The 64,290-nt window shown below is 44.3% G+C and overlaps 1 protein-coding gene and 1 long non-coding RNA gene across 4 annotated transcripts; one reads left to right on the plus strand and one right to left on the minus strand.

Moving 5' to 3' along the window:
* Nucleotides 1-1,315: 1,315 nt before the first annotated feature.
* On the plus strand, nt 1,316-50,869 carry MCOLN2 (mucolipin TRP cation channel 2). Of its 3 annotated transcripts, none has more exons than XM_031679574.2 (14): nt 1,316-1,446; nt 15,115-15,274; nt 21,278-21,451; nt 23,172-23,325; nt 28,662-28,746; nt 28,846-28,942; nt 30,643-30,742; nt 35,941-36,053; nt 37,211-37,360; nt 38,717-38,818; nt 38,927-39,049; nt 46,050-46,256; nt 47,621-47,742; nt 50,063-50,869. In XM_031679574.2, the coding sequence occupies exons 1-14, from the start codon at nt 1,370-1,372 to the stop codon at nt 50,097-50,099; spliced, it is 1,701 nt and encodes a 566-aa protein (XP_031535434.2). In that variant the 5' UTR covers nt 1,316-1,369; the 3' UTR covers nt 50,100-50,869. The 3 variants fall into 3 exon arrangements, with proteins under 3 accessions (XP_031535434.2, XP_072830178.1, XP_072830179.1); XM_072974077.1 differs by lacking the exon at nt 1,316-1,446 and adding an exon at nt 1,594-2,035; XM_072974078.1 differs by lacking the exon at nt 1,316-1,446 and adding an exon at nt 14,802-14,833.
* On the minus strand, nt 28,822-31,651 carry LOC140700581 (uncharacterized). Its single transcript, XR_012078990.1, has 3 exons — nt 31,534-31,651; nt 29,585-29,642; nt 28,822-29,164 (listed from the first exon to the last, which is right to left on the minus strand). It is a non-coding gene; the product is annotated as an uncharacterized lncRNA (long non-coding RNA).
* Nucleotides 50,870-64,290: the final 13,421 nt, after the last annotated feature.

Below are 64,290 nucleotides of genomic sequence, written 5' to 3' on the forward strand. Positions count from 1 at the left end.
GTAAAGAAAAAAAAAATGTCACCTGCCATTTCAGTTCGGTGAGCATCAAGCCATTAGCCACTTCAGTCACCCACGGAGAGTACACCCTGAGAGGAATTCTGGATGGAGAAAAAGAGGAAGCATTCTGGGCTTTGACTATAGCTAGATATTAAGATCACATCTAAGGAAAAATTTCAATGACCCCAGATTCTTCTCATTCATAGAAAAGCACTAAAATTAACTTGAGATGTCTGCTCTTTGTGATTAGCAGTAAACTTCGGATGTTCCAGGACATCTCTTTTTCCCCCAGCAGAAAATTCATACATATCCGGGCTTCTCCCTTACTTTCTTGGCAGCAGTTCCTCAGAGCTATCTGACAGGCTGTTTCCTGGGCTATAGTCCTCAGCAAGCTCCTGGAGTAAAACTTCACTCACAACTTTTAAGTGGTGTGTTTTTCTTTCACTGGACAGAGGTCAATTATGTATACTTTTATATATGTTATATACTATTCAACTGCTTCTACCTGGAGATGCATATTAAAATAATTACCTGGCAGAATATTATTTGCCCTCATTAAGCCTGGAGACCTTTTAAATACTTGCTGATTCAAATAGCCTGGAACCCGGGACTTTGCTGCTATCAGTAGGAATAGGGTTCCCTGGAAGAGAGGCTATTGGTCTGTCCGGACTCCCAAGCCAACATCACCCTTAGCTGAACGTGGCATTTGGGTAAGCGACAGCGACCCTCACCTCTGAGATTCCTGTCCCGTTTCCCACAGGCGTCTTGCTTTGGCGCTCCTGGCGGGAAGAGCAGCTTGGGCTCCCGCAGTCCACAGCTGGGACCCTGAAGGTCTGCTCCGTCCCTCTGTGCCCGCTCTGGCTTCCCAATGCGACCGAAAGGCCATTCGTTTTTCTTTCCCCTCTGCTTCTGTAGCACTTCTAACCTCTCCGAAATACGCCCTTTGTCACAGAGTTTTGTGAACCTGCACTTCAGAATAAAAACACGCCAAATGAATGAAAGAATTTGTCCAAATGAACCTGTCGATTTAACGTGAAGTCCTGGAGGGAAAGGGCCATGTCCTTCCTGTCCCAGTGTCCCCAGTACTCAGCCCTCGGCTTGGCCTTCAGTCAATGTGTTGTGAATGCATCCGAATACAAATGACTTAAAAAAATAAACGAAGGAATGGATGTAGAAAACCAAAGAATGCAGAGACCTAGGGAGGGAAGAACGATCAGGAGCCCCCGAGGGCAGGGAGTGCGCAGCCCGGCCGCCCGGGGGCGGTGTGGAGGGCGCGCCGGCCGCCCCGGCGTTCCATCGCCCGGGCCCCTTCAGAAGGCGCTTCTCCCCGCCACGCGGGAGGCCTCGTTCCCCGGCTGCTCCGGGCAGCACCATGGCTCGCGGCGTGGAGGTGCTGGACCTGCCGGTGTGGAGCAGAGCCTCGGGTCGGTCCCAGAGGCCCCGCTGCAGGTCAGTCAGTACCCCAAGGGCGATCGCCATGGGGCCTCCGTCCACCCCACGGTCGCTCCCCGGGGCACCCACGGCCGCCCCCCCACCCCGGGGTGCCTTCCTCCTTGGGTCTCTTTGCGCGCGCACCTCTGCTCCATTTCCCGTGGCCCTCCGCCCGCCTCCCGGGGCTCGGAGAGGCTGACCCGAGGAAAAAGTGCCCCTGGGCACCAAGTTGAGTAGCTTTCCGTCCTCTCCCCAGCTCGCCCAGCCCAGGCTGGAGGCGACGGGCGGAGGTGGGGACTCGGGGCGGGACGGAAACACCTGGCCGTGCGCCCCTTCCCCCCGCCTGCGCGCACCGACCAGAGCCTGGCAGCCCCGCCGCCGACGCCGCCCGAGCGGTGCCCGCCGCACCAGCGACCCGCCGCGCCCGCTCTGGGGCCAGGGTCTGCGCGCACCAGGCGACTGGCAGGAAGGGTGCGAGAGGAGGGGCGCCCGCCTACGAGGGATCCAACTGCGGGGGAGGCGTTGCCCGCAAGGCCGAAATGCGTGTGCATTGACGGTCTTCTCCTGCACCGAATCCGGAGCGCCGTGGAAAGTTTTGAAGGCGCAGGTATGGCCTGGCCACATTATCCTTTTCCCCAGGTCGGGAGGCCAGAGGAAGGATCAAGTGTCTTTAGGTTAACTGTCAGGTGAGGCGCCTGAACTGCATCTTTCTGGATACTGGACTCCGGAGAAATCATCATCAAGTGAATGGCTTTCCTGTTCTCGGCTAGAGCTTTCTTGCTGCCTTGCTCATAGTAACTGCTTGCAGTTAGTTAAATCAGGCTGGGCTTTGCCTTCCGGAACAAACAGGCCTTTTCCTCAGGTGGGAGGGTTATAGCGTGGTTAACCCCAATTCCTCTGCCTTTATGAAAAGGCGTACAGTTCAGCCCGATGGTGCTGCCAGGGGGCCCCACCTTCGTGGTCTAAGCTCCAACCACCCAGCCGTGCAGCTGAGCCCTGAGCCGGGGGGGGGAGGTGAGTACAAACAGGCCTTGGCTCCCCTTCTTCTGCTCGCAAAACACATAGAGTAGTGGCCGTTAAACTTTCCTAAAATAGTGTGGAGACTTTCTCGCCTTTCCTGCGCGAAGCTCCCCATATTATAAACGGACTTAATTCTAGCAAGGGAAGCCAGAATTCAAGGGGAGGATTTACTCGATCTCTGGTCGCTGTCCAGATAAGTATTTAACTAATTCCAAGCAACTGTGGCATATATTTTTAAGACTTTTGAAAGACCAGTTTTGAAGTAGAAGACGAAACTTTGGTGCAACTTTTTTGGCAGCTGGATACCTGTGAATGTCACCTCAAAATGCCAGGGTATCATGTAATCGATAAGCCGTCTCTCTTAATGCTAAGTGTTTATTTTTAACAAAGCAGAGGGTAGAAGTTATGCACTGCTTCCATCTACCATAGTCCTAACATCACTGACCTAAAAGGTCTGGAGCAATTTGACTCTAGGTTTATTTACTATCTTCTGCTTGGACTGATAAACAGGCTTATGGTGGGTATGGTGTATAATTTTTTTTAAAATCTTGACTTCAGTATTTTTCTTAGCACATTTCCTTCAGGACTTAAATGGTTTTATCACATGCAGTGAGTATCTTCAGAAGCTCCCATTCTTAGAGTAGAGGACACACACTTGGGTGTGCGCATAACTGGGTTTTGAGGGGAATCAGATTTGGATTGTCTGGCTGTACAGTACCAGTGGGGAACAGAGGATTGTGTTTCATCTCAAACTGAGAGTGGAAGGAGTCAGTGAGAAAGAGATAGGAGGGGGTGCAAATTCTGATCTCTTGTGTTGAGGGTATTAACCATATGGTTCTCCCAGAGGTAGGATGTGGACTTCACACTTCAGAAACTACTCACCACCTCTGTGATGTACCAACCAAACAGCACAAGTTTGGGGGAATCTGGTAGCCTTTTCCTATTGAGTCAGCCTTCTCAAAATGTTAGCTCATCTTCCTCTTCCTACCTCAAGACAAGTTAAACTCCCATTACTGTGAACTCGCCCTTCTCCTTTAGCAAATCTTCCATAAAGCAGGTTCTGTGACTTGGATGCTTTAAAAACAGGCACATTTCCCACACTTCTGATTATTTCCATGCAAAAGACATTATAATAGTGCCTGTTGTATTTAATCTCCTGCACTTGAAAATGGGTAAATCCTTATGAAGTGTTTGAGGAGGCCACGTTCTTTTCTCCAAGGAGGAGCATATCAAAAGTGGCGTTTTGAACAATAAAATAATGCATCTAAAATATCTAATGAGGCAAGTAGGAAGAGTAGGGAGCCAGGTTTTGTACAGCGGGGCAGAGAATACAGAACTGAAAGTCAGGGGCGATCATACACACAAGCTAATCTCTTTGGCCAAGTCTTTACCAGTGAAGTAAAACCTGGCATAAGACAATTCTTAAAAGAATGATTCATTATAACTTTAATTTTAGTGGAAAAACTGGTGGCTTCCTGAGGCTACAATTTTCAAAGTGGCCAAAATCATGGCCAAAGAAAACCCATGTGGCTGTGAAAATTAAACGTGGAGTCTTCTCTGAGGTTGGCCTGTTCTCTCTAGCTGAGGCCTGGAGTCCAAGCTCCACGTGTCACTTCTCAAGAATGAAATCACCCTTCAGTGAGCTCTTCCATCATGTGCTCTGGGCTTCACGGGAAAAGTCATTTTATTTCCAGACTTGATTTTCTTTGTCAAACTGCAGGATGCTCTTAGTATCAGATGCATAAAGCCATGTTATGATTTGTTTACATACTTGTTCGCTTTGGCAACCATCTGAGGTTTTTCCTTCCCACTTACTTTTCTCAGCCTGTAGCTGAGTTTTTTACTCTGTTTTGAGCTTGGCCCCACCTCCTTTTTCTGGGGGTGACAAGAGAGCTTTGGGGGTATGTTGCCAGTAGGTCCTTCTTGCCCCCCAGTGGGGGACTGCTTCCTTCTTTGAAGTTGTATTTTGGTATCTCCCCTTGAATACCTCTGGTGGTTTCAGCCTAAAACATCTACCAGGTAATAATTAGTGACTAGTGAGGCTAAAGATTCAGGAAAATTGTCCTTGGTGTAATTCCAGGAGACACACAATTTAAATGGTGGGCTTTAAAAAAATCCTATCATGTATAGCAACTAGCCAAAGTGGCAGAGATACTGCGGATCTAGGGGTTCGCCAGCTGCCACTGGGGTGGGCTTGTCCAAAGATAAGGTAAACTCATCCAGTGGTTTGAGGGAAAAAATGATTAATTATAACTTTAATTTTAGTTGAGTTATACCTTTATAATTCCTATTAATTTTACCTTTCCTTAGGGAAAGTCATCAGTGTGACCTTGTCAAATTGAGCGCTTATTGGAAACGTTAGAGGAAGCAAAATGTAAGGCTGTAATTCCTGTCACCTTCCCCAGCGCTACCTGCGTTTAGAATCCTGTGTTGCTGAGAAATGGCGTTTTGCTTTACTTCTGTCTCTGACCCAGGGAGCTGATTCTTCAGGATGTGTTGTCGTAGGGGGTATGGCTTGCTCAGAACAAGCACTTTTTAAAATGCCAAGTCTTAGTTCTGCTTTCCTGCTGGCCTGAGGCAGCAAAGTGGTGATGGGAAATGATTTTATAGGAACTTGGTGGCACGATTGCCTTTAGGGAAATTCCTGAAGGTTGTGGCATGTTCATCTTGTATGGGTAGCTCTAGTGGAAAATGAAAAGCCCCTGTAGTCTCTTTTTTCTGGGTGCTCCTCAGAATTAGAATGACCATGCCATTTATGTCCTGACAGCTGTGCTGGGAAGGTAACTAAGTTTTCTTTCTTTGACTTTTTTTTTTCTTTAATTTCCTTTACTATCCAACTATCCCAGATCCTGATCATTTTCTCCCTCTCTTTCGTGAGATTAGCACATCATGAGAAAATCAGTTCATTTAGGAACTGGTGTGAAAAACAAAACCCAACAAAACTCATGTGGGAGTTCTTGACATGGGGCTAAAATCTTCCATCTGCCATATTGCCCTGGAACATTCACCCTGGGGCCAACATGGTCATTCCTGTAGAAACACTGGATTTTTAATCTTTGCATTTTCTCTCCACTCCCATCCACCACACACAGACTAAGGGCAGGGAAATATTTGATTACTTAATACGTACTATTGGACTCTTTGAAATAGCTTATTTTAACTTATAATGATAACTCAAGAATTCATATCATTAAAAATCAAGAAAATATGGAAAAGTTGAAGAAGAGAATTAAGATCACCTATAATACTACTTCACAGAGATTACCAATTTTTTTCTGGTGTATGCCCTTCTAGACTTTTTAAATGTATATATGTGTGTGTGTGTGTGTGTATCTCCACATTTTTGGAAAAATGAGATCTCAATATGTTTACTTTGTAATTCTGAAAAAACTTAACATGTTATAGGCATCTTTAATCAATACAAAGTTGCAAATAGATTTGCAGTGAACATTTCTGAAACCGTCATTTTGACTGATTATTTCAACACTTGTAATACAAATCCATAGAAGTTTGATTTCTAGACCACAGATACTAGTCTAGATACTGCCCAAGTGCCCTTCAAAAATTTACATTTCCCTTCAATAGCAGTTTTTTTTTGCATTATTGATAAATAAAATCTATGATAGACTTTCACCAATCTGACTGTTAGTACATTTTTGTTGTTGTTAAATGTTCATTAGTCTGTTCTGACCCTTTACCTCTTACTGTATTGAGTTGACCTCTTATTACTAATTTGGAGATCTCTACAGGTAATAGTCAACTTTTGCCTGTTACATTGTAGACATTTTTTCCCAGTCTGTCTTTTAACTTTTTGAAGTCTTAAATTTTTCTGTTAAAATCTGTCATTCATTTTCATTGGCTTCTGAATTCTCTTACGCATAGAAAGGTGTGTTAAATTATGTTTTTTAAAAAAATTCTATATCTTATGCTTCTATCATTTTTATTTTTTTTAATGTGTCTCAGTTTTATTTTGCATTTTGCATCCCCTGAGGACCGCAGGTTTTCATAATAGAAATTCATTGAATAATTCATTCTTTGGAAAGACTTCAGGAATATTAATTGAAGTAAAACACAGTTTCTAATCAGCAAACCAAGCAACTAAATTGCCTAAAACTCTCTAATATATCTTGGCTAAGCAAGACTTTTAAGTATATTTTTAATTCAGTTTTTCACGTCAATATTGTGGACTGTCTGTTGTTGTGGTTGTGCTTTTTCTGTTACATTTGTTGTTGCTGTTTTTCATTTGATCTTAGTGGGTACTAGCCAAGGGAAAGTTCATGCAGTTAGGGTTGTCATCTTCTTCACTGGCTCATTTCTTTTTTCCAAGAAATATTCATTAAACACCTGTTATGTGCTCAGTACTCTGCTGTATGCCGGCGGATACACTGATAATCAAGACCTGGCCTTTCATGAAGTTCTCTTGGAGGGAAAACTGATAAACACTGCAATATCAATTAAGTGATGAGAGAGGCTGTGGGAAGGCCTCTTTTAATAGAGTGGTCAAGGAGCCGCTCTCAAGAGGTGCCAGTTGAGCTGCACAGTGAAGGACGAGAAGGATCCAGATGTGCAGAGAGCTGGGAGAATAACAAGAGGGGCGATGACAGGCAAGTGTGCATGCCCAGAGCAGGGAGGTTTCCAGGGCCAGGAAGGAGGTGTGGCGTCGTGAGGAAGGGGAAGAGATGGAAAGGAGCGGGCAGGAAACTTTTAGGCCATGGTAAGAGGATTGGATTTTAGTCTGAGAGCAGGAGGAGGCCTCTACAGGGTAAGGAAGTGGTGTCTGTCCTACACTTCTAGGACTACCCATCTGGCACTACATGGAGAACTGAAGCACTGCTGCAGTTGTCAAGCAAGAGATGATGATGCTTTAATCAAGGAGGCTGCAGTGGATAGAGAAGGGGACCGCTCCATGTTGGGCTTTGAAGGAAGACTTGATTGAGTGGGTGTGAGGGCTGAGGAAAAGGGGCCTCAAAGCAATGCCTCTGGAGCAAAAGTTCCTGTACTTTGCTGCACGTCAGAATCACCCGGGAAGCTTGTCACACTCTCAATGTTCAGCTTATACCCGGGCATCAATTAAAGCTGACTGTCTCAGGGCTGGAAAGCTGGGCACTGAAACCTTTAAAAATTTCCCAGGTGATGACTGTGCAGCCAGTGTGGAGAACGACTGACGGAATGAAGGACTGCGGCTGAAACATCTGGATGAATGTGTGTGATCACTGCATGGAGCAGATGTGTGGAGAAGAGGGTGGAGGGTTGGTATGAGAAACCAATTAGTCATGTGGGTGGAGTTTCAGGGGAGAGGTTGGAGAAGGGAGTCTGATCAAGAGAGACATTTGCTGCGGGTGCAAATGTGTAAAGTCCACATCATGTGGATAGTATTAAAGCCACAGGACACGAGGAACTCTTCTAGAAGGGAGGGTAGAGGATAGAAGAGCCCTGGACTGTGTCCCGAGGCACCCCGGCATCTGGAAGTCGGATGGAAGAGGAACCAGTAAAGGAGATTCAGAGATGCCCAATGAAGTAGGAAGAAAACTAGGGGGGCGAGGTGTCCTAGAAGTGGAGGGATGAGGTTGTTCCAGGGATGTAGGGGTCAGCTGGATCCAATGCTGCCCAGCCACGCAGCCAAGACCTGAGAAGTGGCTGTTGGAATCTGCAGCAAAAGGTAGTTCACTCTGAGCAAGTTTAAGGCAGTGGAATGAATGGAAACCCAAAGTTTGCTTTTGAGAATTTGAAGCACAAAAATACCTTGAGGAAGGTAAATGTTGGATTCCTTCCATCACATGGCTTTACTGTTTTTTTTTCCTTCTCATTGCAATAACATGACCATTTAGAAGTCTCCTGAATTTATGGACTAGGATGCGAAATTATCCCAGTTTCAAATATGAGAACTGTTTGAAGCATTAGTTTATTTGAACATAACTTTTTTTTTCTTTATTCCTGACCATCTTACAGGCCATTGCTCTTTAAGAAACATTAATTCAGGGATCAGGAAGGAACACTGGACAAGAGAGTCAGTAAAATTGGATTCTTCTAGTTTGGGGCAAACTGCAACCTCAGGGCACCTTAACTGCCTCATTTGTAAAATGAGGAGATAGGAGCAGGTGATCTCTAAGGTAAGGTTTTCAAACTGGGTGCACACGAGAATTACCCGGGGGAGCTTTTTAGAAGCCCTGATGCCCAGGCTGCACCCACACCAATCGGGCCAGAATCTCTGAGGGGGGAAGCTGGGCACCCCAAGTGACTCAGTGTGCAACCCAGTGTGAAAACAGTGATCCTAAGATCTTGTCTAGCTCTAATACTGAGTTATTCTGTCCTTGGTCTAAATACACTCCTGCCCTCAACAAAATTAGGAAGAAGGGAGGAACAGATACTGGGGGGTGACTAGCAGTGTCTGCCATGGGAGGTCTCAAAATTTCCCTTCCAGACTTCCTCTCACAAGGAGGAACTGAGGAATACTCTTCACAAAAATGAGGGAATAAAGAAAGAGGTGGACATGGGATCCAGGAAATGTGGAATCCAATACAGGAAGGAGGTGAATGGAATTCCCAAACTGATGGCCCTGAGTAGGTGTTAGAAAACAACCAGTGTAGTTGGAACAGGAGGATGTGGGCTCCAGGGGGAGATGGGGGTTGACAGCTTGACTGTATTGAAAGGAGCTGGCAGACTCAGCCGGAATTTGTTGATAAAGTCCTGGTTGATATGGAGAAAACTAAGCAAATGGGAAAAAAGGCAATTAACTTCAGAAAAAAAATTTTTTACAAGAGAGAATATAAAATCACAGTGTACCAACGGCTCAAATGTAAAGACTAATTGCATATTCACTTACAAGTTCTGAATGTTAATTTATCCCCCCCCCCCGAATTTTTTTATGGAAGGACTGAGCTTTGAACCCAGGACCTTGTGCATGCTAGGCATGTGCTCTACTGCTGAGCTATACCCAACCCCCTCCCATAAAGTTTTAATAAAAATTCTGGATGGGGTGGTAGGGAATAAAAATTTTGGATTGAGGGAAAGTATATCTCAGTGGCAGAGCACATGACTAGCATGCACAAGGTCCTGGGTTCAATCCCCAGTACCTCCATTAAAAAAATAAATATAAATTAAAATTAAAAAAACCACTTTATCGGAAAGTTGAGTAGGGAGAAAAAGTGTTTGCTGGTGGGTGGCAGCTATAAGAGCTAAATCCATATTTTCCACAGGAGGATATAAATTGATAATATCCAAAAGAGGAAAAAATAGTGGAATAGTGTTGTTCAGAAATATTAAAATAAATAAATTGGGGGAAAAAAGAGATAAAAGTGGTTGCCCCTAAGGGGCAGAAATCAGGAGTGGGGCTCATTATAGTCCATTTAAGATTATGCAGACAATTAAGTTTTGAGCAAAAATGGCAGTGGGAGCAGATCATGCAGAGCTGCACAGATGTCAGCTCCTGGAAGGCAGACTGGTGGTGCTGTTCACTGCGATGAGGATGCAGGAAGGAGGACAGATCTGGGGACTGGTTCACCCTGCGTCCCCTGCCCCATCCTCTGTGACTAGGAAGTGCTAGTTGTGAATTAGAAAAAGCCTTCTATTTCTGGTGCTGCCGCTTCAGTACGTGATACCTGAACAGGCCTGAAAGAGGAAGAGATACCTGCCAAGGTCATATTCCATTGATTTGCTGGAGCTTGGGGAACAAGCATCAATTTCTCTTGAGCTCAGGAGTTTATAGTATCAGCTCGGGTAACAAAACAGCAACCACATCTCAAGTATGGCTGCAGCTCTGGAACACTGAAGTAGTCCCAAATATTTCTGATACCTTAACCCCATCAGTTAAAAGAACATCCATTCTCTCTGAGTGAATATTTATACATTGTATGTAAACCATATATCCTATGAAATAGGTAAAATGAACATTTTAAGGGATGAGACAGATGAGGATGTTAAGAAGAATCACTAATCTCAAACTCCTAATTTATCCCTCCCCCTCCTTTCCCCTTTGGTAGCCGTAAGTTTGTTCTCTGTATCTGTAAGTCAATTTCTGCTTTGTGTAACTGAATCACTATGCTGTACACCAGAAACTAACACAGCGTTGTAAATTAACTACACTTCAATAAAAAAGGAAAAGAAATGTAATTGCCATATGCAGTGACTTTATATTACTGTGACTTTGCAGTATCATTACCTAGTATCTTAGGGTACACTATACACCCATAGGGCCAGATTTATCATTTAACAATAGTAGATTTAGTCAATATTTTAAATACTCTTTTGATAAATCCGTCTTTTTTTTCCCCCCATTTCTTTTCAGATCAGATTTGCTTTTCAGCTGTTTTTAACTCACGGCCCACAAAGTTTATGTTAGGGAATGTTAGCGCTCCCATTTTCTTGATGTTAATTTAGGCTTACATTGGGTTTTACAATGAGTCTAATGTTTTGCGAGAATCTTAATGTCCCTTGCCCACTTTGTGAGGGTTAACTAAAGTGGGTAATATACTCTAAAAAATGCTTAAATGGGCCCATGTAAACTGTAAATGGTGGGAATATGCTGAAAACCAGTGAGGGAACCACCATGAACCCATACTCTGGGAAGTGGCACTCTCCCCAGAATGACGTGCATGAGTCAAATACAGGCATCCGGGCTTCTGACCACATGAGGGTATCTTGGGTTGTAAAACTCATACACTGAAACTTATCAATCTTAATTTCTCTTTGCTCATATCCCAGTGGATGGTCTTGCATACCCTCTTGTGTGCATGCACCCCGCTTTGGAGGCCACTGCAGTAGAAAACAAACTTTCTTACCTCTTTTTGAGTAGAGTGAGGGTCACGCAAGCTGGAAAGCAGTAGCAGTCTGAGCTGGCTAGCTTATTTGCTGAGCAGATTGTGCTAAAAGGAACAAGGTACCATCACTGAAACTGGTGTGTGCATTCTTCCAAGGCAAAGGTCAAAAGCCTTCACAAGTTCTGTGGGGGTTTATGTCCTTAATGAGGTTAAGAATTGCTGGTAATTTGTTCCATTTTGCTTTTTTTAAAACTTCAAGTTTGCATAGGCTCTTTTAGTCATTGATTTGATAAAGCTGGAATTGCCCTTGGTCATATGATAGCCTTCAAATGAGCTGACATCACACAGCCCAGATTATCTGGAAAAAGAGGAGATTTTCTTAATAACTGATGGTAGCTTTGCTGGACTTTCTTCCCAACTTCTCCCCACAGTACCAGTCTCAGTCTTCCTGCCTAAGTACAGCTTCTCGAACTTTTATTTAGCCTACTGTGTGGGTAACTTTCCATTCTATTCAAATCTTGTTTTTAATTCTTACAAGTACTATGCTTTTTTCTTCTTTCATATTTGGGTCTTTGTGCCATTTATAAAGCTTACACAATCCAGATTGTATGCTTCCTAGGGTATAGCAAAATAAAAATAATTCATAAGAGTCATGATTGCTCATATTTATTTCCTGCAATTTCAATTGCATGACTGCCCTGCAGTTGATGAATACGTGCAACTTAAATCCTCATTGATTTCTGTTCCTTAACTGTTTTTATGGTGTAGTCACTTTCACTTCCCCCGGTGGTGTTCCCCCCAGTTAGCAACTCTCTGTCCTTTTCTAAACCTGTTGGTGATTTTCATCATTTGTGATGGAAGCTTCAGTATTCCCCCTGCTGATTCAATTCTTGCTTACAGAGTTGTGACTGCAGCTTTCAGGCCTCCTGTACCAAACACCCAGCCCAGTTCTCAGCCCTAGACGGGGTGTGTGTGTCAAATGCAGGAATGTTTTAGACTTAGGAGATTGTCCTGTCTCTTTTTGGTTTTTAGTTTTCCCTCTTTTCTCTTAGCACATTTTTTTTTGCACCATTGTATTTTTTGTTATAGTGTTAAGATGCCTGGTTATATGTATGCCTGTGCACACACATGTTACCTACCAGGGAACTTGGGGAAAATCCACAAATTGAGAAGAGTGGAGCAAGAAGGAGACTTCAGAAAAGTAAAGTTTAGAAAGCTTACACATTTACATTTTCCTTGAGATGCCATAATAATAATAATAATAATAATAACAACAACAATATTATTATTATTATTAATTTGGTGGGGGGAGGTTTATTTTTAGGAGATACTGGAGATTGAACTCAGGACCTTGTACATGCTAAGTGTGTGTTCTACTACGGAGCTATACCCTCCCCCGGAGTTACCAGAATTTTGGAACTAACGTATCATTAATTTTTTTGTGTGTTTCTATCATTCTATCATCAAGTTGACCACATTTGACGAGTATATCCTATATTTCAACTCAGCTCTTGTACGCTTGAAGGGAAAGTTTTTCATGCTAGCTTTTTAATTTTTCTTTTTATTCTTCACAATGCTAGCAGGGCTACAACTCCTCTCTAAATACCTAAGTGAATAACTTCGGGAAGGGTGCAGAAGTATGAATAATTTAACAGTGAGTGAGCCCCGTGTTTATCATCTTCTACTTTGCCTTTTTTTCCCTTGCCTGAGACTTACCTTCTTAATAAGATTTCATAGTGTAATATTAACATCAGTTATCATTTCTTTTAATTAATTTATTGTTTTGGTGGAAGTACTGGGGATCGAACCCAGGACCTTGTGCATGCTAAGCGTGTGTTCTACCACCGAGCTATACCGACCGCCCCACCCCCCTTACCCCTTATCATTTCTTGAACATTTAGTGGCCGTATTAGTTGAGGAAACCAAAAGCTGGAAGAGTTACTTGAAGCCTCTCGAAAAAATTGGGCTGCATCAATTCTCTTCTCTCTGTTCTCTCAGCACAAACTTCAGTTAGAGCACTTAACACATTTTATTATGCTTTTATCTCTTCACATCTCTCCCTTCCACTGGACTGAGCTCCTGGGAGGCGGGAAGATGCCTCTGGCAGAGCTTGACACACAGGGTGTTCACAGGCGCTTGACCTCATGCCCTGTGTTTCACTCTACTGTTTTCGAGAAGCAACCTCCTCTTTCTCCAGTACAGTGGTTCTCACCCTGAAGGCCAGGGTGTGTGTGGGGGAGGGGTTTCCAGGGGCTAATTCTCAGGGTTCGGTCACAACTTTTCAGATGCCCTTTTTATTTTACTAAATGAAGAGACGTTGTGAATCATCAGTTTGGACACATTAGCAGCACCGATCCACTGAAGTGCTGGTGGTTAACGCTCAGTTTGGTTTTGCTCAGACATGCCCACAGAGGCTTCCATAGGCGTGTTCTCAGGGGTTTGAAGGTTCACGTGGGAGGATGTAGCTCTCAGGCACAGTTAAGATGCCACCTTCTTGGAAATGCCTCCCACAATGTTCCTCGTCCAGTGCGCCACAGCACTCACCACTCCACGTGATATGACCTGTTAGAGGATCTCCCCTCGGGCTCTCAGAACCCGGCTCACCCGAGATAGACTCCTGCTTCTGTAGTATGTTTTGCATTTATAGTACAGCATCCACTGAGCTATTTGGTAACTTGTGAATCTGCACTCACAGTTCTGTTTCTCCTACTGGATGCTGATCATCTGAAGGTCAGGGAACCTGTTCAGCTTCGTGTCCCAAGCACCCAGCACAGGAAGTGTTAACCTTAACCCTAACCCTAACAAAAATATATTCTCTTTGTGCTTTAGGTTAGTTAGATTGAAGGCTTCAGACACAGCTGGATCCAGGAACTAAAACATTGTCATTAGGCAGTCTTGTCTGTTCTTCTGTGTTAGCTCCACTCTTTGGCAAATTCTATGATGGCTTCCAGGTGAGATGGCGAGATGACTTCTAGGAACTCTAGACTCACAGTCTATGTGTTAAGTTTATGATCCCCAAACTTTGCTGATTACATATTCACCAGTAGAAGTTAAGCACATATCCCTGATGTGTAAACATTTATTTAAAAATTGTATGCTACTATATACCACTGTTTTTCTATAGTTATATTACTTATTAGAGTTCAATGTTTTGTTTTGAAGATGAAGAATAAAATAGAAGTACTGATATTTTCTATTCTCCTAATGGATGTTTTGCACACCCCACTTTGGGGACTACTTAGTGAAAAGACTGAATCTCTTCCATCAATTATAATTACAGTCCTGTGGCCACATCTCATTGGTTCTTTTTGACCTAGCTTGGATTATGTGCCCATTCCTGAGTCCAGAGCCCTTGAAATAGTAAAAGAAAATTTTTTTTTAATGTATCATCTAACTAGAGAGATGCTTTATTTAATTTTTTAAAGATATTATATTTTGAAATCTTATAATCACCGATATATCATCCAAAGAGACATAATCCTTCTCCTTTCAGTATAGAGTTATAGAACAAATGTTCTCTTATTTCCATAACAATTTAATTCCATTAGTCTATACTAAATGTCTGTGACTTCACCCCTGGGGTATCATGAAAGTATTCCATCCAGTTTCTGTTAATATTCCAGTGACAGGTGAATGCTATATATTAAGATGTAGGAACTGACAAGTCTTGGAAATAAAATCCTATTTTTGTCATTTGGCCATTGTGGAAAAGGTGGCTAGCTATGAGTAAAGGCAGGCGCTAGAAGGTCCCGAATAATTTTCAGATTTCTAAAGTGAAAAAGAGTTCACTGGTTGGAGAGAGAGTTTTGCTTGTCAGAACGGGTAAAGCAGGTGAATGGGAAGTGTTATTCAGGAGCTCTCTGGATGGACAGGCTGTTCTGTGTATTTAAAAATTGATCTTCTGTGGCAGAGATTCAATGGCTCATCTCGATTCTGAGGTGAAAGAAGACTGTCTGAGGGAAGACCTGAAGTTTTACTTCATGAACCCTTGTGAAAAATTCCGAGCCAGACAACAGATTCCATGGAAACTGTGTTTGCAGATTTTGAAGATAGTCATGGTCACCACACAGGTAAATTCTGTGATCCGTTCGTTTTTTTTTTTCTTTTCCTAACCCCAAGATGAAACTGGTTTCATGTGTTCTGTCCTTGACTTTTGTTCTGAAAGGCCACCCTCACGTTCATAAAACTGTAAAATGATGTTGACTCTGAAGGGCAAGTGGTAGGTCGAAGTTCGGTTTAGATGACAGCTTTGTTTAAGGAAGTGATCACGGGTCATCTGTCCCAGGAACTGTAGATACAGATAACACGAGATCTCTATGGGAGGTGGCCTTTCTGTATCTGAATGAGGCTCGTGGGCTGCTGAAGGCTGCCCAGTCCAAAGCGATCTGTGTGCTTGAAATTGCTCATCTTTAAATACACTTTGGAAATCTGCACTTTGGACTGTTTGGATTTTGGATTTATGGAATGCTGAGTTTTCTGTTTATCAGTAGCTAAGTGCTCTAAGTAAACACTCCCCCCACCACCCACACCCCCCAGGCACTGTCAAGAGTGTCCCAAGGCTGCATGGGGCCCTTTTGTTTAAATTCAGCTTATTAAGCTCTTTATTATCCATCGCCATCTAGTTTCGGGGCTTGTGGCACTAAGCCAGTTTTAGGGAGGCTTCTCTGTAAGTAACTACATTTGAAACGTGCTTTTTTTTTTTTTTTTTAATGGAGGTACTGGGGATTGAACCAGGACCTAGGGCATGCCCTCTGCCACTAAGCTATTACCCTCCTCTTCCAACACGCGTCCTTTTAAAAACAGCACTGATTTGGGATATTAGGCTCCACTGGCAAACAATCATCCTGCCGTCCTTGTAAAAATGTTTGTAAAGATGTGATTTCTGGAACACAAAAATAAATGCCTTTCTGAAAAGACCTCCATATAGTTTTAGAAATGAGAGAGGCGGTCCCTGCCATTACTAAAGTCTCATCTTTATTCTGTGTTCATAAAGAGGTCTTGTCCCTGCGTGACACACCCTCTCAGCTCAAGTTTTAGGGTCAGCAAGTTCCTGTCAAAGAAACGACAGAGGCGAGATGCAGGGCCACTGGGAAATGTATATGCTTAGCATTTTTTTAAAAAAAATTTCATTTTAATTTTGGGTTTTGAAGATTCAACTCTGATAACCTATGAAATAGGCCTGTGGTAAGTGTTGCTTGGAAGGAGGAGATATAATGTCCCTTCTGCCATTTGGTTAATTTTAATTGTCTTCCAATTACTTCTCTGGCCAAACCAACTTCCTGATCTAATAATGTGACTAAAATCCTAATTTTCCTATGCACAAGGCCTCGTCACCCTCTTTGACTTACCTTCTTCACCCTCAGCTACTAAAATCCCATGGGTTTTTCCTCAAAGCTGCGTCTCCTTGTGTTTTGCCAAACTCACTGTCTTCTCTCTAGACTCTTCCCTTGTTAGTTAAAAATATGTATGAAGCACCTCATATGCCAAGAATTCTCTTGGGAATATAGCTGTGACCACGTTACCACGGACAGCTCACACGCAGCGCTGCATGTGCCACGTGCCAGGCACTGTAAGTGTTTCACGTTTGTTAGTTCATTTCACCCTCGCTGCAGTCTGTGAGGTAGATTCAATTTTCACCCACTTTGTGTGGATAAGCTTGTGGTCCTTCAGCCAGGAAGTGGCAGAGCGGGACTTGAGCCCCTGGGCAGTCTGGCTGTGGCACCTGCAGTCTTATTTTCATACTGTTTCTTTCTAGATGGAGATCCTCAGAGTTTGCACTCTAGCAATACAGATAAGTTAACTAGGCAGCTCCTGGAATTCATCTTCTGTCCACCATTCTTATCTCCGTACATACCAGCCCATTCAGTGCTCCTATCAGATTAACTTTTCTTAGAATGCCTTTATAGTGTCACTCCTGCTCAAAAACTTCTGTAGAATCCTACTTCCCACAGAATAAAATTTTGACTCTATAACCTGGAATTCACAGATGTCCATAGTCTCCTTCAACTTAACTTTCCAACAGGTTTTCATCTCTTATTTCCTCCCCAAATCCCCACCAGATGGCACCACCCAATGACTCCCAGCCCTGCCCTGTTTGTTCCTCCAAAACCAGAGGAATTCTTTCTCTCCCTCACCTTGCAGGAGCTGTTTGAAGTCCGCCTCCCCCACCAGCCTTGACTGAGTGATTAACACGTGGTTTTCCTTAGTTCGCTAGTACCCCTTCCGGGCTGCATCACTAACTTCACTTTTAATGCAGTATTTCTGGGGGTTAATATTTGTGTGTGGCGGGGGGCATACCCTGCCTCCGCTAACAAAACTGGGGGGGATGAAACGCGTGTTCCCGTGTAGGACCATTCTAGCAGGTTTTGCTCCTTGGGTGATATCTAACTGGAACAGATGTGCTGAGTATCTTTCCTGCCAATCCGCTTTCCCTCCTCCTCTTTTTCTATCTTTTTTAGCACTCCATCCTCGAGTCTGGTTGGAAGGGTGGCGTTTTCTCAAGGTTGATGAGAAGGAAACTTTTTTTTTCAGACATTCCTGCTCTGCATTCTGCAGTCATTTACAATCTTAAGAGAAGTTGTCTGCATTCTTTTGCTGGTTCTGCTCTTTCCCTCCCATGTTCTTTGTATATTATTAGAGTGGTATCCTGTGTTTACCTGGTACAGAATATTTTCTACTCCATTGATTTCATAATCAGGTCTTAAATTCACAATCTTTGCCAGGTTGGACCTAATGTGTAATTTAAAAAAATTTTTTTTAGTTGAAGTATAGTCAGTTTACAATGTTGTGTCAATTTCTGATGTACAGCATAATGTTTCAGTCTTACATGTAAACACATATTCCTTTTCATATTCTTTTTCTTAATGTGTAATTATTTTTCTGTCTTATATCATAGTCTCAGTAAATCTTAAGATCTAGTCAGTGGGGCTAGGGTGCATTTTTCTGCCAGCCCCTTTTAAAAAATAAAATCATTTGGCCAACCTCATCATCTTGTCACTCTTGCTCTGTAGGGGTGTTTGGTTCTGCCATTGCAGGAAGGGGACCTCATGATCTCCTTCCCAGGGTTTTTCTCCTCTACTGAGAGATGCCTGGGAAATCCTAGTCCTGCCCTGAGGCTGGGCCACACGTGTTACTCTATGAACAAGGGAATGAAGGAAATTTCTTGTTCTTGATGCCAGATGGGGGGTGGTTCCAAGCAGAGGTTATACCTCCATGATCTCTCATTCCCAAAGTTGAGTTGATGAGCTTTGAGCTTAAAGAAGCTGGTGGCTGAAAATATCAGCAAATTGAATGCTGATCTCTTGGTCAAGTTATTCATTCCCCACTCAATTCGGGGGTTTCTTTAGCTTAACTATGAGTGTGAGAAGAATGGGTCTAATATCCCCACTTCTAGAGTTAAGTTGGCAGCATTTCCATTTGAGAGGTAGTGTGGCCAAGGGGTCAGGAGAAGGAACCGGTGAGTCAAACAGACCCAGCTGGGATCCCCATTCTCACATGTCCCAGCAGTTCCAACCTGGATAAGGTACTTGACTTCAGGTTGCACGTGTATAAAATGGGATTTTATTCATCACAGATTCAGTATTTAACTCTGACATTGTGGTGGCCACTATCCCAGTTTCTGAGTATATAGTAGTGGGGAGAAAAGAAACAAATTCCTGTCCTTGTGGAGCTCAGTGTAATATCTGCCTCATAGGGTGTTGGAGAATTAAGTGAGAAGTTAAAGTTATAAATTTTAGGCACTCGGGACAGAAGAGTTGGCATTCCACACCATGCAGTGTCAGCCTTGTCCACTTTGTATCCCAGCTTGGCATGGAGTAAGTACTTGGCAAACTTGGAATGAAGAACCGAATCCGTGTGTGCTGTACTAGTTTTTTCATTTGTGTATCAGTATTTAATAAACCCTGAAATGGTCATGTGCGCATTGGGTCCCTGGTTTATTTTTTTAGCTTTCAAAAAGCAACATGGCCTTTCCTTTTCTGGCATTTCCTACAGGCCCCATTGGTAGACATCATATGCTTGAAAGAACGCTTAGCCTTCAGTTGATTTTCAGCACAGATTGGATGCTGTGGGACTTCTTATCTGACACTTCCCTCAGCACAGCTGGGTTTAGCAATTGCCCGATCCCTTGACTTGATATTTGAGGAATGTGACCTGGTGAGACTCAAAGGGTGTCATCTACGTACCTTCTCAAATGGTATTTGCAGTCCTGGAGAGCTAGCACCTAAATTCTTTTCTCTACAAGGAGTCTCAAAGGCAGATTTTTCAGTAGATGGAAATCGTGTGGCATAACACACATGACTTTGGAGTTAGACTGGCTTTCATTCTACTTCGGTGAGTTGGGCAACGTAATGAGGCCGAACCTCAGTTTCCACATATGTAACTGGGGTAACAGTAGTAACATTTTCATAGGGCCGATGTGTTGGTAAATGAGATAATGCGTGTAAAGCAGTTAGTACAGGGCCTGGAGTACGATAATTGCTGAAAAGCAGTAACTAATATTTTAAATTATTTAGCCTTGAAAAAAAGTCAGACAAAATTTAAAAGCTAAAGAAATATAAATCACTTAAAATAGGTAAGTTTGCATATGCAAATTAACATTTGTTTCATCTGGAAGGAGTGACAGCAGATAACATGGGTCAAGGTCATCAGGTGGAACGTGCTGATTTCATGCATGACAACAGCCCCAAATTGTTTTGGTGACTTGGCACGGTGAAGATTCGCAGCAAATTTTCTGGACTCTCATTGTCTGATAAAGCAGATGAGAAGATAAAGTGGGTCCATGGGGAAGGGTGTGTGGGGCAGGGCTTATAAAGGTTTGACTTCTGCCATTGCGTGGGTGTGTCGGGGTGTGTGTGTGCACGTGAGAGACAAGAGAGAGAGCTGTAGAGCACGTGTGAGGGAGTAAGTGTGCAAAAGAGTGTGAGTGTGTGTATGAGTGTGAGGGTGAGTGTGGAAGCATGTGTGTGAGAGAGTGTGCATTAGTGTGTGTGGAGAGGGAGGCTGTTTGTGTGTGTAATTGCCTGGGTTTGAGGGGGGTAAACATTTAGTGCTTGCTCATTTTCCCTGCTTGGATTTCGAAGAAAACCTTAGGGCAGAAAGAATACTTTCACTCCTGGTGAAGAAAGCCCTTGGGCACTTAACCTTGGGCTGGGATACGGTATACAGAGCTTTGATGCTGTAGGTCTTGGAGGCAGGAACCCTGAGTATAAATCTTACACAGGTTCTTGCAGGGCTGGAGGGACAATGATGTTACCTCTTAGTTGGAGTAAGTATTATATAGGCCACTTTTCAAAAACATTCTTAGAAAGCCACATGTGAGGCATAGTTATGATTTTTTAGAAATACTTATAATTCCTAAATTTTAAATCATTTTGATTTAACTATCAAACAGTAAAGTGGATGAATTAGTGCTTCACTAAGTATACTTGACCCTTGAACATAGTGGGTTGGTTTGTTTGTTTTTGTTTGGGGGGGAGGCAATTGTGTTTTTATTTATTTTAATGGAGGTGCTAGGGGTTGAACCAGGACCTCATGCATGCTAAGCAAATGCTCTACCACTGAGCTATACCCTCTCCCAAACATAGTGGGTTTGAACCATGTAGGTTCACTTGTACGTGGGTGTGTTTCGGTAGTTAAACACGACAGTGCTCCACGGTCGGTGATTGGTTGAATCCTCGAATTCACAGGGCAAACGATAAAGTCAGATTAACCCTCGCATTGTTCAAAGGTCAAATACACAGCCATTTTTAAAACAATTAGAAATTTAAGTGTAAGAAAAGTGGATTCAGACTTAACTGAATCCTTCCTCTTCTTCTCTGTCATTAAAGGCCAGTAAGGTGGTTAGTCCCTGGAAGTGGTCATGTCTCCTAATTTTATGCTATTTCAGGTGGCAGATGTAGCTTGCTCAGGTTACTTCTGGGGGAGAGAATTCTTGTATTTCGACATTGGTGTGATTAGTAAAGTGAGATTTTTCTTGCCGATGTTTATAGGTGAGGGTTGATGAGAGTAAGAAGGCATTTGCTTCCCCTAGTAAAGGGCAAAATCCACATACTTCTATTTGCTTTTCTTTCTAGCTTGTTCGTTTTGGTTTAAGTAACCAGCTGGTGGTTGCTTTCAAAGAAGAAAATGCTGCTGCTTTTAAGCACTTGTTTTTGAAAGGCTATTCTGGCACAGATGAAGACGACTACAGTTGCAGTGTTTATACTCAAGAGGACGCCTATGAGAGCATCTTTTTTGCTATTAATCAGGCAAGTATTTTGTTGTGAATTACCTCTACTTTAAGAATATATAGACGCTTACTCTTGTTGTCTTTGAAAAAATAATTATACATATATTAAAATATTCTAATTTAAATTTTGCATAGCCTGCCAAAAAAAGGTTTATTGCTGTTTTTTTATAGCTACATTTCCACACAATAGATTTTGCCTATTTTAAGTTTTTCTTTAAGATTTACATTTGTATTTATCCCTTCCTACCCACTACTATGGGGAGATTACCCAAATAGTCACATAGCTAAGAGTAAGCCCACAATCTCGGAAGGTCTGATGAGTGAGAGGCCAAACCTCAGATTCCAGGGTCTCAATTTTGATGCATAGCACTAACGAGCCTCGCTGAATGTTGAGTGTGGAGGAGGATACGCTATGTGTGTATCTAGGCAGTGCTGAGAAACCAGATTCTTTCTTTTTCATTCATTCATTCATTTACTCATTCAATAAATATTTGAGTACCTCGTATATACCAGGTACTGTTCTAGACACGGGGGACACGGCATGAAGGAGACAGACAAAACCCCAGTCCTTATAAAACTTAATTCTAGGGGGGAGAGCCAGACAAATGAAAAGGAGTGAAATGTAGTGCTGAATGCTGACTCCCTGAAAACACCACCAAAAAGCCGTGTGGATGAGCAAACCTGAGCCCACCGCCAACAGTGGTAGAGGAGGTGCTCCCTTGGCCGTTCATGCTCAGTCGAGTGTAGAGGGCAAAGCCCAGATATAGATCTTGAATTCTGGGTTAAGGCAGGTCTTTCAGTGAGAGGAGCTTGATAAGAACAGGGTGAAGATATTCATATAATAGTTTAGGAATGGTGGACATAGCAAGGTGAGGGTTGGGGGAAGGGGTGTTCAAAGACTCTTGAGAGTTAATTGACTAAATCTCCAAACTGATCATTTGTTTCAATGCGTTTTTTTTGTTTGTTTGTTGTTTTCTGGGGTTTTTTTGATGTTCCTGAAATAAACAATACAGTTGTTTGCAACTTTGATGTCCCTGGGCAAAAGTTTCCTGAAATAATAAAGTCCTATGAAGGAAGACAGGGGCCCGTAAGGCCCTGTTGGCGCAGATAGGCAGGTGGTAAATTCTCGTTAATGTGCACGCCGTGGGTGTGGGTGGCTCGGCCCTCAGTGGTATGCTGGACAGTGATAACTGGAATAAAGCAGGGAGGAGACTGGGAGTGCCTGGTGGTGCCTGTGTGCTAGTGATGGATGTTTGCAGTTTTCACTGGGTGGAAGGAAAGGCCTCACTGAGCTGGTAATGTTTGAGTCGAGGCCTGAAGGAGTGAATCTAGCAGATAGAGAACCAGAGCTTCTAGGCAGAGGGAACAGCCAAGGCCCCAGGCAGGAGCAAGTCTGGGGAGCCCCAGGAATTGCCTGGACGCCAGTGTGGCTTTGGGAGGTGGGGGGTGGGGCCGAGGGACCCTAGTGGGCTGTGAGGTCAGCGAGATCGGCAGGACCTTGGCTTTGGCTCCGAGGAGGTGGCAGCCTCTGTCTGCACGTTCACTGTGGTTTTGAGTTCTATGAGGCTTTGTGTTTCTGCCCAACCTGGGGATATTACCTTGGTATTTTATGTTGGGGAGTTCTATTGAGGGATATGATATAAGCACTAAAAACCCAGCTGAATATATATTCCATATGCTGTACCTTCTCATGAAACTCTTCAAGCTCGTAAGTGTTTTTATTTAACTATTTTTAATAGTATCATCGCCTGAGGAACATATCCCTGGGGACCCTTGGTTATGGAGAAAGTGAAGGCAACAGAATTGGCTTAAAAGTCTGTAAGCAGCATTACAAGAAAGGGACCATGTTTCCTTCCAACGAGACACTGAATATTGACAGCGACATTAAAATCGGTAACGCAGCGATGATTTCATTGTATGCCTTTGTCGTCTTCTGTACTAAGAGCAAAAACACCCACGTGTGCTGGCAACCCAAACGGAGCAGCTTTGCACTTGTGGCAGCCAACCTATTTGAGGCTTTGACATTTGCACGCAAAGCCGTTGGCTCAGGAACCTGCGGGCCTACTGTGAGAGGACCAGGAACACTTGTGGATCTCTTTGGTGCAACTCCAGATGGTTGGTTTGGGGGTAAAAGGACAGGTGTTTCCTGTCTGTCTAAGATTTTCCCTCCAGGAGGGGGCGATTAGAGTTTTTGAAAAAATAAGCCTCTAGTTGTTAAATGAGATAATGTGGGTTCAAATGCTTGGTATTTTTGCTTCTAATCATTTGTTAAGTATATTAATGCTCTTCAGAGGTGAATTGTGATAAGTAACTCATTTTCTCCTTTTGGAGGTTGTTTGGCAAAAAGTTAACATTTCATCGAGTAAAATTGTTTTATGACATCTGTTAGGAATTTGAAAGCATACCATAGGTTATTGCAAAGTATTTGACTTAAGGCTCTTCAGGTGTGGTCATTCATTCAGCAAACCCTGGTGTATGTGCTGGGGCTGTGGAGATTAATCGGTCTGAGCTCCTCCAGCAGCTGACAGGTGAGGAATGGGGGTCCTGGTGGCAGTGTGAATTTGGGGTGGCTTTATTAAAAAGAGAGCCTCGCAGTTCTTTTGACCGTATTTCCTATAACCCAATTATAGGGCGCCTTGGTGATACAACAGAACAGCCCCGCAAAACAAACGTTCTAATTCTGTTTCCACAAGCTACCTGTTTAGAATCTCTTCCTGAGTAAATGTGTCCCATACTCCTGACCCTAAAAGAAACAGACCATAAGCCAGCACCGTCAGGGTCCCCAGGTGGCCTCCAGAGGCCCATCTAGGTGTCAGTGGCTTGGGTCTGTGACCAGCAAGCTTCGAATGTCGCTTGTCTCCCCGCCTGCAGGCTTCGCTGTCCTGAGATCTGTTCAGTAGTCAGTCTGCAGGAGCTGACCCTGTTTCACTCTGAAACCTTCTCCTGAGCTGCCAGCTGGGCTCCGCTCTGCGGGCGGCTCCTGTAGCTGGGGTGGCAGTACTGAGTGGGTACCCTCTCTGCTTCCAGTGAGCCACTGGCCACTTGTCCTCTTAAAAATGTGAGACTGAATTGGATGCATCATACAACTATTTTCCAATGATTCATATACTGTTTTCCTCCATTGATTTTTCTTGGAAAATCAACTAAAGAAATGTGGCCAAAGTTAATACCAGTAGCTAGGTGGGCCGGGCAGTGCAGAAAGCCAGGTTTATTCCCCGACCGTTGGACTGTGGCGTCCTTGGTCATTTCCTTTCAATCAGAAGATGGAATATTTTTAAGCAAATGGAGAGAAGCTGATTATTAATTTGACTTTATTTTAAGAGAGACTGCTTCAGCAAGTTAAGTTAAGCAAGTACTTTTTGACTTAATTTACAACTTGTCAAAGAGAATTTTGTGATGAATCTATTCAAAAGCTCTCAAGAATATTTTTTAAATGCCTAATACTGGGTTTTAGAGTTTCTTGTCTTGGGCACGTTGGAGGAAGCCTGCAGGGGATGCAAAGAGGGACTGAGTTTGACTCCACTGGTATGGTGTTAGAGTTGAAGTAGGTGAATTAGCAGGAGCTGCTCTCCATGAGTCATGAAGTCTGCAGTATCTTAACTGTTAAGAGGGGCATCCTTTGGTATGCTCAGTGCAGGCCCTGCCTGCCTGCTGCTGTCCTGCTGGGTGGATGTTTAGCTGCAGGACTGATGGTACAGCTCAAGCTAAGGGTTTCCCTTCATTCTGCGGAGGGCGCATCCCTCTGTCGCTGGCTCTAGACCTACAGCTGTACAGTTCATCCTCACTGCGGGGGCTGCTGTGAATCCTGTTTTTAAAAAACGTTTACAACATTTAGATGGAGATCATTCCAAGGCAAGGGTTTCACGTTCTATAACGCAGATTTTGAATTCCTTATGTCCTCCTTTCTATGTGTTCTTAGCATGAAGCATTATGTCCGTTTCATCGTTTTCCCTGTTGTTCTGAGAACATACAGAGCCACCCTCCCTTTGCCTCTGGGAGGGTGGATATTTCGCTTGCTGGGGGCTTCTGCCCTCGGAGTGAGATTCATCTGAGCGATGAGGCTGCCGCTCTGATACCAGTGTGTTCTGTTTGAGACCTGACGTTTTATTTAGGGCTTCTGCCAGCCTTTAAAAACATCCCAGTCCTTAGGCTTTGCTGCCACCAGGTGCTCGGTGGCCTCGTTACAATGACCGTAGCATAAGGTCCGCCAGACTTCAAGTTCGAGTGTGTATGTAGATCAAGGGTAACCCTGTTACTACACTTACAGAATCTGAATAACCAAATAGGCTTTTATAAGGCAAATTTTACTCTTAGTGCAAAATTAACTAACAAATGCGGTCAGATTTCTCTGAATTTAAGATGCCATCAATTTTTGAAAAGACTCATCTATCTTAGAAACATTTGAAAGTGAAAAAATTAATGTCTTAGAATGAATGAGATACAGGCGAAGACAGCCTAGTATCTGGCACATAGGTTTTGGACATATTACTGCTTTCAGAGGACAGTCATTTACTCAGATCAGTTTATTTATGTTTCTTCTACTTTACCTTAGAATAAGACTGTTAGAGCTAGAAGGGCCTTGAGTACCCTCAGCTGGGCCTTCACTTTACAGCCGAGGAAGCCGGTGCTAGTCGAGCTCAGTGACCAGGCCGAGGTCACGCGGTGATTCCGTGACGGTGGGTCTTCACTGCTCGCGCCCGGTCACGTGGCGTCACACAGGCGCTTGTGAGAAAGGCAGACCCTCAGCCCCTCAGATCCGTCTCTACCCCTGCCCTACCCTTCAGCAACCAGAGTGATACTTTTTAAAAATTGGATAAATTGGGTCACGTCACTTGCTGGCTTAGAAACCAGGCATGACTTCCCATTCTGTTTAGAATAAACCCACAGGTCCCTCTGGGACTGGCCTCTCGCCTGCCTCTCCAGGCTTCTCATCTTGGCGTCTGCTTCCCTGCCCTGCATCCTTGCTGCTGGTTGAGCTGGTCAAGCTCTTTGTTGCCTGGGGCTTCGTGTGTGCTTTCGCCCTGCCCGGAGGCCCCCCCCCCCCGCCCCAGGATCTGTGCTCAGCTGGGGCTCTTCCCAACCTCTGGTGTCCGTTCAGACACCCCTGCACCTCACAGCCCTTCCCCAGCCAGCTCTCCGGGGGAGGGCTGCCCACCCAGTTCTCCTCCATCCCTTCCCTCCGTCTTCCCAGCATTCTGCACACTGTGAAACTGTCCTGTGTGTATTTTTCACTCTTGCTCTGTCTCCCCTCCTACACTGTAAGCCCCGCACAGACCTCATCTGTCTTGTTCATTGCTCTGCCCTCAGTGCCTGGCACAGTGCCTGGCCCATGAAAGCTTTCAGCAAATATTTACTGAATAAGTGAATGAGTCAGAAAAGCGTGAGTCACGGAGGGAGCCTGGGGCTTCGGAGTTTCTGAGCTAGATGCCCAGAGGTCAGCCTGCTGAGTGTCCCGGTGAAGGCAGAGCTTGGGCCCTGGGACTGAGCACGTGTGGATTTAACTTCTGCTTGGCCAGCAGCTAGCTGTGTCCCCTTAAGGAAGTTTCTTGGCCTCTCCGTGCCTTGGTTTGTCTATCTGTAAAATGGCAGCAGTCGTGTCTCTCACAAGGTTGGCCTGAGGATTGAACAGGATGAGGCGTTAAATGAGAGCGCGTCCCCCAGCACAGTGCCGGCAGAGAGTGAGTCCCTGTATGTCTCTGCTCTTTTTTTTTTTTTTTTTATCATCATCCGTCTTTTCTTATAAAAGACAAGTTTCTTTTGATTAGCCTACCACACCGTACCAATCAAGACCTGGTCAGGAAAACCAACATTGAATTGTTTCTTGATACAAATAGTCCATTTGCCAAACACAGGGAGACACCTGCCTGACACCCACCTTCCTTAAATACTGCGGCTGCCGGGTCCCCCTTGCAGCTCCGTACTTGTTTTTGGCCCAAGGTGCCTGATTTTCATAGCATGTGTCCTGCACCCTCTGAGTGACCTGCCTGCTCGGCAGTGGGTGTCTAACAGCACACAGCAGTGGTGCCCATGCTCCCACGGACCTTATCCTCCCGTGGAGGGGATGGGTGAGCAAATAAAGGGTCACGTCGTGGGAGGAGATTCTCAGGGAACTAGCCAGGGGGCCAACCCGGATTCTCTAGCACCTTCTGAGTGTCTGGCACTGCAGTGGGCCCCGACTTTTCCATTTCCAAGAGCACCAAGGGGCAGCAACAGCCCAGCGAGAGTCAGCCAGGCAGGTTCACACCCTTTCTGCCCTCAGGGTTGGGTGACCTTGAAAGGTGCTGACCACGAAAGTTGTTCATTGGCTCCAGCCCTCCTGGGTTTCCTGCCAAGGTGCTAGGCTACACAATAAAAAGACTGATTTCTATAGAATCAGTCTTTTACAGTTTACAGCTCAGTTTGATTTTATTTGAATGCAACCTTAGTTTCGTTTTCTTTCTTTCTTTCTCTCTTTCTTTATTTTGAAAAAGTACCAGGCTAAACAGAAAAATTGCAGAACAGCACAAGGGTGTCCCTGTGGACCCTTCATCTGACTTTCCCAAATGCTACCGTTTTATCACCTTTGCTTTATCATTCTTCCTACATATGAGAATTTCTCCTGGGATATATGAGAACAAGGTACAGATATGCTGTCTCTCTCTCTGAACACTTGTGTGCACCTTCTCCCAACAAGAGCACTCCCCTCCTGCCTGCTGTGTACTGCTCAGAAGCGCGAGCCAGCGTGGGAACGATGCAGTAACCCACAAGCCCTATTCACATGTCATCAGTTGCCCCCATGTTCTCACAGCAAAAGCCACGCCCAACCTGGTCCAGGGTCACATATCACATTTAGTTGTCTGTATCTTTAGTCTCCTATAATCTGGAGCAGAATTAGGTTCTTGGCTTTCTTCCCTTTTTATGACCTTGACATTTTTAAAGGGTCCCTCCCACAGGTTTTCCTGTTTCTTTACGACTAGATTGACGTGCGTTTGGGGAGGGAACACCACACAAACGGTATGTTATTTCAGGAGACACATGCTGTCGACTTACCTCATCACTGGTGGTGGTGACTTTGATCCCCTGGTTGGGGTGGTACCTGCCAGGTTCTTCCCTGTCAAGTTACCGCTGTAATTAACAAGCATCGTGGGGAGACACTTTGAACTTTGTATCTGCTTCTCGGCACTCTTGGGCCCCCGGTTTCAGCATCTGACTGCTGCCTGAACTGTCACGTTGTCCTTGCACTGCCCTAGACTGCATTCACCTGGACCCCCAGGCCCTCTCCCAGAGCTCTGAGGACTGGAAGAACTCACCCTTCTTCAGCCTGGAATTTTATCGGTGAGGAAGTTTTTAAGTTTCATTGCCCAGGAGACAGGGATGGGGAAAGGCGAGGAGGAAGACTGTGACAACTGATACCTTGAAATATTTTTTATTCAGGCTCTTACAAGTTGAAATCTCCTTTCAACTCAAAGGCATCGATCTACAGACCATTCACTCCCGAGAGTTACCAGACTGTTACGTCTTTCAGAACACGGCAAGTGTCAGTTTTACTGAGCCACTTTTTTACCACCAGCTGATAGATGTATTAGGTGCGGTTGTGTTTAAAACAGTTTTCATGCCACTTTATAACATCGTTGGTCCAGAGGCCACAACTTCTCAAAATGATGCAAGACTGTTTCAACTTTTTAAAACTAGATTTCCGGGTTGAAAAGAGGAGTTTTCAAAGCCGACTTTGACTTCCTACTCCGAATTACTTCTAAAAAAAAAAAAAAGTTTATGACCAGTGTTTTAAGTGTCTGTCATGTTTTCCCACTTTCAGAGGAAGGTCTTTGCAAGTATTGTAGCAAATGTTTTCAAACCTTGAGGCAGAAATTGCCCCCTTGATCTGAAGGCCAGTCTGCAAAGGATCCGCTGTTTCAGCTTTTATTTTGGGAGGGGTGCGCGTGCGCAGAAGAGACTGCTCTGCAGGGGCAGAAACCCGCCCTCTCTCTTTCATGGAGTTCCTCCCTCCCTCCCTCCCTTCCCTTCCTCTCCACCCCTCCATCCCTTTCTTCTTTCATGTTTCTTGAGGGGCAAAGCTGAATGCTAAACTGAAAGTTGTATGTAACTGCTTCCTTAGCAATTCAGACAAGTGCGTCCTTCAGCAAGGATCACTAAGTGTTTCGTGAGTCCCTACCTGGCCGGGGGCAGGTGCCACGCCCTAGAGGTACCGTGGCCCTCAGGAAGCTTGCAGCCTAGTGGAGGAGACAGACAGAAAAACAAGTCACCAAAGGAATAGCAGTAACGATAAACGATAAATAAATGTGGCAAAAGGAAGGATGTCTGCAGCAGAGAGTAGCATGATTAATCTCTCCAGGGTGACCTGCATGTTACAAAACACATCAAGAAAACAGGCAAAGAGCTTGGAGAGCTGAATGTCTAGGTGGTCTGTGATTAAGCCCACAAGTATCTTTGAGCATCTCTGAGCACAAGCCACGTGCACATCACACGTTCTCAGTGTCATCCAGGAATATCATTACGACCAGACCAGAGCATTAAGCTCTCATTTCTCATTTAAGGCCTCATTTCTCTACCTATGAGCTATGATGAAACTTCTACTAAGTCTGGTATTCAAGGGCTCGTTTCCCTCCCCCAGGAGAGCCCCTACAGAACTTCTCTCAGGCTCCAAAATACTCTGCACGTTTCACTCACACACTTAAAGTGCTCGGAACATAACGTGAAAGACTGAAGGCATTTGGAAATCTTAAATTCACCCCGTAGCCTCAAAGCAATCTTTGTCACTTCTGAAAGTCTTATATGTAGCACTTGAAGCAAATAGCGAAATAATTTCCAGCCTCATACCAACCTAGAATTTCACACTCAGAGGACTAAATGAAAGCAAATGCTTGCAAATTCCATTCAGTGTCATAAATGAGGTCTTCGTGTTCTCTTGTCAAAACTGATCAATTCTCATTTTTGTTCCTTGGGTTGGTTGGCTGCTTTGCTTTAGGATTTCTCTGAATCTGAATGAGTGTGGGTTTAGCAGAATTTCAGGCGTTCACCCCTTGGACCGTATTTCTTCGTTGCTAATAGGGAGTTGTGAAGGAGTCAGGAGATGAGGACATTTCCATGCGTGCAGTTGTCTTCGGATCAGCGCGCTGCTTGGATGCTGCTGATGCTTTGAGCAGAGCTGATCGAGCATGTCGGTCGTACTTCCTGCTGAGCCGTAACCTCTTCATATATTTGTGTCTCCAGATTACCTTCGACAACAACGCTCACAGCGGCAAAATCAAAATCTATTTTGACAGTGACGCTAACATCGAAGAATGTAAAGACTTGACCATATCTGGATCCAGTAAGTACGTTGTATGCCGGCTCACTGTGGATTAGTGATGATTTTTAACACTTTATTTTGGGACTTGGGGTGTTTAAATGGTTTAAGGCTCGAGAAAACCACATTGCGAGCATTCACTTCTGTACAGCATACCCCACCAGTGCATTTCTGTTCAAATCAGCGAAGGTTGATTGCAGGTCTCACAGGAGAGGCAGTGTGGCCCGGTGGTTAGGGGCAGTTGCTGGAGCCAGGCTGCCTGCGGCTGGGTTTTGCTTCTGTTTGTTATGCCTGCGATCTCAGATGAATTACTTAACCTTTCTATGTCTCAGTGTCTTTCTCTGTAAAATGAGGGTAATAATAGTACTTGCCTTCCAGGATGTTGAGTGCTAAAGGGCTTGGTATGTAAAGCAAAGCGCTGAGAGCAAGAGCTGGCACGTTGTCACTGGGGGCGCTCTGCGGGGGGTCTGACATGCCTGCGAAATCCCTCCCGTGTCCTGGGCAGGAGTAAGTGAGGGAGGCCAGGAGGTGTGAGGAGCGGGAAAGCCGAGGGCCATTCAGCCGGGGACAGAGTGAGAAATGCAGTTGAGCCACGCTTCTTGGAGAAGGTACGACTTGGTCCGAGCCTGTGACAGTGGAGACAGATCAAGGCCTTCAGAGCCCAGAGAGCAGCCCGTGCACTCCTGGGTCCTTTCCTGAGCCGCCACCTGGAGAAAAGCTCTTAGTCCGCAGGCTAAAGTGAGCCACACAGAACCCGTTCTCATGGAGGGGTCGGGGTGATGTTGACGACAGGTGGTCAGTATTTCTTAACTTACCAGTTTGGTTTAACTGAACCTGCCTTTGACCCGATTATCAGGACAAAACACAATGTAAAACACCTGTGGTTCCTGTTTTATACTAGCTGTAAGTTAGATTCAATCTGTGCCCGTTGCTTTTCAGTTGTCTGAGTCCTCATGATTCTGACGCTCTGGCTTTGAAGTTCCATTAACTGCACTTACTCAGGCCTCTGCTCAGGACACGCAGTTTTAGTTTCTGTTGAAACGTGGTTTCTTTCCCTCAGCAGACACTTTCCCCGACAGAAACAGGTCAGAGGCATCTTTTCCAAGTCCAAGTAGAGGCTGCAGCTATGTTATGTGAACAAAGCTAGCCCTTGTCGCAGCTGAAGTGTGGCTTGGAGTAGTCATTTGATCAAGTGAGTGAGTCAGTCAAGCAGGTTTGCCAGGACACGGCTTCCTTCCCCGCGACGAGGCTCCGCACGGCGCTGGGGAGCGTTACTCGGCTGCACTCAGAACGGGGGAGCTCTGGCTCCCTCCTGTGGCCGCTGAGGGGAAGCGCAATCTCACTGCTAGAAACGCGAACATTTCCACATGCTTCTCCCAGAACTGCACCCTAAAACCAGAATCTGTCCTTAGGAGACCACAAATTTAAAATGATGTGACAAGTCTTAAAAAGCCGAGGTTTATAAACCAGCTTAGGAAGTGGAATTTTTTTTTCCCTGTGTGAGAAGCTGTCTGGTGGATTGATTGCCCTGGCTTTGGGGGAGTGGGACAAAGACAAGGGTGACATCTGCTGGGATCTTTGCATTATTTCCAAAATGTTCTGAGGTTTGCTCCTATTCATGCATTTACCTTGAAGCTTCTCTCTCTTTCTTGTCATTACCTATGTTATCTTGAGGCGAAATATGAGGCAATGTCCATTTTCACATACAAACTTCGTGTTACCTCTTAAGAATTCTAATACCCATTGCCTGTGTGCCACTAATCTTCACTTTAATTTGATTTTACAAATATAGCCATTTGGGCATGGGAGCCAGAGGAGACAGGAATTCATGGATGGGACTCCACACTGATGGGCTGTCCCAGGAAAGGGGGTTTAGTAAGTGTGGGACGCCCTGGTTAGGGTCACGGAGGGGGCCGGGTGGTGTGTGGGGACTTCTCAGGCCCTGGAAGGACTGGGTGCCATAGGACTTCCCTACCCAGGCTGGCAGAGACATCTCTCTGGACTAGTGTTTTACAGACCCAGGTTTGGGAAATGTCCCTGTAGGAATGACACAGTTTCAATAGAGTAAGAAAGCAATTACGATGTTCATAAAATACTTTGTGTAGCACATCAAACTAGTCTTCTCAATAAGTCAAATTAAAACAGAATACAATATTGGTTTCTCTGGCAGGAGAGATGGTTTATCCTCCTAGTTCTGGACCTCAGTTTTCTCATCTGTAAATAAGGCCCACTGCAAGCAATCTTAGGGATTTTGTTATAGTTCTAGGTCAGGAAGGAAGGTACTAGATGCTGTTCTTGCATTACTCAAGATTTCGGTCCAGAAGGAACCCTAATTCAAAAAGACACCCACACACCAATGTTCACAGCAGCACTGTTTACAATAGCCAAGACATGGAAACAACCTAAATGTCCATTGACAGATGACTGTGGTATGTTTATACAATGGAATACTATTCAGCCATAAAAATGACAGCATAATGCCATTTGCAGCAACATGGATGTCCCTGGAGAATGTCATTCTAAGTGAAGTAAGCCAGAAGGAGACAGAAAAATACCATAAGATACCACTCATGTGTGGAATCTAAAAAAAAAAAAAGAAAATAAATGAACATAAATATAAAACAGAAACAGACTCACAGACATAGAATACAAATCTGTGGTTGCCAATGGAGAGGGGGTTGGGAAGGGACAGATGGGGAGTTAGAGATTGGTAGATACTGACAGGTATATATAGAATAGATAAACAAGTTTATACTGAATAGCACAGGGAAATATATACAAGATCTTGTGGTAGCTCATGGGGAAAAAGAATGTGAAAACACATATACGTATTTCATGTATGACTGAAAAATTGTGCTGTGCGCCAGAATTGATACAACATTGTAAACTGACTATGACGCAATTAAAAAAAAAGAGATTTCAGTCCCCCCTCCCAAAAACTGCCCGTGTTCCCTCTGCCTCATTCCATGGGTTAAAAAAAAAAAACAAAGAGGTCTTGAGTTCTTGTCAAGACAAGTTTTCTTACCTACCCATTAGATGATATCTTGGGATAACTTAAACTTCTGAAGTATAAAATGGCTAAAGATGGATGCAAGTGCTCTGTACTCGGCACTGTCCTAAGGAGCACGCCACAGCGTTCACTTTACCTGATTTCCTGACAGCACATGAAGCTGGTGCAGCTAAGCCTCTGTTTGGTACCCGAGGCATCTGAAGCTCAGTGAGGCTAAATAATTTGCTCAGTGAATTTCATTTACCGGCTGTCTGTGCGCAGACCTCACTGGATGAGCTGCCCTCAGAGACACACTCGGCCGTGGGTGCTCCTCTGGGGTTATTTATAAGTCCGTGGACACACCCCCATTTTTCTCTTAAATGCCTTCTCTGCAGTGGCGTCGCTGTGGAGCACCCTGACCTAAGACTCTCCTGCAGGTTGTGTGTCCCCAGCCCTGCTTCCCTCTCCCCTGGCCTTTCTTCATCCCGGTCCCGAGCCCATCTCCTCTCCTAATTCCCAAACGTGGCCACGCAAGCCCCATCCTTCCTCGTCCCTGTTTCCCCCTGTGGTCTCTCTGGGTGGCTGTGTCCCCACCCACGGAATCGGCTGCTGCTGAGTCATCTCCTCTTGCTGTGAGTGTTCAGCAGGCTACCCAAGGCAGAAAAGGAGTCATCCTTGGTTGGCCCTTCTTACCCCCGGAGTCCCATTAAAGACCAGGTTGAATCTCTCCTCTTGGCCTCTGACTACTTTGTGCTTGTCTTTCTGTGCCTTCTCTGCCTCTAACTTAGCTCAGACCTTCACCAGGACTCACTTAGGTTATTTGGTGCTCTTCTTATGTTCTGTTGGGGTCTCTGCATTTATTTGTAAGCGTCCTGAAGCGTTAGGCTAAGCACAGGTGTTGTCGTGTTGGACAAAATCCATCCGGTCCCTGCCTCCCAGAGCGAGTCATTTACTGGGGAAGGTAGACATTGAATGAGGCCGTAGCAACTCCTGTAAGTGTTTGCTGTTGTTATTTGCATGGGGATGTTCCAAGTGCTTTTATATTTGAATTTATTTAATCCTCACAGCAGCCCTATGATGTGGGGTTTTTTTATTCTACCCATTTTTTGGATGAGGAAACTGAGGCTACTTCACCAAGGTTCCACGGCTTCTGAGTGCAGAGCCAAGATTCAGACCCAGGTCTTGGGCTCTAGAGACCATGTCCATTCCTGTTTTACACTGTCTCTGTGCTCCTTGTGGTGCTGTCTTTGAAGAGTTCAGTGGCCATCGAGTGAAGGGGAGAAAGTGGAGCTAGAGGTGTGGACAGTGCTCTGATAGGGTGTTGGGGGGTGACTAATACAGATGGGAATTCAGGGAATTCTGTTCCGGAGACGGAAGGTATTCAGTGTGAAACCCAAGGCTGAATAATCCAAACACATGTGATGAGGAGGGTGCTGTTCCAGGCAGAGGGATCAGCATGTGCAAAGTCCCTGAGGCAAGAAAGAGAGAGAGAGAGTTTTAGCCTGGTAGGAGCAGGGAAGGAGGACCAGAGTAGCTTCAGGGTGGAGCCGGGGTGGAGGCAGCAAGTGGCAGGTGACAAGACCACGAGGGTGGGCGCAGGCCAGGCAGGGGACAGCCATGGTCGGGATTTGGGACAATCCCATGAAGTGTGAGAGAAGCTAAGGTTACAGTTTCATCTTCTTCTAGTACGTTCCCCGTGCACCTGTGTCCCAAGACAAAAATCTGACTGCTCCTCTCCTTCCTTTCATCCCAAGCGGTTCTTCTTCCCACATGCGGAACAAGCTTGCTGAATGGCACTCTTCGCCGAGAAAGCGCAGAGTAAGGCTGAGGAGCAGAAACGGGGTTCTGGGCGGTGGGATTTTACGGTGCCTGTCCCCTCGTTAATGGAGAGCTTGGCGCTGGTGTTTTTATGTGAAAGAACTCCGAGTTTGTCTGCAGTCTTGCCTCTTTTGAATGGAGCCCAAAAGGACACCCTTCTCTTGAATTCTATTCTACAGTAAAGATTTAGAAATATATTTTAGGACGCCTATTAAGAATTTATGTTTTTGAATGTGTAACTCTTAACACCGGGGCGTGATGACCGTGTCTGTGAACTTCTGAGTGAGTGCAGCGTGATTGTTCTTGAGGTTGAAGCCTTTAGTACTTGGACTTACTTTCCAGAGGCCATCTTATTTTGGAAATTATTCCCACGTAAGGTGTGTTTGACCTTTGAATTCTGTTTTTGTTCCTCCAGTTCAGAAAAATACTCAGTATGTCCTGGTGTTTGATGCATTCGTCATCGTGATTTGCTTGGCGTCTCTCATTCTGTGCACAAGATCCATTGTTCTTGCTCTCAGGTTACGAAAGGTAAGTGTGTGTTGGAACTTTCTCCCTCCCCTCGTGGCCTCCGCCTTCAGTTGGTCCAAACAGTGGGTCCCCGACATTGGGTCATCCTGCCCTTTCTGGGGCCCTTGATCGAATTAGATTCCCGTGAGTGATTGTCCCTGCGAGGCATTCATCAGCCTGAGATGCGAGAGTAGGTCCGAGCTCCTAGCACGCCAGGAGGACTTGGACGATTAGCTGCTTAAACCCAAGCCAGCAAGCGCAGGTGCACGGTGGTGAGCTCTCAAGCTTTTGAATGTTTCTGGAATAAATGAGACCCTTTTAAATTCAGGAGTGATCTTCAGAACAGAGTAATAATATGTGTGGGTTTCACCTTTTGTCTACAAATCAAAGTTCATTTGGACAAGGAAGTATGGTAAATGGGTTATGACGAAGCATAAAATGCTTTATTTTTAAAACAGTTCTAAAATTCTCCCCTGAGTTTCGCTGTACCTTCTTATCCTCAGGGCTCTGGAGAATATATATAATCCAGCTCCCCACAAATCTTATTCTGATCTGTGGCATGTGTATAAATACAGACTGGGTCTGGGGAAATAGGAAGTCATCACAGTGCCATCTGTGGAGCAAGGAAGTAGTCTACACTCTCTTTTTCCAATTCTTGACCTTTGTCAGTTTATTTTGTAAATATCCACTTGTCTTACCGCACCCACCCCCCAAATCCCTAGCTATTCTGAATCCAAGGTCGGGGTCTAGGTTCGGCCAGCGTGCTGGGGGGACCCCGGGAGCACGTGCTCAGAAAATGGGAGGCTGGGGCTCAAATCCTGGCCTGGCCTCCCTGTGTCTCCGTTGCCACCTCAGGAAGGTAGGGCCAGGGGTGCCTGTTCGCGGGGCTGCTGTCTAGTTGAATGAGCTGAGACTACGTAAAGTATTTGGCACGTACTGTGTGTTAGCGATTTCCGCGAGAGTGTCGGAGCTAGAGCACCGTGCTCAGCGTCCGAGTTAGCTTCGCTGAGTTAACCGGAATGCTCACCTCTGGCGGGGGCAGATGGTGGAAGAAGTGTGGCGGTGATCCCCACCCGCGAAGTCAGGACCCACCCAGGTGGGAGCACTGTCTCGCCCTCGGCTCCTTCCAGAGAGCAGTGTGGTTTGTAAGAAATGCTCTTTTGAAATATTTGCCGCAGAGATTCCTGAACTTCTTCCTGGAAAAGTACAAGCGGCAGGTGTGCGACGCCGACCAGTGGGAGTTCGTCAACGGGTGGTACGTCCTGGTGATCACCAGTGACCTCATGACAGTCATTGGCTCGGTGTTGAAGATGGAGATCAAAGCCAAGGTGAGGGCAGCCCGTTCGAAGCCTGGCGTGCTTCCTGCTCTCCTGGCGGCCTCCGTGCTGCAGGACAGGCGGTCCTCACCGAGACTTCCCTGACGCACACGCTTTCTCTTTTCCTCACACCTCTTCCATGGGCAGCATCTTCAAAATATGAACGGAAGTTTGGGAAGATCGGTTGCTGGGGTGGACTATATTTATGTATTTATTTACTCAGTTGCAAAAGGAGAGCTGATCAGAGAGCTGATCCTGCCAAAATCCAGGGGTGCCCGACCATGACCGATGGGTGTGCTGACAGATGGGGGTGAGGGCAGAGATCTTTGGGTCCCCACCAGGCATCTGGCACTTTGTGTAACTTAGCTGATTTAATCTCATGACCAAGTCTTGACTCTCCCCTTACCCACTGCCCCGGGCTACGCTATCTGTTAGCAAATCTTTCCAGAGTTACCTCCTGACCACAAAAGCACCTCCCTCTTGTCCATCCAGCTGCTCTGGCTCCTTCAGGCTGTCTTCCTCTCTGGCCCAGACTGCGACAGCTGACTCTTCATTGGCTGTCCTGCCTTCAACCTTAGACCCCTCAGATCGATGCCCACAGCTGTCAGTGTGATTTTTCTGGAAGTATCTATCTTGCTGTGACAATCCTTTCTGCCTCAGGGACATCCTTTGGGATGAAGCGGCCTTCAGTGTGGCCTCTAGGGGCCTTGTCACCTCGCTCTGCCTCCCTCCCACCCTCGCCCTCCTGACCCACCAGTGCTGCCCCTCTGGGACATCTGGCAGGCTCTCAGCGCGTGCCTTCATTCAGTCTCTGCCCGCTTCCTCGCAATGCTCTCCCTGCCAGTCCTCCAGGCCCAGCACTGCTCCAGGGTCATGCCCGTGGGAAGCCCTTGTGTGTCTCTCGTTGCACGTAGCATATAAGAGTTGTGAGAATTATATGAGAACTGCATGTGTGTGTGTGTGTGCGTGCGTCTCCTCCGTTAGACCTGGAGGTCCTTGCAAGCAGGAAGTGTTAGCAAATCATGTTGGAGCTTTCTTTCAAAACTAACTGAAAGATATCATTTAATATTTAACAAACACCATTGGTTTATGTTCTTTAATGCCCAGGTCAGTGGTAAGTGCAGTTTCTACTTCAGGATATCATTTGAACAAAAATTCTGCTTAACCACTTGAAATACTAAAAGGAACTGAGAAACACATCTAGAATTGCGCTCGCTATTATCTCCTTCTGCAGTTGAAAAACCCTCAGAATCAATGTAGAGAAAGAGGCAGGCAGTCCGTTCTTTTTTTCCCGTCTGTTTAAAGGGAGGTTCATAAGCTGAGTGGAGTAGAATGTTTTACTCATATGTCTGTCTTTTCATTCCTTAGAATCTCACAAATTACGACCTGTGCAGCATTTTGCTTGGGACGTCCACGCTCTTTGTCTGGGTTGGCGTCATCAGATACTTGGGTTATTTCCAAGCCTACAACGTAAGGATGTGGGCACTGGGGGCGTCGCTGGGATTGTGGTTCATTTCTTCTTTGGGTTCCAGTAGCAACTTTTTAAATCGCCCCATTCTGCTGATTTTTTTTTTCTAGGTGCTCATTTTAACGATGCAAGCCTCACTGCCAAAGGTTCTTCGCTTCTGCGCGTGTGCTGGAATGATCTATCTGGGGTACACCTTCTGCGGCTGGATTGTCCTCGGACCCTATCACAACAAGGTGTGGAGCACTAAGTCTTCCGTCTGCACAGTAGGCACCCGAGACCCTTAAGAGTGCGCTTCTAGCTCTGAGCTTTGTCCCACTTTGCTCCTGCACACGCTCTTGACATCAGCAAGCACGTGTCTTTGCATCGGCTTTCTTTTTCTTTCCCCTTTCCGGATATTGAAGTGACTTTGGGATATTGAAACAAGCCCTGCGGGAAACTAGAGGGCACACTTCATAACTGTCTGGGCCTGGCTCAAGGGGTCACAGGTTAACCCAGCTGATCATCAAATAAGAAATTTTGGACACGAGATCACTGCAATAAAAAGGGAAATGAAGTATTAAAAAACCTTTCCAATTTAAAATATTAGGGTTTTCATCCAGAATGACCATACTAGGCTTATGATTAAAATGATAACACACCTTTGTCTTTGCAGGTGGTTTTGGTTACAATGTCATCTTAGTGCCTTATTAAAGATCAGTATCCTAATCTCAGGGACATCCAAGTTCTGTTCAGGTGTTCTTGTGTTAAAACGATTTTAAGTTTGGTTGATAGATAGAGCAGGAAATAAAATTAGGTAGGTCTTGTTTTCAAACCAGAAAAAGTAAAAGTGGTCATTGCATCTTATAGTTTTGCTTCCATGGGCCTCCGGCAGTTGGAGCAGCAGAAGCAACAGACGTGAAAGTAACAGCGCCCAGCCCTCGATGCTTGGTTGTGCTGCACGTTCCTGCCTTCTCTCGCACTTAATCTCAACGGTCCAGGGTGCTGTTATCCTGGCTTAGGTCCTCTGCAAGGAGAAAAGAAGCAAAAATGTAAAGGACTGCACTGACGCTGGTATTAACAGCTCAGCCATACGTTTTGACCTTGACAGTTGCATTAAACAAAAACATGATCAAATCTGGTTTACAGACTATTCACAAGGAGTGAGCAATCCACAAAACCCAAACTCCCGGCATGGTCCTACTAAAATAAATCCTGGGAACTTGGCCGACACCCAGGCTTTCTCCTCTTTAAGTGTCACATTTAACATGTGCAAAGAGAATTACAGTTTTCCTTCCTGAGACACTGTATAAAGCAACAAAGTGACAGTCTCTGGGTTAATAGTAAATCTTGATAATCTTACTGCTCTTCCAATTCCTTTCCACTGCCTTAAAGGTGACTCATGAGTAAAAATTGTTATTTGACATGATCTCTCTGATCTGGAGAACTTACTGCCTTAGTGCCCAGGAAAATTGACATTTTTCTTCCTTATCTGCCTCTTGCTCTGAATGCCTGTCCACATATTTGTCACTAGAGGGCAGTGTTGCACCACGTGGAATAAACACTGAGCCTAAGACTCCTGCTTTAATTCACAGGGCCTCGGGGCAGGTGGTCCCATCTCCTTCGCCCTCCGTCTACCGTACCCCGTCGTTATTCTGGAAGGTGCTTGGAAAATGTTGCTTGAATTTTACTAAAATAGCTACCATTCTCAAATGCTATGTGCTAGACAGATGTGGTGCCCACGGCCCCGTCCCCCAGTTGCTCCCCGCCAGTAGCCCTATGGGGAAATACTATTATCCTTTTACAGAAAATAGGGATCTTAATATGTTAGGTAATTTTCCTGCAGTTGCATAGCGAGCAAATGGCAGAGACAGGGCTCACACTCAGGTCTGCCGGACCCCAATACACACGCTTTGACCAGTACCCAGTAGAGCTTTTCTTGGTATTATTTAAAACAGACCATTACTAAAGGGCATTTCGTTTGGCTCCAGAGTAGATCAGCCTTGAGAGGAGAGCCAGTCTTACTCTCTCTGTGTGTGTCCAGGTGACTTTGTGGACAATGATGTTACTTGCTTTGTGAGTCTGACTGCATGTTCTTATGTCAGTTGTGTCCCTTCAGAGAACTCAGGTGAGACGGGGACGCTCTGGATCAGCGCTATCCCATAAAAATATGACGAGGGCTACAAATTTTCTGGTAGCCACGTTAAGATTTTTCTTTAAAGAAACAGATGACATTGATTTTGATTATACATTGTATTGAACCCAATACATTAAAAATATTACTTCAGCATGTATTCAGTATAAAACATTGAGATATTTTACATTCTTTTTTTGGGGGTGCTCAGTCTTTGAAATCTGGTGTGTGTTTTGTCCAGACAGCACATCGCAATGTGGACTGGCTGCATATCAGATACTCAAAAGCCCCACGCAGCTAGTGGCTGCCATGTTGGATGTGGTGTCTCTCACCTCATACCAGCCTTCCACTTCCCCCTGGAGGAGTCGGGAGATGAGATCTGTATCTCTGGGGTTGCCTAGCAGGTCTGTTTATGACCTCCATCTCCCATCTCTAGCCAGGCTGATACACTGGAGGGAGGCATAGGTAGGTTAATTCAGCGAATGCACTGATCAGAAGGAGGAGAAACCTTCAGGCTGGCTCTGGGCTTTTGTGCTTTTCTTCTCTGTATTATTTCTTCTTTGAATCTGAATTTAGAAATGTTTACTGCTCCCTGCACATCTCCCTCCAAGTTAATCCAAATCATCAAGTTTTCGGTTCTGCCAGCCAGTACCTCTCGAATCAGAAGAGCTTTAGTATTGTCTGAAGCCTTGAAAACCTGGGCACCATTGTGAGCATTTTCTCGAATTTCTGGAATCGCAGCAACCCTGGGTGTGGAAGCTAACTCTTTCTTTAAACATACAAATAAAAACCTCCAAAGAGGCGGGATCAGGGAAACTAGAATTTCACCCTGCTGTTTGACTGGCAGCAGGAATCCTACATTTTAGCTTCCGGGTTCCTGTTAGACATCAGATTTCAATGAGAAATTTCAGATTTCAACTGAGAGAGTGAAAATACAAGAAGTGTCCTGTGATGTTGATCCCAGCACTAATGGACGCTGGCACAACGCTCTTTTCAGAGTGTCTGGGCCCGGCTGGCTAGAGACGCTGATGTTTAGTAATTCAAGGCGAGGATTCCAAGAACATTACTCTCACGTGGCTTTGATGTTTCCAGAGGACTTTTTTTTACTGTGAGGAGTAAATCGTAGACTGGCATTGTCCCCATGTTACAAGTGATCATGAAAAATCAGTGGGCTTCGCTGATGCCACCCACATTACATCTCTGTGCTTTCAAGGCTTCCAGTTTTAGCCAAGCACCTCTCTTATTCCAGAGAACTGTTCTCTGCTTAAAATATTTTACTGGAATGTTGCATCAGGTTCTTAGCACCATCTCTTGAAGGGAATTTTTCTGTCGTTCTCTGACATAAGCCACTACAGGTTATGTTTTCACTCAAATGAAAGTTCTTTTTGGCTCAATCGCAAAATTATCATTTTGTGGAACAAATGCTTGGGGTCTCACTGTGGTCCTCTAGTACCTGTGGGGACGCTTGATGGAGATACCCACTTAATATTTATTATATGTCTTCTGTGCACCAAATGCTATTGGGTTCTTCCATCCCGAGTTCTTGGAGGGCGGGGACCGTGGATTATTGCCCTCTGTGTTCCTCATGTCCAGTGTGGTGCAGAGAACATGGTAGGGGCTCAACCAGTTTGTTGAATGAACAAGAAACACACAATAGTGCCTGCTTTCCAGGGACTTACAAGCTTATAGGAACCAAAGCAATTTCCCATGAAGGCAGTTCTTCTAGACTGGAAGCATATTAAGACTTTATTTCTACTTACCTTGAGTATTTTTGAAGTTCACTTCTACTATGGATTTTGGCCAATGAAACGGACTGGCTGACAGCCACTTCTTGTGTACGAAAGGATAGGGTGTGTACCAGTCACTTACCTTATCAGGTCTCTGTTTTAACTTTTTGGTGGGTTAAAATAAATCTCATGTGCCTCGAGAGGAAGAGGTAAAGAACATTGATGCTGAGACAGGTATTGTGTCTAGACTGATTCTAAGTAACAGCACAGGAGACGAAAGGATGAATTTGCTGCGTGCCCACCAACTGGCAGCTCTGGAACCTGAAACACAGACCAGCGGGGGTTCTTGACACTAAAGAAAGGAACTGGCCAGATTTCAAAAGAAACTATGAGAAGTGTGAATTATTAATGATGCTGTCAGAGTTGTGATTGATGGCCACAGAAACACACTTAAACTTCATTGTCTTAAGGCTAGTGGTGGGGATGGAAAATATTTACTCTAGGAACTGCCTGTCTCACTGGTAACTAATGTGTGTATTATTAAGTGATTTGCTCAGATGGATGCTCCCTCCAGGTCTCTGTGGAGAATGACGCTTGTCCGGCTCTTCAGAGGCATTGCTGATGCAGCAAAGCCATGGGCATGATTCTGTCTGGAGTACCCATGTGCTCTCTCCCCATGCATCCAGCCGTGGAGCAGGGAGGGTAGGAGGGTAGGACGTGGTGTTTGCTAGTTGGTGGGAGGACGGAGAAGTACGTATAAACCAATTAGAAGACCAACCAGTGGTTTACTCTGTGGTTCTTACTGATGTAGAGAACAGAAGGGCTGCCACGGCATCTGTCTTTCTTTTTTTCCCTTCACTTCCTTTTTAAAAAGTTGAAGTATAGTTGATTTACAATGTTGTTAGTTTCTGATGTACAGCATAGTGATTCAGTTATATGTGTATATATATATATATATATATATATATATATTCTTTTTCATTATAGGTTATTGCAAGCTATTGAATATAGTTCCCTGTGCTATACAGTAGGACCTTGTTGTTTATCTGTTTTATATATGGTAGTTTGTATCTGCTAATATCAAACTCCTAATTTATCCCTCCCCAACACTTTCCTCTTTAGTAACTATAAGTTTGTTTTCTATGTCTGTGAGTCTCCTTCTCTTTTGTAAATAAGTTCATTTGCATCATTTTTAGATTCCACATTAAAGTGATATCATATGATATTTTTCTCTTTCTGGCTTACTGCACTTAGTATGATAATCCCCAGATCCATCCATGTTGCTGCAAATGACATTATTTTATTCTTTTTTATGGCTGAGTAGTAGTCCATTGTATACACATGTGTATATGTACCACATCTTCTTTATCCAGTCCTCTGTCAATGAACATCTGGGTTGTTTCCATGTCTTGACTATTTGAAATAGTGCTGCTGTGAACATTGGGGTGCAGGTGTCTTTTCGAATTAGACTTTTCTCCAGATGTATGTAAGGGAGTCTGCCTTGAAGTAGAGTTGGAAATAGTCCCTCAACATTGACTTAATTGGACACAAGAAGAGGAAGAATATACCAGATGAAGAGAATAATTCCATGATTTAAAGACAGAGAAATGGGCTGGGTTTTGCGAGAAGAGGCAAGCACAGAATGTTAATGCTGCCACAGAAGGGGTGGGATGAGACCACATTAAGGGGGAACTTATTCCTACCTTCTTGGTTTGGATTTTCACTTTGCATCCAGACTTTGTGTATTGTTAAGCAAAAGAAGTGACCTGAAGGCTATATGCTATGAAGTTTAGATTTTACTGCAGCTTGGATTGGAGGCTGAAGAGGTGGGAGTGAGGAAGGCTTCCTTGGAAGTTCCTGTAATAAGTGTTGACATCAGAATGGAGTAGACAGTGTGGATCAGAGAAACATCATAGGAACAGACAGAGCTTATTAGATTCTTGAGTGGGAAAGAATAATCAATTCAACACAAGTTTTAAGTGCTTGATTATCTTGGAGAAGTGTTTCTTTGGGAGAAGCCTGGAATCACTAACATATTTGGAAGGAAAGTCCATTTTCTGGGTCGGAGCGGTGATGGGTTTGGGTTGCATGTGACGTAGTAGCACGGCTCCCAGATGGAGATGTCCCAGAGATCTTCATCTCCTGTCCCCAGAGCCACACTCACTGACTTAATGGTCACCCAGGCTCCTGCTGCTAAGGATAGAGTCGGTGCAAAGCTCTACAGTAACTTGTTCCATCTGCATTTCTGAAAATTATATTAAGTTATTATCATTCTTTAGATAGAAGCTTTTCACATTCATCTGATGTTGAGCCCTCTGGCCCCAGAGATATTCATTTATTAAGCACCTGCTGTGTGTGTTTAGTCAACGTGGCAGTCGTTTATCAACCGAGCAAGCCAGGGCAGTGGGCCGCGGGACTCCAGGGTTCCACGCCGGCCTCTGCCCGGCCCCTGCTCCCCAGGGCTGTGCAGCCACCCAGCCAGCCTCCAGCTGACTGCCTCGTGTCCACGTGCCTACTGGGCCCCTCAGGCTCGCCTCATCCGTCCTTCAGTAGTCCCTCCCCTCCCAGACTTACTTCCTCCCCAGCTTCCTCCTCCGTTTCCCCAGATTCCTTGCAATCCTGGGCCCTGCACTCACTCTCACTGGCCCCCCGGCCCCCCGGCTTTTCCCATTCTGGGACGTCTTTGCCACAGTTACCTTTTAGGAACATATATCAGATCCTGCCCCTCTTCTGGTTGCAGTGTTCACTCGTTTCCAGTTTCCTGGATTAATCTGAAGCATCTCTAACTAATCCTGTAGCCTTAATAGGAAACCATTCATCAGCAGAATTTTCTCGAGCTTGTGTCTCTGGCCCATCCACACAGCTGCTGCAGTTCTGTCATTAGAAAGCAGTATGGTGGATTGTACCCTTAAAAATGTTCATCACTTAGATCCAAGAACAGGGAAAAAAAAACACGCTTAGAAATGTCCATTGCGTTGTTCTTCATAATAGCAAACATGATTGGGGTGTCCAGTGACAGGGAAATACTCACATGGGACTTATCCAAGGAATGGTCTGTTTTGTAACAAGTACCCTCTAAGTGTGAATAACGTAAGACTGATGTTAAGTAGAAAAGAAAGAAAAATCTGGATCCGAAATTGTTAGATGATATGACCACAAACATATAAAAAGAACAAAGAAGAAAACTGAGGACAGCGTCAAGGGATGATCTTAGTGAGCGTGGAGGGGAGTTTTGAATAATACTTTCCTGCCTGTGGTATTCCAGATGCTTCCAAGTGCACGTTAATACCTGTGGCAGCAACATCTTCAACAAAGCCAGCAGCTAACCAGTCGCTTCTTGGCTTCTTTGGATAATATGTCTCAAAAACTAATTTTGGTCTCCCCTTTCCTCCCCAGTTTCAAAACCTGAACACAGTTGCTGAGTGTCTGTTCTCGCTGGTCAATGGTGATGACATGTACGCGACCTTTGCCCACATCCAGCAGAAGAGCCTCTTGGTGTGGCTGTTCAGTCGCCTGTACTTATATTCCTTCATCAGCCTTTTTATATACATGATTCTCAGCCTTTTCATTGCACTTATTACAGATTCTTACGACACCATTAAGGTAAGCAATTATCATTATTTCCTGCCAAAAAATGATTGCAAATTCTGTTTAGACTGGAACATAAGAAAATATTACATTTTTTTTTGCTTACTTAAAATACTATAATTTTACTTAGATTTTGAGGTTTTGTAGGAAAGAAGCTTTTTAGATGCTGGAAGTTAGTTTTAAATATGCCCTTAGGACATTGTCTCTGGCACCCGGATCGGAGTAGGTTGGTGTGGAGGTGGGAAGGAGGAAGGAAATGGGTAAGGATGGGCTGAGTTTGGTAAATCAAGTGGTTGGGCTGCCTGCCTCAGCACTGAGGTGCACCTGCCTGCCCGGGGACCTAGACTTTGAGGAGTGAGTTTCAGTGATAAGGGGTGGCCGTCACCCTGACAACCACCCAGACGCCGGCTGACCTCGTGCACTGGATGCTGCTTGTGCGGTGCGGGTGTGCTTTAGGTTATGAAAGCTGTGGCTTTAGTGGCTGTTGAGCTTCCTGCCTTCCTCAGCCACCTGGTGGGTCCTTTAGATCGGGTCTGTTTAACTGATCTGTAGCTTGAAGGAAATCCTGCTGCCTCGGGCGATGGTGCCTCCGCAGCAGATGGTCAGGCTTGGGAAACCCTGCTTGGGGCCAGCGTCTGAGCCACCAGGGGTGCCCTGTCCGTGCCTTGGGACATTGTCCACTTACTGAACCCTTGTCAGACTAACTCAGAAGAAGCCAGTCCGTTGGAAATACTCCTGGGCTCTTTGTGTGCGGGGAGACTCCTGTTCCCGCTGGGACAGGTGTTGGCTCTGCAGCAGGGATGGGCGTGGAGACGGAGCAGCACTCCTGCACTGCGGGTGCCTGTCCTTGACGTGACAGTGTCCTTGTGGGGCCGCCAAGCCCCAGGGCCCTGGTGGGTGACCTCACTAAGAGCAAGGGGAGGTCCCTCAGGGTCTGTGTGTCTGCTGGGAGGAACCTACTGCCTTCTGCCTCACTAAGCAACCAACTTCTACAAAAGTAGAGGAAATAGGGATTACTTCCCAGCCAGACGCTACTTGGGCAGCGTAGGGGAGGGGAGATCTTACCTGGTCTTGCAGTTGGCATCAAAGCTCTAGATGGCTGTCTCCTTCACTCCTATTGACCTGCCCCTCCACGGCCCCGCTGTGCTTCGCTGTCTGGCGTTCCCCTCTGGATCGCTCTCTGTTCCCATGGTGGCCCTGGCTTGGCCTTCAAGGGACTGACAGATCGACTGATCATTGTTAATACCAGTTCTTGGATCTGAGCTAGCAAAGCGGAAGTTTCATTTTAGCAGTTTCATTTTATGGGTTTGGTTCGTTGACAAAGGGAGCAATTTCTCATGCTGTGTAAGTAAGGTAACAACACTGTGCACTTTTTAAAGAAATACCAACAGAATGGGTTTCCTGTAACGGATCTTCAGGAATTCCTGAAGGAGAGCAGCAGCAAAGAGAAGTGTCAGAAGGAGTCCTCACCCTTCCTGTCCCGCGTCTGCTGCCTGAGGAGGTCAGTATTGTGTTTAGTCAGGTCTCCGTGCTCCCGGATGAGACGCTCTGCTGCCTGAACAGAGAGTCCTCCCAGGGCGAATGCCGCACTCAGCAGCCAGCTGACTGTGGGAAAGAATGCGCCCCTCCTTGCTTTCTTCCCCCAGCAACTGGCTTTAGAAATGAATTGCTTCTTATACAATAAAGTAGAAAGCTGTGTGACATGGTTGAAATCTCCTGGGAGTATCACGAGACTCATGAGAAGGCACGAGCTATGTCCCTGGAGTCAAGAGGGGGAGCTGGCCCAAGGAGCGGTCAAAGCCCTTATTTGCAGAGGTAGAGCTCTGCGCACGTGAAAGGTGTTTTCCCCATTTCAGTATCTGTGGTACCGATAACCTTTCTTGAGCAGAGCAGGAGACCTGCTTGGGAGGATGCTGAGCGTGTCCTTGGCTGGAAACGCAAATCAGTGGGTCTTCATGGACCAGCTGCCTCTCGCTCTCTGTTCATCAGGGCACTTAACAAAAGTGGTCTGGACCTGGTGGCAAAGCCTCCACACAGTGGCCTGGGGACTAGAATGGGGGTCGGGTGAGGATAATTTTCTTAATTGTGCCCATGTTCGTTTTCACCTGAAGTCTAGGGCCAGGAATCCCCAACTAATGTGTTCTGAGAAGGACTCTAAAACAGATTCCTGGAGGAAGATGGGAGAACGTAATTGCTACTTAAAATCACAGGATGTATTTTCTGTTAATCAATTCATACCGCGTCTTGGGAATGAAATGGTATGACTGAGCCTTTCCAAAGAATGTCTGGTAAATATGAAACGAGGTCTTCTGAGAAGAGTTTTTAAGTTTTTAAAATCCCATTTTATCCTCTCAGAGCATTAAACTGTTGCCATGGAAGCCGAGATAAAGGGAAATTAATTTTCTCAATAGGCAGCTGCCTCCAAAGAGGTACTTATGCAAGTCTCTCAGAGTTGCTTTTCTAATACGTAGTTAACTGTAAAAAAAGAAAAAAAAACACAAAAAAAAGACCCATATGAACATGTAGTTGTGAATTCTGGAAAGTAGCTCTAAGGTTTTGGTGTTTGATTTTTGGACCTTGGTTTGTACCACAAAAAGCCCCAGGAGGCTGTTAAATATTTTCTTGTGCAGCCATATGGAATGAGTGAAAGATTTAAGGAATGGGCTGGAAGACTGATAAGATTGGGTCTGAATGGTGAGAAGATCAGAGCAACCTCAGCAGAGCGTTTTCCCTACGATGTGCTAAGGGCTGTGGAACAGGTGCCTCACGGGAAGAAGGATCTGCCCATCGTGAGGAAGGAAAGAATGAAGTGGAACAGGAGAGTCCACAAAAGAACATCAGGTGAAGAGCTAGGATGCTGAAGAAAGAGGACGTCAAAGATGAAAGCAGAAGTGGCTGTTACCAAAGGCGATCATGGGTGAAGTCAGCAGATCAGTTGTAGCTGAATAGCTAGATTAAAGCCTAGGACCCACGGGGCTCCGGACAGACCCTGCAGAGAGTCAGTGAAGGTCATGGGGCCTGATGAAGGAAATGGCTTGTATGGAGGCAGACAAACCTTGGAACAAGTGATGGCTTTGAATGTATTAGAGATTAAGTACACCTGGGTGTATTTAACAGCTGGGACCCTGAAAATGGAATAAAATTGAGAAAGGCTATGAGCGGGGAGTAAATATTGGAGAAGAAGCTCACTGAGGGAACCTGAGGAATCATAGCATCACAAATAGTGGTGTCTGGGTCCCCCTTCCAGTGCCCGGGACATACAGCCCAACGATCACAGCTCCGCCTCCTGCAGAGCGTGGTCGGGTTGCTCTTTTTCAACGAAGCAGTCCAGCAAGCACCACAGACTATCAGGCCTCTAGCCGGATGATCAGAACACCTGGTTCTTGTTTTGGACCCTGCCAATTCCCCATGACCTTTCCTAAACCTCCTGGCTCCTTCAGTGTCACCTGGGTGGAACAGACGGCCTTTGCAACCTCTTCTAGTTCTGATGTGATGGGTTCTTTGGAAAGATGCGCTGGGTTGAGCAGATGCAGAGTTAACCTTTCGCCTCCCCTACCACAGCGCAGGAGGAAAATCTGCTGTTCTCACCGCTTTGTCGAAGGGAGACCGAGGGTGGACAGCTCCTCCAAATTGCCAAAAGCATCCAGTCAAACCACAAATAATGTAAATTGTCCTTCGTGTGTTTTCTTCCTCTTATATGTTGCACTCGGCATATCAACAGCCCCTGTCTGCCTAGATGGTAGACTGTATTCCTCTTCCACCTCGGAGATTTTTAAATCCTTGTTCTCTTTTCTCTTTCTTTCTCCCCCTTTCTGTTACAGAAGTAGAAGTGATGACCACTTGATCCTTGTTAACTGAAATTCTTCTTCTGAAGATCATCAAGTTTCAGGTCTCTGTGTCCAGTGAAATGCAGAGGGACTCCAAATGGCTTGGACCAGCACTTCTAAAAATACTGATTGCAGAGTGGGATAGAGGACTGACTGTCAGCTGGCTGAATAGAACTGAAGTCCCAAAGTTCCTTTTTATAAATGTGGATGATAAAGAATAGACCACAATGAAATACTGGGCATTAGTGTGACACTGAAGTTCTGTATCAGTCTTCTCATTTACGACATCACAGTGTTGGGATGGGGAAAAAAACATTTCAGAGTGTGTAAAACAGTGACATTTAAAGATCTGAGTTTATCATCAAGTAAGGGCTTGTTTTAAAAGTGATTCTTGGGTTAGAAGACATTTGTTAATTTGTGGTCTGCACAAAAGTGAAATTGGTTTCAATGCCAATTTAGAAACTTGAAGCTTGGAGAACTATTAAGCCATTTAAAGATTACACTTAAGTCAACAAAAAGACCTCTTGCAGTGGACATTTCTTGGGCTCTTTTCCTGTGGCCTGCTTCTTCAGCATGGCGTGAAGAAAATGTCGGCAACAGTGGGCTGAATTGGAAACAGGGTCTTTGGACACCTCGTCCCTTGTGCTGTGTTGATTGTACACACATGACATGTGGACGTTAGAGTTCAGCGGTCGTCTCTCGTTTTAACAACTGAACGCCACAGGGGCGGGGGTTTACCCTTGTCAAGAAAGAAGAAATGGTATTTTTCTCCTAAATAAATTAAGTTTATTTTTATCATAACACATGGAGCTACTGCTATTTTTTTTAAATGTACTGTCTTTTAACCTCTACCTAGTGAAAAATTCAGAGCACATCTCTGTCAACTACTGGTCTCCTAAAGGGGTTTCCCATCTTCTTAAAGGCAGTGAAGGCGATGTAGAAGCTAGCGCATAGAAGTTGTTCAATAAATATTTATGGTAATGACTTGCAATTAAGCTCACTTCATGCATGGATTAATTTCATTCTTGAGCTCTCTTAGGGGTCAACTATTTTACACTTATTGGCGAGGAGCAGAGTTTGAATTAGGCAGGACTCTCGTCCCAGGTCTCCCCTTCTTTTTCTCCTGTTCCTCCCACCAAGCCCCTCCCTGAGTCTTTCTCATGCCCCCACCCCTCTCTCCTCGTCCCCACACCTTCTTTGTGTGCTCACACCAAACTAGCCCAGGGAAATCTTTCGGTTAATACCATTAAAGTCTGTAAGTAAGTGACTCGTGTCTAGACACAGAATACTTGGCTAAAATTCTCATTTTAGTTATAAACTTCTTTCTTTACAAAAAAAAAGAATTACACCTTTTAAACTAAGGACCACTTAATCCACAGTTCTCAGGCCATTCCCATGACTCCAGACTCAGGATGCAGTTAGATGACATACTCGCCTCTGAGTACCCCCAGGACGTAGTTTGTCTCTGAATAGAATTGCTATTCAAGCCTTTCACGAACTCTGCAGCTGTGACTGCTGTTTGAATTGAAGATTAATGTTGGTCTTCCATGCTCATGTTTTTCTTTTATTGGCTTTCATGTTTCCTTTTCTTTCTTTGCTCCAGCTGGACAAAACAGTTTCAGGAAGAAAAATCTTGTTCAAGGTTACCCTGTGTCTGTGGAAACATTGTTTTCTCTCTTTTTTAATAATTTTAAACAGTTGTCACTTAACCAACTTACTTGGATTTTATTGAACAATGTTCTCATCGCTCTGCTAGTGGGCATGTCTGGGACAAACCATTTTTTCTCTTCCCCTCGGCCTCCACTGCGGCCTGAGAGTTCGCTGTGCAAGTTGGGAGACATGTTCGTTCTGCCTGCTGGTTTCATTATGGGGTCTCCAGCTCTTGTAGAACGTGCCTCCTTGGCCTGCAGTGACTCCCTCAAAGCCACATATAACATCCTTAGCCTTGTTGGCTTGGGTGATAGAAAAGAGCGTGGGTGTAGGACCCATGCAGACAGACGAGTTAAAATCCCAGCTTACCCTGTAACCACAGGGCCCTGGGAAACTTGCTTCCTGCTTCGCAGTGATGACGACAAAGCTCAACAAACTGTGGGACTGGCATTTAAGTCAGATAACTCACGCAAAGCCTGGCAATGAATTGAAACTTGAGCCACTCTTTACTTTTGATTTTGTGCCGTGTTTGTAGGCTGGTTCCATGGGATCGTGGGGCAGTGAAGACATTAAGACATTTAGCCTGCAGCCCATCTGCCTGGGTGCCTGTCCCCCTCCTGTTGTCCAAGTCTTCCTGGACAAGTCACACTGGGCCTCGGTTTCCTAATCTGTAAAGTGGGGATCATAAGGATAAAAGGAGTCAACTTTAAAGTGAGTAGAACAGGGCATGACTTGCAAGTGCTCAGTGAATATTAGATCTTCAGAAAGCTTTTCTTGCAGTCTGCAAATGTACAAATCTATCACCTTGATCAGCCATGAAGATCTTTATATTGAAGAGAGCTCACTACATGCTTTTGGTGGACTTTGCTCTGGTTAGGATTTTAAACTTGTAGACAAACAACTACATCCATCGCTGTCCTGGAGTTGGTGATTAATTCAGCCCTCTGAAGCTCGCATGTATGTTCTGGAGGAGCACATGGATGTGAGCAGCCCAAATGCTGTCTTTAGAGGCAAAGCCCTCAGTCCTAATGGGAGGTTCACAAGTGTCAGAAGGCCCCAGTCCTTCACCCTGGGTGCGACCCTCCATCCTCGGCTAGGAGCCCACTGCCTTAACCAAATCTGTCCGGATGTGCAAAGCACAGGTCAGCTTGCCTCTTGGCTGTTACTGATCTGAGGTGGCACGTGCCAAGGGATGAGGAAGGGTTTTTAGGAAAAGGTCTTCAAGAGAAGCCAGGCACTGCCCTCCAACCCCTGCTGAAGGCCCCCCAGTCATGAGAGTGGCGGGAAGGGTGCCTGACCCCAGAGGCCGAGGCTCAGAGTCTCAGGTTTATGAAAAGCACACTGACCCAGCCCTTTGACTGAGAAGTTACTAACCTCCCTGTGAAACTAGCCCAGCACTGTCGCTGCTGTTCAGTGGGGAAATGTGTTCCCTCAACTGCTGCCGTAGTCTTGGTCACGGATTGCCCCTGCCAGTATGAAGAGCTGCAACGCTCAGAGACACGGCTCCAGACAGCTGCACCGTTCATGCGTGGCAGCAACACTGGCTAACCAGACCCCCCTTTACTACTAACTGGCTCCACCTTTGTTTTCATGCAACCAGAGCAAATTTTATTCTGCCACCTGTGACTTGAAGTTGAAACTTCTCAACCACGGGGTTCCAATGATGCAGAGTCTTTCTCTACCAAATATCCAGATAGCTAAATATCTTCACATACTTTTAGAACATGCAGGGAGTAGGTTTGGGGTGACAGGGTGATGGAGGGCCTCACAGACGACACTCAAGCACAGCATTCAGGTTGGAGGCTCTTCAAGCAGGACAGTGAGCGATGGCGCGGGAACCGGGAGCTAATGATTCAGCGCGCTGGAGAGAGTGCTGTCCACCTTGGTCTTCCCTTTTTTAAATACTTGAGAGGGTCCCAGCTCTCAATACCAATGAGAGGCAGCTTCGTAGCTGTGTGACCTGTGCATCTGAAAAGGACCCCACGCCTGGTTTAATCCTCTGTCCTCATAGCCTTGCAATCCTTTGTATATTTTGAACAGAGGGCCCCATAAATTATGTAGCAAATTCTGAGGATTAAGACTAACTCTGAGATGAAATCAATGATGGAAGCGTGGCGTTTTAGGAAAAGGCTAGGATCCCAGCATTGTACTTTTTCTTTAAAACAACTGAAATTTAACACAAGAAAACAGTGAAGTGGGAATTACTTTTTGATAGACTTTTGGGTGCGTCATGTTTTTTCAGTCTCTGTCATCACAGATAAGTGGCCGTGTGGCTGCTTCTCATCTGACACCTTCTGTTCCACAGATGGAACTTCTGTGGTTGGTGATACTGGCCAAAGCCATTTCCATGTCACACCGGCAGGTTGGGGGCTGCTCAGCTTCTCCCACCCCCCATCCATGAAGAGCCTCATTTTCCAACTTCTCATTTCGTTTTCCCTTGACAGAGAATCAGCTTTGGGTGGTTCGTCTTGTAAACCCGAGCACATGTGCCCAGATGCCACATGACCCCCAACATTGCTCAGTGAAGTCCCTTGGGACCCGCTCCGCACACCAGACAGGCAGGCACTCTCTCCAAGCTCTTTGCAGCCGTTTGCTTTTGGAATGAAGGGCCCATCTTTGAATGGGAAGCTGTAGAGTTGTTCCACATGCTGTGTTTTGGAGAAAATAACATGAGCTCTGGGAGGTCTTAAAGATGAACCAAATCTCAAAATAGATACTGAAGTTGTAGGGAAAACTGTATAACTCAGGGCTGTTCTACTCTGGGCTTGTTTACAGCAAATGATGCTGCAAAGCAGTGGGTGAAAAAGATGGCAAGTGATTCTCCCATCATCCATCTCTGCCGGAGAACCAGGGGCTGGATGAGAAGATAAATGGGCTCACATGCACATCTCCACACCACCTTCCATAATGAGGACAGCAAAACTCTGACTTCTTCAAGACCCCTGGGAGCCATCAGCCGTGGTGGATGGAAGAGACAATTTACTAGTGTGATATATGTTTCTTGGTTTCTAATGATACATAAATTATCCCATGAGCCATGATACATATGGTTTAAAGAGAATTTTAAATGAAAGCAATTTTTTTCTAGCAACACTAATTGCCTAGCAGCAGTAAATTGCTCATGCCCCGCTGCCTGTGGGCTGTGGTCATCACTCTCTCCTCGAGGTTGAGCTGATGCCCCTCAAGAGAAACGTTTGCTTTGACAAAGTGATTTTACATCCTCGCTTGTGAGCCTGCCGTGTGGGTCCACAGAAGGAGAGGGTATTAATAATGCCTTTCAGACCCAGCACCACACATTTGTGTCGTCCTGGATGTGTCATCTATAACAGGACAGTGGGTTGGGTCTTAGCCTTTGGCTGCCTTTGGAGAAAAATCAGGGAGCTGCCATCGGTATTTAATCTTCTCCAGCTTAGGGTCTGAAAGGCAGACCTAGATAATACACATGGATGTTTCCTAGATGTTAAGCAAAGGGGGTGGTAAACATCATTGATTTGGGGACGCATTAGATAATGACATGTGTAGATGGAAAATGGTGATGCTATTAAAGACTATAATTCAGTACATATTGGTTGATTTCCAACCCTGTGCTAGGTCCTAGGGATGCAAGGAATGAGTGATGTGTCCCCACCCTCACGAAGGTTGGTATCTGGTGGGAGAGACAACCGTGCACAAAGTAAGGATAACACGAGGTTGCCCAAGGCTCTCCACGGGAGCAGGATGGCAGCGGCTCCTGCCTGCCTGGAGCCTCTTACGTAGAACTGGACAACGCTAGAACTGGGGCAAGTGCATTTGAGTTTCCAGCCAGACTAACACGGAGACTGCTTCCCACATCTTGAGAAAGTCAAGTTCCTGGAACAGTTTTTAAGGGACCGTAGTAATGCACTGAGGAAGGGGTGGGGGGCTTGGTGATGATTCTTCTACTAGACTTTTTTCTCCCTTGCATGAATAGCTCCACAGTCCATGTGGAAAAGATGTGCATACGGGGAAGAGACGATAGGCAGACGAGGGAAGTTCGGGTGCGGGCGTGGTAATGGGTGATGGCAGGGCTTCACCTCTCTCACATTTTTCTCTGGGCTTAGGGAGGCCCTAACCTTTAGCCTTTATGCAAAATATTCTGTCAGTCTCCACACTTAGATGATTGAGACAAAAGAGTTGACATTTATTATTCTGCATTACAAATGAAGCAACTAAATGGGATAAACCCATAGGTACATATTTCTTCCCCTGGGCCTTTTCCAAGACTGGTAGTTCATGGCCACAGCAGACAGCTCAGAGGGTAAATTATTGAGGTAGAAATGGGTACAAGCCCAGGGAGCCAGTCACATCAGCCAGCATCACCACAGTGTGTCTTAAAAAGGTAACTATTCAGCACCTTACAACCACACAGCCAGATGAATTCCAGGTAGATTAAAGATTTAAATGTGAAAAACTAAGCCTGTAAAAGAACTAGAAAAAATATAGGTGAATATTGATTTGACCGAAGAGGTAGGGAAGGGCTTTCTGAGTTTAAGGCTGCAAATTAATTATAAAAGAAAAATCAGATTTACTACACAAAAAGGAAACATCTCAGAGAATTGAGAATGTAAATAAAATTTAAAAGTACACTGGGAGAAAATAATTGCAGCATGTATGACTGGCTTAGTGTCCTTACTCGATGAAGAACCATTACAAATTCCTGCAGGGTGAGCCCAAAGGTAAGGGCTAAATTTTCTGTGTTTCTGTATTTCATGTGTGTAGCAAGGTTCCTGACAAATAGCAAGCACACAAAAAATAGTGTATTTTTGAAAAGCTGTATTTAGTTGAATGCCTACTATGTACCTTTATTATTGCTGCGCATCCCAACAAACTTACAGCTTATGTGTCAGGGTTTCCATTCTGCTGAAGGGAAAGCTGAGCACAGATTAGATGGCAAAGCCTGGCTTCAAAGCCAAAGCTTCAAACCCAAAGCCCTCTCCCATCTTGCCTTTCTTCTGCCTGCTTTCTAATGCTTACTGAATAGAATTGAATGGCCAGGGGGAAGAAAACGTTTAACCTCCTTAATGAGAAATGTGACTTCTAGTTTCAAGTGACAGCCTGTTAATCGACATTCCTTGAACTCATACAATGCTGGTGCTAACGGAAACGAATCCTATCTTTACAGGGGACTTGACAACTCTATAGAAGGTCCCAGTTCTTACACTAAAGTGCGAAGCGATTTAAACAAGTTGTCAAGATGCTCCAAACTTCAGAATCATGGGCTGTAAAACAGGGCTAACAAAATTTTGAATACTGCGAGGTTAGCTAATTTGTGCAAGGTCACCCAGCAGTAACCACCGGTGCTGGGACTCAGACCCAGGCAGTCCATCTTTAGAGCTGGCTGGCTCACAAGTTTGATGTAATGTCTAGGAGATAATGGATGTAAGCAAGCTTTGAGATCGATAAAGTGGACACACTGGGTTTATGGAGATAAAAATTAAAGTGATAAACCTGGTTTTTATGTATCAGTAAGAATTGTGAGAATCAGAGCTTGATAGGGGCAGCTCAGATGTCTGGGAGTATCCTTCTTGACTCAATCTATTTTAAAATTTCTATGGCTTAAAAAGTACACTGGCAGTCTGAGAATCCCCTCCCTCCCACCCCCTTTATGTAAACCAACATGGCAGTACTGATGAGCGGATCAAAGACAATATGACCACACTTAGAACCGGACCAACTGGCCCCTTAAAAAAGAAAGAAACTAAAAATAAAACAGATAATTGCATCCACTGGGGTGGAGTTTCTGGCATGTGCAATAATGAAACACCATGCAGTTGTGATTGAAAAAAGACAGCCATCCCACAAAACCTCCACCCAGCATCTCTTCCATCTCCCTGGCTAGAAGCCAGGAGAGTCGGTGTTAAAATGTGTTTTAATATCACTCATGTACCTTTCATGCCTCAGTGCAGTGCTTGATCACTGACAAAGTCAGGAGTTGTATGTGCATCTCAACTAGTGTGCCTTTCAGAAAATGTCCTTCACATTCTGTCTGATTTATATAATTTATTTTCACTTGAGAGGTGATTGTGTATACTATGCTCCTTTCAAATGCCTTGAGACTTCAACGTGTATTTCCTAAGATCAAGACTAGCCTCTTATAAAATCATAGCACAATGATTAAGTTCAGGAAACCCAACAGTGATACAATGCTTTTACCAAATCTACAATGCGTAATCCTATTTCATCAATTGTCCCGGTAATGTTCTTCACAGCATTCTTTCCCCTCCAGCACAGGGTCCAGTCCAGGGTCACTACCGAATTTAGTTGACAGACCTCCTTAGTTTCCTTTCGTCTAGATAGAACAGCTCCTCAGACTTTCTTTGTCTTTCATGACACTGAGATTTTTGAACAATACTGGTCATTATTTTACATATAGACCCTTATTTTGGATTTGTTGATTTTCCTCATGATTAGATACAGGTCATACATTTTTGCCAGGACTATCATAGAAGCATTGTGGTGCCCTCCTCAGGGAATCATATCTAGAAGCAGGTGAACTGGTCAGAATGGCCATCGTTTAGAAATCCACAAACAATAAATGCTGAAAAGGGTGTGGAGAAAAGGGAGCCCTCCTACACTGTTGGTGGGAATGTAGCTTGGTGCCTCCATTATGGAAAACAGTATGGAGATTATTTAAAAAACAAAAAATAGATTTACCATAGGATCCAGCAATCCCACTCCTGGGCATGTATCTGGAGAAGACTCTAATTCAAAAAGATACACACACTCCAATGTTCATAATAGCACTACTTAGAATAGCTAAGACATGGATCAACCTAAATGTCCAGCGACAGATGCCTGGATAAAGAAGATGTGGTGTATGTATATATACAATGGAATACTACTCAGCCATAGAAAAGTATGAAATAATGCCATTTGCAGCAGCATGGATGGACCTGGAGATGGTCATACTAAGTGAAGTAAGCCAGAAAGAGAAAGAAAAATACCATATGCTATCACTTATATGTGGAATCTTAAAAAAAAATGAGAAAAATGAACTTATTTACAAAACAGAAACAGACTCACAGACACGGGAAACAAACTTATGGTTACTGGGGGCAAAGGGAGTGGGGAGGGATAAATTGGGAGTTTGGGATTTGCAGGTTCTAACTGCTATATATAAAATCGTTAAACAACAAGGTCCTACTGTATAACACTCACTGTATATTCAAACCTTGCAATAGCCTATAATGAAAAAATATATGAAAAGGAATATGTATATACATGTACAACTGAATCACTATGCTGTACACCAGCAAGTAACACATTGTAAATCGACTATATTTCAAAAAAGGAAAAATAGAAGCACTGATATTGCTGACCTCCTCATGGGTGACACCTATTTTGATCAGCCTGTCAAGATGATGTCCAGTCTCTCCATCACTGTAGTGGCCCTAAAAACGCACATCTCAGGTGTCCTGCTGTGAAGAGTCTAACGGATGACTGTCCTGGCTGCTGTGCTTAGAATCCACCTGCATGCAGACCCACTGTCCACTGATGGCTCTGGCCAGTGTGTGAACACAGCAATGATCATAAGGCAGGCCCATCCCTGCTAGATGGGGACCCCTCTCACGGACTCCCCCTCAGCTTGGCTGAATTCCTCTTTGAACTGGGCTGCGTGTAAGACTCTCCTACCCAACACATCATCTTTTCCTCTCTCCTTCAATGAGGTCAGACCATCATTGTCTGACAGCCCTCCCGGCCTCCTCTGGCTTGCTCTCCTTTCTCCCTCACAGCCACTCCCCCTCCCCGCAAATTCTCTTGCATTTCCCATCTTGTCTTGGCATCTGCCTCTTAGAAGGTCTGAACTAACACAAAGTGATATTGGAAGAGTTGATTGAAAACAGGTGGTAAGATGGAGATTTGGGACTGGTAAACCCATCTGTGGTGGGTGAAAAGGATACTGTCCTGAGGGGTAGGGAGGCACAGAGAGTCTGTGATGTAAGGTGGTGGTCCAGCTGCCAAAGATTTCACTGCTGGTGACTTGGGAACACATCCTGGTGGTCAGGAATGCCAGTACGAGCGACAATTCAAGCACTTAGAAGACGAGGGGAGAGGGCTGCTTACAGAGACAGTAGAGTCAGCCGATTACTTCTAAGTTGGTTAACACTCTGCAGAGGAATGAGAGCCTGAGAGCTGAGAACAAGTAGTTAAAAGCCAAATGCGGGAGCCAGAGGTCTTGGTGGTAGCTTACAAAGAGGCCCTGATGTCCTGAAGGGCAAGAGCGGACAGGCTGAGCTGTGGACTGAAGATCCAATTTAGTAGACTTTCTAACCCCGCTTTTATATGTGGGAAAAGGGAGGCTCAGAGAGATGGAGTGACCTGCCTCCATTCCCCCAGCTCCCAGCTTTCTGACAGGCCTGCTCACCTGCAGAGCACACAGTTGTTCAGCAGATAGGTTTGTGTGGATCCATGACACTAGGGGAGAAGCGGCCGTGGCCTTGGAGGAACGTTGCTGCGTCACACCTGCTTTGTACATTCTGTCTCATGCCCACTTCACTACAATTTTGACTGTTTGTTTTTTTTTTCCTGCCACACTCATGTTATCCACCTCAAGAATTCAAGGTCACCTAAATAAGAGTGATGGATCAGATGTTCTAATCAGGCTTACAAGAGCTACAAAACCCATTACTAAGAATTTTTTCTTTCCACTACACACTGAAGCAAGTTTTCCTTCTCTTTGGTGTATGTAACTGTAGTGTGTGCGTTTCCAGTGAGAGAAAGGTGAATGGTGAGACTTGTTTTCCGGGGCCATTATTTGCATATATTCGTGTACCTATATACATGGGAGAAGCTTTACCCTTAAAGATTAAGCAAAGCACAATGACAGGTAATTGAGATTTTGCAGGCATGCTCAAGAAAGGAGGGGTAAAGCTTTTTCTGATCCATCATAAGACCAGGGATTCATAGTAATAAGTTACATTTACACAGCACTAAAAGGTCTGCAAAGGGCTTTCACATTTATTTTTCAGTTTTATCCTCACAATAACCCTGCACTAGGTAGAACAAGTTTTATTATCCCTATTTTATACGTGGAGAAACTATATTCTTTCACAAACAGACTAAATAAAGTTAATTGAAAAGCCCATGCATTCATTATAGGAAATGCATCTGAAACCTGGCATGAGAAGAACTCAGTTTCTGAAACTACCTAGTGTTCTGCCTGGAAACTTACATTTCTTTTATAGTTTTTAATATTTAATATAACTGCTAATATACTAGAATCAATATTCCCAACCTGCTGAGAGCCCTCACTTAAGTCTAGAATTCCTGTTGCTGCTTTTTGCAATTAGGATTTAATAAATAAAATAATACGAGCACCTAACATGATTTGCTTTTCTTTTGACATGGCTGGAAATTATAAGTGGCGCAACACCTTTTAGATTGTCATGGGCTTAATTAAAAAGGAGACATAAAAGAACAAAACTTAGTAATTCTCGATCTGATTTATTTGGGAGATGGGTTAGAAAGGGTTTTTTTTTTTCCCCAGTAGAAATAAAATTTCTAGAGATTGCACTGAAAGTTAGGAGAAAACAGTTCTATAGACAAAACTGTGCTTTTTAGCAGAGTAACTTCTTGGAGAATAATTTCTTTTATATATGTGGCAGTTCTCTTTATCGTAACACTTTTTGCCTTAAGGTCTCTTTTGTTGTTAGAGTTGCACAAGCTTTCTTTTCATTAGTCTTTGCTTACTATCTGTTCTTATCAATATATCTCCTTCAAATAGCGTGTAACCAGATTTGTTGGCTCACTTAATAGCATCTATATTTAAACTGAATAGTTTATGTTGTTTACATTGCTGTAACGACAGATATATTTGGATGTATTTCTACTATGTTAATTTGTGTTTTTTACAAATTATGCTCTTTTTTTCTTGTTTTTTTCTCCCTTCTTTCTGTTGGATTAATGGAGGTTTTCTTTATTCTCTTCTATTTCTTTTCTTTTAATATTTACCCTTAAATTTTGAAACTTTAACCTGATTTAGAAAAATAGAAAGTTAATCAAAATCTTTTCCCAAAATCTTGAAGCTCCTCTTTTTTTTTTAACTTGTTTTATTGATTTATATTCAGTTTACAATATGTCAATTTCCAGTGTGGAGCACAATTTTTCAGTTTTATATGAACATACATATATTCATTGTCATATTCTTTTTTGCTGTGAGCTACCACAAGATCTTGTATATATTTCCCTTGCTATATAGTATAATCTTGTTTATGAGAACCTTAGATCGTTTGCTTCAGGTCACACTCATTTTCCATTTACTGTCTTACATGATTTTCTTCTGTTTTCTAATTCCCTTCCCTCAGTAATGCTTATTTGTACTTATCATCTGGTGTAGGCATGTTTATTCAGAATTATTCTTATTTTTATCACTTATTTTAGTAAAAATGTTTTTTGCAAACACTTCCTCTTTCTGGGTTTAATTTCCTTCTTCTGTTTGTAGCTCTTTCATTCTCAGTCTTCATTTAAAAAAAATCTTTATTTCACCCTTAGTTTTCAATATGTAATCCTTTAGCTGGAAATTAATGGCAATGCTCTTCCACTTTGTGGTCTTTTGTTGTTAAGAATTGTTATCAGTCTATCACTGGTTGCTTTTCAGATTTACTTCTGTGTGTGTGTGTGTGTCTGTGTGTGTGTGTGTATTTTTAAATTTACTTGTTTGAGATACTTGTGGTTCTTGAATCAGAAAATTTGTCTTTCTTCAATTCTGAAAAATACTAGTTATTGGTTTTAAAAAGTAGTATTTCTTTCTTCCCATTCTCTCTTATCTGGCTTTCTGAAACTCTGATTAGAAATCTATTGAAACTTTTCATTCTCTTTTTGGTATCTCTTAATCTCTCTTTCATATCTTAATCCCCTTTTACTTTCTGCCATAGTGTAATGAATTCCTTTAGACATACCTTTATGTTCATTAATTCTCTCTTTGGCGGTTTTAAAATTTTTGTCTAAGTGGTTCATTGAGTCTATTTTTATTTCAATAACTCAAATGTTCATTTCTAGAAGTTCTTTTTGGTTCTCTTTTTATACTGACCTATTCTATTTTTAAAGTGTCTTGCTATATTTTCAATTTCTTGTGTGAGATGGACTTAGTAAGGTGTAAACAAAATATAAATTTAATCTTTCCCCCAAATCCCTTCTAAGCCTCATGTATGGTCTGGTCTTTTTCCTGCCTTCTGGGTAAAATCTTAGGCAAGTCTCATACAATTTCTAGTTACTATTAGATAATTAGGCATTTTGTGATTACTTTTTGACACAAGAACAATAATAAAATGACAACCCAGTTTTAAAGTGGGCAAAATACTTGAACAGATACTTCACAAAAGAATATAAATTAATGGCTAGTAAGGGCATAAAAAGATGATCAAAAATCATCAGGAAAACAGAAATTAAAACTGCCATGAGACACCACTTCATACACACTACAGCGACTAAAATTAGAAAGACTGAATATCAAACATTGGCAAATAGTGAACCACCTGAGAGTCTCATACATTGTCAAGAAGAGTATAGTATGGTAAACCTTTTGAAAACCTGTTTGACCATTTCTTACACATTGAAACATACACCTGCCCCATGACTCAGCAGTTGCACTTGTTGTTTATTTACTCGAGAGAATTGAGAACATATGTCTACAAAAGATATATATAGCAGTATTCAGACAAGTTTTATTTGTAGTAGCCAAAAACTGGAAACAAATGTCCATCAACAGGTAAATGGATACATTCTTTAACATCTACGCAATGAGATACTACTCCACAACAACAACAAAAGGTAGTGGACTATTGACACTGCAGCAACTGGGATGAACATCAAAAGCGTTAAGTTGAATGAAAGAAGCCAGGCATAGGAGACAGAGCTATTTACGTGAAGTTCTAGAGCAAAGAAAACTAAGGTGTGGTGAGAGAAATCAGTGTCAGAGTCACTGGAAAGGGGCCCAGAGAACTTCTGCTCTTCTTTTTCAAGCTTTTCAAGGTGAAAGTTTAGGTCATTGATTTTTAAACTTTATTTCTTTCTAATATCAGGGTTTAAAGCTATAAACCTCCCTCTAAATACTGCTTTGGTGCAACCCATACATCCTGAGTGTGATGTTTTCATCATCTTCCAGTTCCAAGTATTTTCTAAATTCTCTTGTGATTTCTTCTTTGATCCACAGGTCATTTTTATGTATGTGGCTTAATTTCCAAATATTAGGGGATTTTCTAGGTATCTTTTTGTTATTGGCTTATAATTTATTACCATTTTGGCCAGAGAATAATTTCAGTCCACTTAGTTTATTGAAACTTGTTTTATGATTGAGAATAAGGTCCACCTGTGACTGTTACATGTGCACTTAAAATATATATATTTTGTAGTTGATGGTATAATGTTTAATAAATGCCAACTTGGTCAAGTTGCTTGATAGTGTTGTCCAAATGATCTATAATTGATTTTTTTTTGTCTATCTAACCTATAAATTACTGAGAAACAGATGTTAAAATCTCCAACTTGAGTATGGATTTGTCTGCTTCTCCTCTAGTTCTGTTCATTTCTTTTTTAAAAATTTATCTATTTATTAT

The sequence above is a fragment of the Vicugna pacos genome, chromosome 13, assembly GCF_048564905.1.
Source record: "Vicugna pacos chromosome 13, VicPac4, whole genome shotgun sequence".
In the NCBI taxonomy this organism is placed as follows: Eukaryota; Metazoa; Chordata; class Mammalia; order Artiodactyla; family Camelidae; genus Vicugna; species Vicugna pacos.

Coding starts and splice junctions, on each gene's coding strand:
- MCOLN2 (XM_031679574.2), top strand. CDS start 1,370: ATGGCTCGCGGCGTGGAGGTGCTGGACCTGCCGGTGTGGAGCAGAGCC. Junction 23,326..28,661: donor TGACAGCGACATTAAAATCG/GTAACGCAGCGA, acceptor GCACTGCCCTAG/ACTGCATTCACCTGGACCCC. Junction 46,257..47,620: donor ATTCTTACGACACCATTAAG/GTAAGCAATTAT, acceptor CACTTTTTAAAG/AAATACCAACAGAATGGGTT.